We start from the raw sequence: 72,089 nt of genomic DNA on the forward strand, positions 1-72,089 counted from the left end.
GAACTCGGAGATTGGGTTTGGATCCACATGCGAAAAGAAAGATTCCCTGCTCAAAGAAGATCTAAGTTGTTACCCCAAGGCAATGGACATTTCCAAGTGTTGGAGAAGATTAACGATAATTCATACAAATTGGACCTCCCAGGTGAGTATAATGTTAGTGCAAGTTTCAATGTTTCTAATCTCTCTTCTTCTGATATAGGGGACGACTTGGGAACAAATCGCTTCGAAGGGGGAGGGGATGAGGCGAGCATGGACATGGACCCAACCAAAACCCTTGATGTTGAATAAGTAACTCGTGAAACCTTACACGATCTAATCAAGCTTCCAAGAGGACCAATTAGTCGCGAATGAGCCAAGAAGTTTAAAGAAGCTGTCACGGGTTTAATAGATCGAGTTTGGGCATGCACTCCATGCGTTCCATGCAAAACATGCATTTCATGCATCCCATGCAATCCATGCATTTCATGCGAACCATGCACTCCATGCAATGTGCTGCATGTAAAACTTTAATGTTTGTGTGTTTAAATTCGGTTGCTGGAAATAAAGATTTTATCCATTTAGTTATTTAGTTATTTTAGCTTGAGTTTTAATTATGTCTTAGTTTAGACATCTTAAATGTGTGTCTTAAATACTGCACTTTAATTATGTATCTTAATTCTTAAATCATTAATATTTGTCTAAGTTCATACAAATTAAATGTGTGTTTTTTGTCTTAAATTGTTGCATTTAAACCTTGTCTTAGTTTTGTCCAGATTGTTCACATTCCTACTGCAATGAAGCTTCCTTCCAAACTGTTCGCGTTGTGTAAACTACGTTTAAGGAGCTAAACACAACCTCCCATAAGCCATTTCGTAAAAAGCAAAGCATCAAGTGTTTTCGCACTTGACCATTCAATTGGCTACCAAGTTCACACCTAATGAGCCATTCATTTCTTGCTGTTCACACCTTGTAACTCTTCATGTGACACAATCTATACTAATGAACAACATATCCCAAGTGACCATTTGGTTATCAAGGCAGCATCAATTCATGTTCACACTATTGAAATCATTCAATTCCATGAACTCACAAGGACCAATGTAATTGGCTGTTTGGGAACACAAATTTCACAATGTGAACAAGGCTTTTGGCATCATCAATGTCTAGAAACTCTCAAGGGATGCCTTGGACGAATTAATGGACATCAAACACATTTATTCTGATTGTTATCTCATGCCTATTCGGTTGGTTCCGTGTACAGCCTATAATTATGAGGCTTGAGACATTTTGTAACTTTTGATGAATTTTAATCTTATTGTGACTGTTCACTCTCTTTGTTCTCATTTGACTCAAATTGACTTATCAAGCATTCCTTGTGGCATCAATCTGATTTCATTTGAACTTATCACTTCTTAGAAGTGTGGCGTTCATCTCTTATACCGATTGGTTTCTATCTTGCTAGATAGAGGGTCACGATTCATGTTTCCTTTTGTATCCATCTTAAGTACTAATATAAGGATTGGGTCAGTATTGCTCTATAATATTGGTTCATTCTTGAGTCCTTAAATCGAATCAAAGCTTATCCTTCCTTCTTCCATTATTATTCATCAAATCACCCTTTTCTTTAAAAGCTGACCATTAACGTTTTAACCTTTACAAAGTATATTACATTGATACTTCTTAATTTCGATTTGAAACTCTCGCGACTCATAATCATCCTACGAGGACGAGTTCGCATCATAACATCATTCTTTATAGTAGAACCATTTACTGAAGACGTTTGATTGTGCGAAAGCATAAGGCTCACGATGTTGGAAAAGTGATTATCTCAAGTCTAAGGATGAAATATAAAATTATCATTATGAGAAATGTTGTGACTATTACATAATAATCTAAGAAACATTCTCATGTCAGGTCAGTCTAGTATATTATTCTCTAGGATATACTTATGTGTTGATTTGATATCACATATCTATAACAACACTTGTCATCAATCAAGCACATATCAGTCTCAATGTGTTATTATTCTCCAACCCCACAATAATACTTAACTAAAGATATTTAAGAACGATCATATCATTCTTTGGACAATATCATTATACAATTTATTTAAACACATAAATAAATACTAAAAATAACAATAGTAATGTCTTTACTAATAAACTAGGTAAAAGTATGTTATTACAATAATCATATGATTGGTCTTTAGGCATATTCTCAAAAATATCTAAACTAATCTTCTATTATCCATTTTACACCAAAATGTTATATCTGTTAAAAAATTCTAGCCAATAATAAATTGCCATGTCATATAGACTTAAAAATAATTTTAATTCTCTCATTTCTTTTTTATTTTACATTATTTCTCCTTCTCCATTTTTTTTCTATTTCTTTATTTTTTTTCCTCTTTTTTTCTTTTCTCTTCCTTTATAATGTCTGGAAATACCAACGATACTCAAAAACCCTTCTAAGATCAAGATGCTAGCGTTTATCTCTATTTTCGAACTTCACCACTTATTTGATTTACCTGTCAAGATTGGAAAAGTTATTTCTTCGATTAAAACTAGTTTTTTCAAAACTAGATTGGAAACCTGTCAGGGTATTAATCCTGAGATAGGAGTTGAACTGATTAACCCGCGAACCGGTACAAACTAATTGAACCAAACTAAAAAACAATTGAACCAAGTTTCTATTTTTAAAAAATATATTTTATTTTATGATTTTTTTAAGAATTTATTGGATTAAACCGGACAAACTGATCAAATCGAGATCTAGCGGCCTAAATGGTTTGACCATCAGTCTAATTCTATAGAAAGAAAAAATGAAAATGAAAAAAAAATACAAAAGAGAAACTATTTTTTTGTCTTTTTTTTTCATATTTCGGCTTTTTAATTGGTTTTTTTTTTCCAAAAAAATATACTTAATTATTTAACTAATGATGTCGATTGAGTCTTAGCTCAATTGGCATGGGCATTGTTATCAATGCAGGAGGATGTGAGTTTGAGTGTGCTGAAGCGCATTATCCTTTTATTTATGGGTTGGGGAGGGACTATAGATAGTTCTAAGCACTATGTCAAAAAGAGCAAATATAATTAGAACTTGTACAAAAAAAATTGTTTAACTAATGATTGGACTAATAGAGGTACCAACTTAGAAAAACATAGTTTAGGTGTCACTTGTAACAAAAAAATTTGTTTAGATACCAAAATGGAAAAAAAAAGGGGGCATAATTCAGGTACCAATTTGTGGGTTAAGCCTTTTTTTTAAACGGTAAACTATAAAAATAGTCACCCAACTATTTGTGTGTTTCTATTTCTATCACCCATTTTTAAAAATTTTTATTTTAGTCACTCACGTTATTGAAATTTATTATTTTGGTTACTCCTTTAAATCACTAACGATGGTTTTTTATTGTCATAATAACAAATTTAACCTCTAATGTTTATAGATTTTATCAATTTAATCTTAAATCTATCAACTTTACACGTTTTTTAACTTAGTTGTTCTTGTTAAAAATAAGCTTTAAAAATTTTAAAAATAAAAAACTTATATTAAAGTTCATTTTTCGATAAAAATACATAAAAGTTTATAAAAATACATACAAAATTATGAAAATATTTATAAATAAATGAATATCTATTTTCTCATTTTCTAACATGAAATTTATTTATTAATTAAATTTATAATTTTAAAAATAAGATAATATTATTATAAATAAAAACAATTTAAGCGAAAAACCATGAAGAAGATTTACGTAAATTCAACTTTTCCCATTTTTCAACATTAAAGACCACTATGTGGGTAGAAAACTAGAGCTTGAGGTTGAAAATGGTGAGAATAGATGTCTTTAGGTTGTTGCCTAAAATAGATCTATTGCGTTTGAGGTTGTGCTTGAGTGCAGGCATGATTAGTTATATATAGGTGAGAATGAGGTCTTAGAGGCCCAACAAGTGGAAGGCCATGTCGACAACTCTACAACCAAATTCTAGTTCGATGGCACAATTATGGAGGATGTAGAAATTGAAGAGTTTAGAGTAAAGGTCGTTGGTCTTAGTGGTTGTGGGCGAAGGTGACTAGAGGTGTCCATGGGCCAGGTGGGGCCCAAGAAAAATTGTAGGCCCGTTTGTTAGGCCCCGAGCTCGACTCGAAAAATGGGCCTAAAATTTTACCCAAGCTTGGCCTGGATAAATATTCTAAAACCCAAGCTCAGCCCGACCCACTCGTATTAATTTTTTTATATTAATTTTTAATATAAAATTTAAAATATATATAATAAATCAAAATACTAAAACAATAAAATAAATGTTTCCCAACAAATTGAAAATAAATTAAAAAAAGTAATATGTATACTTAAATAACACTAAGATAGATACAACTTAGCAAGCAAATGCCTCTAAGATAGTAACGAAATTAACAATAAAACAAGAGTTATACAATCACCAAACAATAACAACAAAATATTAGCAATATAATAGTGAAACGCTAGCAAAATAGGGAAAAAAAAAACAAGAACAAAATAACAAGAAAACAGTAAAAAAAACATCTTTTTTTTTGCATATTTGGGTCAAACTCGGGCCAAAAAAGCCTTTCCCGAGGCCCGACCCATTTTCCATACAGGCCTTTTTTTTTCCAATGCCATTTTTTGGGCCTATATTTTTACCCAAACCCTACCACTTTTCAAGGGGGCCACCCAGCCCATGGACAGGTCTAGTGGTGCCCAACACTCGAAAAATTTGACGAGGACTAAGGAGCAATGTCAGATGTATAATAAAATTTATTATTTATAAAATAAAATAAAATAATTTAATATGATTTAAGTCTTGTTTGTGCGATTTTATTTTAAAAATATTTTTATTTATAAAAGTATTATTTTAATAAATAAATGTCATGTTAACAAAAGAGAAAATAAGTATTCATTTATTTATAAATTTGTATGTATTTTATAAAAATAATTTTTAAATAATTTTTAGTTTTAAAGTTTTTTTTAATTTTTAATTTTTAATTTTTAAGAAGTAAAACTAAGTTGGCAAAATGTGTAAAGTTTATGGCTAAATTTATTGAACTTTTAGATTTAGTATTAAATTGATAGAATCTATCAACATTGGAAGGTTAAATTTTTTATTATGCTAATAAAAGATAAGGTCATAGTTAGTGATTTAACGGAGGAGTGACGAAAATATTAAATTTTGATACGTTAGTGACTAAAATAGAAAAATTTTAACTTGAGTGACCAAGATAGAAACACCCTAATAGTTGGGTGACTATTTTTATAATTTACCCTTTTTTAAAATAGATTTAACTGTTTGACTAACGGAGGTGCCAACTACGGCAAAAAGGGTATCACTTGTGACAAAAAACAATTAAGTACCTAGATGAGAAAAATGGTATAGTTAATACATATTTTTAAAAAAAGATTTAATTGTTTAACTAACGGAGGTACTAACTAGAGCAAAAAGGGTATCACTTGTGACAAAAAAACAATTAAGTACCAAGATCAGAAAAATGGTATAGTTAATACATGTAGTACGAAAAATTAAATAATGAAATAAATACTTATGCTACATGACTTTTAGCAATAGTAGAGACATAACATCTCTTTTTTTTTTAAAAAAAAAAAGTGAATCTATAACTATTATCCATGAATATTTTGATCACAATCTGGGTCTCATCGAGGATCCCTATATATTGTTGGATTTGGTGTCCTAAGTGTAGTATTTTCGTCTATGTACACTTGTAATTTTTTCGAACAGATTGGTTAATAAAAAAATCATAGATTACATTAATATACTTTGCATAATGTCCTCATGTGATTTTTGCATGCAAAGAAAAATAGAAGTAAATATTGACTCACTGGTTGTTTAATGTTTAAACTAATACTAAGTAGTATTACATGGCCGGATCGTGATACAGAAAAACAATTTATATTTGTAAATAAACCTAAATATGTCCTTAGTCTAGTAAAAAATTAGCAAACCGATTGAAAGACTAATATGTCATTAATCAAGTCCAATTGGGGAGATACCTTGGCTTGGGCATCGAAGTAGATGACTCCAAATGATAGAGACATATATGTGACTAACTAGACTGATAGTACATTGGACTAGACCTAAGAAGAATAGATCATGAATCTATTTATGGATTCACTTGTGACGTTTAAAGTGTGGCATACCTTAATCCTAAGTGGATGACAGACTATGTATGTGCGACTCGTATACTTTGATGTAAGTAAAAAGCCTGAGTTCAAATAGTTAAGGAATTGAAAGTTGTTGCGTTGGGTATACGACTTCTATATTATGTAGCATCATTCACAATATTGGAATTCATAGCCCAAGATATGGGTAAATGATATCCTCTCATTGGCATTACATGGTAGATGAAAAGTAAACGCGACCACGAGTCGTTTGTCTTTGTGATGAATGATTTGATTACTATTTGATAGTAAATGACTTTTCATGAAGGAAGATGTAATGGTTACCAAAGAGATTAAGGATATCCTATGAGGGCAACACATTTATGAAAAGGTCATTGAACGAGCACTGATCAAGTTGCTTTCGTAATGGTATACAGTTAGTGAGAGCTCAGTCACAATACTATAGTGGAATGACTTCATGGCTAAATGAGTTTATAATTAATAGGAAAAATGTTGGAACTTAATTATAAATCATTTGAGCCCTAATTGCATATGTCCAATCGATCCCTCCACTAGCTCATTGAAACCATAAATGAATTGCATGTTAAACCAAATAAACATAAATGGATAGAAATGATAAAGTTAGAAAAATAGGAAACATTTGGAAATGAATGTGGTTTTCTAAATGGAAATAACCTAGAAAATGAATTTATGATTTTTCAAATTATTACTTAATTAAGTGATTAAATAATGAAGTTCAAAATGAAAATAAATTTATTGGTCATGGAAAGATCATTGAATATGGAAATATTAAAATTATTTTCTCATAGATTCTTTTACTAGTAAAGTCATCATGATTTTAATCAAATTAGAATTGGGTTGAGAAAATTATTTAATTGGGAAATTTATTTATTTAAATTAACTTAAGATGTTTATTTTATGAAATAGAAAAAATATCGGGTTGGACTGAATTATAATGTATTGAGCTAAAAGTCTAGAAAGTACTCGTAATTAGACATGATATTAGACCCAAAGAACTTATCATCTTTGCCTTTTTATGTTTTCTTTGATAAGTCATTTAAGAATGAAGATGATGCATATGCACTAAATCTTTTGGTGGTTGGTTGATTGATTGAAATTTTGCATGTTTTAGGGTCAGGGACGAATTCGTAAAAATTAGACTAAATCAAATAGACTTCAAAACCTATAATTGACGTTTTTAGGTGAACATTTAGATAGATGATATCGAGAGGAGAGCTTGTGTGAACCAATTTGATTGTCCCAATTTAGTTTAATGAGATCGAGAGATAAACCAGACTAAATCATCTAATTGGATAAAATGGGGACCTAAAGGTAAAATTGGACCAATTAGGAGTATGAGCAATTTAGATCCCTAATCTAAGAATTAACTAGCAATATGAATATTAATTGACCACTTTGTCTCGTTAGATTGACATTTGTGTACTTTTTTATATTCAATTTAATCCTCCTAGGTGTAGTTTAGTGTAATTAATCTTAAATGATGATTTGTTGTAATATAATGCTTAGTGATTAGCTAGCTAGACTTCTTAGATGCATGCGTTATCATTGTTAGTCACCTTGTAGCCCGATATTTCTTGGGTTTGATCCACAGAATACTTCGTTTTTCATTGTAACATAAATATTACAAGTGACCTATCACACTTGCAGTGAAGCTGCATATGTTTTTGATAATTTTGTGTTAATTCTCTGCTCGGTGTTTGTACACCATGGCACAGTCAATACAAGTTGCTTGAAATTGAATTAACGAATAAAAGACTTAAAACTTCTCACTCTAATGAGGAATACCTTTGGCATTTGATACTCAGTCATATTAACTAAGAAAGAATCACTAGACTTGTGAAATATAACACCTTAAGTTAGCTTAAGGAAGTTGAACTTCCACAATGTGAATCTTGCTTGAAAGGTAAGATGAATAAGTGATCTTTTAATGCAAAAGGAACGAGGGTCGTGAAACCTTTAGAACTTGTGCACATTGATGTATGTGGCCCCCATGAATGTTAGTATGTGAGGTGATTATGATTATTATGCAACCTTTATAAAAGGTTATGCCAAATATGTATATATGTACCTAATGCATCGCAAAAGTGAAACCTTTGATAAATTCAAAAAGTTTCATGTGGAAGTGGAGAAACAACTAGATGTACCCATAAAGACACTTCGGTCTGGTCGAAGTGGGAAATACCTATATGATGAGTTCCTAAAATGCCTCGTATACAAAGAGATATTATCCTAATTAATCATTTCGGGAACTCCACAATAGAATGACGTAGTAGAGAGAATGAATTGAACTTTGTTAGACATCGATGTTAAGTTATTCACACCTGCTAGTCTCCTTTTAGGGATATACTTTACAAACAGCTTGATAAATTTTGAATGATATACCAACTAAGGTCGTACCTAAAACTCCATACAGATTGTGGCATGGCAAGAAGCCAAGCCTAAAACATTTAAGGATTTGAGGATGTCTAGCCCACGTATTGGATAAATTTATGAGGAAAAATTCATGGGCAACATTGTGCTTGTTTGTAGGATATCTTAAAGGAACAAATGAGGGTTTATTTTATAACCTAAAAGAGTAAACAATTATAGTTTCAACTCATGTTACCTTCATTGAAAAGAGTTACATGAATGATTTTAAACCTCGTAGTAAAGAAGAACTAAATAAGCTTTCGAGAAATACACAAAGACCTATAGTAACGATTTTAGAACCAACTCCTACTAGTAGACCTGCAAATGATCAACAACATAGGGAGCTTCGTCGTAGTCGAAGAGTCTCTTGTAGGCCTGATTTCTTCCAATATGGTGGAATTGATTTAAACACCAAGTCTATCAAACAGGAAGATGATGGCCACTAACATTAGATGAAGCGATGTAGAGTGTTGATTTCAAGCTTTGGGAAATAACTATGAAAGTTGAGATGGGTTCTATAAAATCCAAATCACCTATAGGGTGTAAGTGGATTTATAAGAAGAAAAGAAATGTAGATGGAAGAGTGAAAACATATAAGGCCAAACTTGTAGCAAAGGGTTATATTGAGACAGAAGGTATCGATTATAAAGAAACCTTCTCTCTAGTTGTCATGCTCAAGTTAATCCACATATTATTATCCATTGCAACGACACTCGATTACAAGATCTAGCAAATGGATATCAAGACAACATTCTTGAATGACTATCTTGAAGAGACCATTTATATGATGCAATCCACCAGATATATAGTTAAAGGAAACAAGCATAAAGTTTGCAAACTACTTAGATCTATATATGAACTTAAGGAAGCATCCTGCTTATGGAATCAAAGATTTGATCAAGTGATCAAAACTTTTAGATTTGAGCAAAATGTAAAAGAACCTTGTGTTTATAACGTATTGGGGATGGAAAGGTAGTCTTTTTTGTTCTATATGTCGATGACATTCTATTTTTGGAAATGATGTAAGGATATTGTCATCGATTAAACTGTGGTGAAGTCAACAGTTTAGCATGAAAGACTTGGGAAAAACTAACTTTTTTCTAGGTAATCAAGTCCTAAGAGACTGAAAAAAAAGAGTGATAAAAATATCACAAGCTTCATACATAGACAAGATATCAACATTATGCAATAACCGATTCAAAGAAGGGATCTTAATCTTCTGTATCGGGATTTCATTTTGTTTTTGAAGGATTATCCTAAGACAACAAAAGAAAGAGAACACATGAGAAACAATCTTTATGCTTTAGTAGTAGGAAGTCTCATATATGCTATGTTATACACATGTCGAGATATTTGTTCCATAATAGGGTTGGTAAGTTGATGTTAAGCGAATCTTGGTCAAGACATTGGCAAGTAGTTAATCACATACTCACATGTTTATAGATAATGAGGGATTACATGTTTGTGTATTTCAGAAAAGATTTTACTCCTATCGGTTATATCGATTCAAACTTCTGAACATATTGAGATTCGAGGAAATCGACACCGGATTGTGTTTTTGTCCTAAGCGACAGGTCCATAGTATGGAGAAGTGTTAAGAAAAACTATCACACTATATAGGGATAACAGTGCGACAATAACTAACACCATGGAAACCAGAAACCACAAGAGGATAAAACAGATTGATAGAAAGTATCATATCATAAGAGAGGCAATAGCAGATGGAATAGTAGATGTAGTCGAAATCGCATTAGTGGACAACCTTGCCAACCCGTTTACCAAGACTCTAATAGCTAGGAGTTTTGAGAAACATGTAGAGAGCATGTGAATGCGAAATATGACTCATCTACTTCATTAGGGCAAGTGAGAGACTATTGGATCTAATGTCATAAGTGTAGTATATTTGTTTTGTATACTTGTATTTTTTGAACAAATTGGTTTAATAATAATATCCATTAGTTACATTAATACTCTTTGCATATAGTCCTCAATGTTTTTGCACGCAATGCAAAATGAAGCAAATATTAGCTCAATGATTATCTAATGTTTAACTAATATTAATTCATATTACATAGTTGAATCGTAATACAGAAAGACAACTTGTATTAGTAGATGAACATGTCCTTAGTCTAATAAAAAATGAGCAAACCGATTGAAAGACTAATATGTCATCTATCAAGTCCAATTGGGGAGATGCTTTATCTTGGCACTATAGCGGATGACTTCTAAAAGATAAAAACATAGATGTGACTGATTGGATTGATGGTACATCGGACAAGACCCAAGTAAAATAGATCCTAGATCCATTTATGGATTTTTTTTCACTTGTAATGTTCACAGTTTGACATACATTGATCCTGAGTGGATGATGGACTATGTATGCGTGACTCATATACTTTGACGTAAGTAAAACTTGACTTCAAATAGATAAGTAACTGAAAGTTGGTGCGTTAAGTATACGACTTCTGCAATATTTAACATCATTTACAATAGTAGAATTCATAGCCCAATTAATAGGTAAATGATATCTTCTCATTGGCATTACGTGATAGATGAAAAGTAAATGTGGCCATGAGTCATTTGTCTTTATGATAAATGGCATAGTTAATATTCGATAGCAATTGACTTTCATGAAGGAAGATGTAATGATTACCATAAGATAAAATATGATCATATTGGAGAACAAATTTATATATATTTAGTAAAGGTATTTATGTATGTCAATTTATATATACTAGAAATTCTATTATGCATATGCGTGTGGAAACTACGTACTTTGAATACAAATGTTAGTTTAAAATAATAGACAATAAATAATGAAATATATCGTTTGAAATTAATTAATAATAACACATAAAAATAAGTACGATATTAAAATGAAAAACAATAGATTAAATTGTGAGTAAAATGAAATCTAAACATGTAAATACATCGATTACATATACTAAATGGGCTACAATTGTCTATCATGGCGTTGTCATCAATCTTGAGTTAGTGTCGAGTTTACTTGTGACTCCAACTTAAACAACAATATTATCAAGATATATACAATTGATTGGGTAATGGAGTATGCATAATATAATTAAAATGTAAATATTATATTAATATAAAGGTTTGGTTAATGGTAAAGTTAAAATTTTATTGATATAAATGACATGGGTTCAAATCCAAAAACATGTAAATTTTTCATTGGTTCTTATTAAAATAAAAGGACTAGAATACCTCGAATAATATAACTTATTGTCCGGTTGACTTGTTACACAACTTAGTCAAGAGCTTAAATAATAGTATAGATTATGAAAGGATATTTTCATAATTTTCCTAACCAAGTTGGTGTCTAGTTGACTTGTAACCCCAACTTAGTCGGGGTTTAAATAATGTATAAATATACAATTGATGGATATAATAAAGTGTGCATATTAAGATTAAAATGTATTAAAAAATTAAAATAAAGCTTTGGTTGATTGTTAAATCTAAGTTTTACCAATGCAATTAGCATTGGTTCAAATCTCACAATATGCATATTTTTGTTTTTTTTTTAAAGATTAAAGTACGCTCAAATAAATTTAAATATGAAAAGACATTCTAGTAATTTTTCTAACCAAGCTGGTACCCAATTGACTTGAAGCACCAACTTAGTCTAGAGTTTAAATAATAATAAAGATATATTAAAATTTACATTCTTTTTTTAATATCATTCATGTCTGTTTTATAGTTTATGTTTGAAGTTTGTGGTTGTCTCTTCCAACAATATTATCTCCAAAGCTCGAATAGTCATTCTCTTATTAAAAATGCCATGCAACTTAACGTTGTATCCAATATATGTTGATAATTTATACTCGTCTTTAATACACTGTCCACTTTTTTTAATAAATTAATATTTTTTTAACATCGTTGTTTTCAACCATCAGTAACACACGTCTGAGAAAGGGTAGGAAAAATTTATAATAAGGATGTTCACAATTAAACCTTTTAAAAAAGACCATTAACTTTAAAGCTAGGGCTTTAAACAAAAAAGAAGAAGCTATTTTATGATCCGGAAAGTATACAGGTAAAATATGTTTAATGATTAAGAAATTATAGAAGAAATTAAATACTAGAAAATAGTAGTTGGCTTGGCTCCTAAGCACTTGCAGCTGCGAAGAAGAAGAATAATGTTATAAATATAATAAATAAAAGTGAGCAGAGCACCGAAACAGCTGGATTTGATCCCTTTCTCGATTCCTTAAAAGCGCAATGCGATGGAAGCCTACATTACATAACCAAAGAAACTGCTAATTGCCTTCCCTTTGTGACAAAAATAAAGTTGAGATGAAGCACCAAAAATGTGATAAAATTACCGTATAATAATAACCTTTCCTCAATGCAACTTTAGTCCAATTTATTTACAAGTTTTGTGGATAAGGGGGGACTGCGACAGCAAAGCCAAAGCCATCATCAATCAAAGTAAAATATAAATTAGCAGTAATTTGGTGGTAAAGCCAGGCCCAGCCATAGCCACTCTCTCTTCTCTTCTCTATGTGATTGTGACCATTACTAGATTTAATTTTACATGAGTTTCTTATTTCTGGAAAAATCTTTATCTTTATTACTACTTTCACTGCTAAGCTTTAATTTAAATAGCACCATGATCTGTCTCTTTGTCTCTGCTAATCATATTGTGTTGTAATTGTTGCATAGGCAGGCCTGAAAGTATTTCAGAATTTGAGAATCCATTCCAGATTCAGTTTGTTTCGGGTTTTTTCTTTTAGTGTGTGTGGGATCCGGTCATGATGACGATCTCAAACTCAAACTCAATCTAGATTCTTTTCCATTAACCGTTTAGTTGAGTGGGAGTAGTTGTAGAATCAATTGTGTCTCTTCTTCGCCTGAATTTCGGCTATTCAGTGATTTCTTCCGTACAACAATAATGGTTGAATTCGGCGTGGTTCGCTCCACGGACGAAGCGGTGGAGGAGATCATGAGAATTCACAGATCTCTGCCGCCGCGCCCTGCTGTCGACGAGGTCCTAGCTGCCAAGGCTCTCATTCGGAATGTCGAGAAGGAAGACCAAGCTAGGCTGGAAGCCATTACTCGCCAGACCAAGAGCCCTAATGTCCCCGAGGAGCTCTTCCTTATCCTCCTCGAGATGCAAAAGAACTGTGTTTACTTCCAGAGCAAGGAGCAGAAGAGGGAGGCCTTCAAATTGCTGGATCTCGAGTCTGTCCATGCTCTGTTCGATGAATTTATCCAGAGGGCATCCAACTGCCTTTCCTCTACCTCCTCCAAACTCAATGATAAAACCACCCTTTCAAACGCCTTGCCCCACACCGCCGCCACTCCTCCGCCTTCCGACAACTCATTTACCGCTGCTACGCCCTCCTCCTTTAGGGAGCCTGCATCAGAACGACCACTCTTCTCCAGAGATGACAGTTACGTTAAGAAGGCCAAGTCTTCCTTCTATGCTAACTCCACTGATGGGTTGGGTATTTCTATGTCTTCTTCACCTCACATATTGGACTCTTCTCTTAAGTCCGGGGGAGCCACTGCTGCGGGTTAGCTTCTACCTCAATTCCCTTTATTTTGAATTTACCAACTACGTGTTTCTCGCACCATTTTTCGTTTTTAAGATTTTAGTGCCTACTGCTGTCTCTCTCTCTCTAATATTCCATGCATATTACTTGCTTGTGCAGTTCATGATGGTGAGAAGTTGAGTCTGATTAAGCTAGCTAGTATAATTGAAGTCTCTTCAAAGAAAGGCACTCGAGATCTCAACCTCCAAGCCAAGTTGATGGATCAAATTGACTGGCTTCCTGACTCAATAGGGAAGTTGTGCAGTTTAATTACACTGGATTTGTCTGATAATCGTATTGTAGCTTTGCCTGACACCATTGGCGGCCTTTCATCCTTGAAGAAACTCGATTTGCATTCGAATAAGATTGCTCAACTCCCAGATTCTGTTGGAGATCTACTCAGCTTGGTCTTTCTAGATCTCAGTGCGAACCAGCTATCATCTTTGCCTGCTACATTTGGGAGATTGGTTCGCCTCGAGGAGCTTGATTTGAGCTCCAATCACCTTCCTTCACTCCCTGACTCTATAGGTTCACTCATTAGCCTCAAGAAACTGAATGTGGAGACAAATGACATAGAAGAAATTCCACATACTATTGGTCACTGCTCTTCACTTAAAGAGCTTCGTGCAGATTATAACCGGCTCAAAGCCCTCCCAGAAGCAGTTGGGAAGATAGAAACCTTAGAGGTTTTATCCGTGCGCTATAACAACATCAAACAATTACCTACGACGATGTCATCTTTGGCAAACCTGAAGGAACTAGATGTCAGTTTCAATGAGCTTGAGTCTTTGCCTGAGAGTTTATGTTTTGCCACCACACTAGTCAAGATGAACGTAGGCAACAATTTTGCTGATATGCGATCCCTACCAAGGTCTATTGGAAATCTTGAGATGCTTGAAGAGCTGGACATTAGCAATAATCAGATCCGGGTCCTCCCAGACTCTTTTAGGATGTTAACACGACTTCAAGTTCTACGTGTGGATCAAAATCCTCTGGAAGTGCCTCCTAGGCACATTGCGGAGCAGGGTGCACAGGTAATATAATCCGTTTTGTATGCTTTTTCTTTGATAAAAGAAAAGAAAATGTTATCCCATGGCCTAAAGCTACTTTATCCATTTACTTAGGCTGTTGTCCGGTATATGGCTGATCTGGTTGAGAAAAGGGATGTTAAATTACAACCGGTGAAGCAGAAGAAGAGTTGGGCTCAAATATGCTTCTTCTCCAAGTCTAACAAAAGGAAGCGCAATGGGATGGACTATGTAAAAGCCTGATTTACAGCACTTTATGTTTGGGTAAGTTGTCAGGAAAGCAACCGTGTTATCATATTTTGTTGCCGAGTTGCCCCAGTGTCCAACCACACAAACATAATGAAAAGGATTTGGAACACTTGTAGCTAAATCTAGTCTTAGTGGCAATATCTTCATTAAGGAAGCTGATAGCAGGATTTACACTCATAGCTGTACTTGCTTTTGTTTTTTTTATCTTACAGGTTTTTTAGCTGTTAGTGAGTCAGTTGACATCAATTAGGACGATGCAACGAGTTGTTGTTGGCATCGCCAAGTGGATCATAGATCATGGCTCTGACTTTCCTTCTCAAAATCGTGGATTTGTTTCCTTTCTTTTTTTTCTTTATTCTCCTAATCAATTATAATTGTTTCTCCCCCCCCCCTTTTTTTTTTTCCACTTTATTTATTTTGTCGTTGCACTATATTGAGGTGTACCATTCAGCCGGAAAACAGGGGAGGGAAGAAATGTTGTAATCTGTATTTCTATTGTAAAATGAAGTTTGAGTACCATTTAACAACCCGTAATAGAAAATTGTTTTATTTGAAGACGTAATGGTTTTGAAAAAGTGTGTAGAGTGATGCATGATTTCTCCATTTCTGCAGCTACCTTGATATAAAGATCCTCTGCTCTGTGCAGGCTTTCTTCTAAGGTCTGACAGACTGGTAAAGTTTCTATTTGTAGGCTTTATGCGAGTCACCTATGTTCTTCTATCCTATGTTGCTTTGACTCTTCATTCTTTTTTAGATATTTGTATCTTACCTTTGTGTCCACATATGAATGAGATATGATTTTTCAGGATCCTTGGTGTTGACACCATTTTTTGGATGAAAAACGGGGTCGACTTGGGTTTTGGAAAATGAAAACAAAAATGAGAGTCGCCACCAATCCTTTTTGATGAGGTATGATTGGGTCACCTCGAAAACTGGTTGTTTTTAATAAACGGTTTAATTTTATTAAAACAACGATTTTGGTCCACGAAATTTAGAAAGCGGGTTCGGGAGTCGGTTACGTACGAGGAAGGATTAGCACCCTCGTAACACCCAAAATTGGTACCTAGTTGATTTGTTAATGTCTTGATGTCGAAAATTGATAACTTGGAAGAAATTTAAAAAAAATACGATTTTTGTATTAAAACGTTGAAAATTTTCAGGAAAATAGGTATATTTCACGTTATTCGAGAAAGAGAATCATATCCAGTAAGTTAGAATACAATGTCTCAAATTCCCGATACGCGAATGAAAAATGCTTATTTAAAAAAGGGATCACGACAAGTAAGTTAGAACACGATAATTTTTTAATTCTCAATATCATTTAAAACTTGAGTTTGAAAAGATTCGTGTAATAAAGTTTAAAAGAATATTCAATTGTTTAAATCAAATGAAAAAATCGCAACCCAATACGTTAGGGCACAATTTCTCAAAATATTAAACATTGAATATTGTATTTATTTCGAAAAATCCTTGTCTCGAGAAAACAACATGTCACATCCAATGCGTTAGAACATAACATATTGAATTCTCGATAACAAGCTTTTTATCATTTTTAAAAGAGTAATCTCGATTATTTAAATTCAACGAAAAAAAAAGTCAGAACCCAATACATTAGGGCTCGATTCTCTCGAATGTCCTAAATATCGAGTATTATTTATTTTGAAATTTCTATTTTTGACGAATCCGAGTAAAAAGTGAATGTAAAATAATGATAATGATGATAATGCAAATAAAATAATGCATGCAAATAAAAGGATAAATAAATAAGATGATAAATGTATAATAAAATGAAATCAACAATGTATACACAAAATAAAGTAAATATGCAAACACAAACTAATGCACTTAAATAAATAATAATAATAACAATGAGCATGTAAATAAATAAGTAAATGAACACCAAATGAAATAATAGTAATAAAAAAACAAAATATATATATGTACGTAAGTTAAAATTTTAAAGTATAAAAATATATGTATGTGTACGTAAGAATATGTATGTATATAAAACTATATGAAAATGTAAAAACATATAAGTATGTGTATATATTTATAAAAATATGTATATAGATATATAGATACAAATTATAAAATATAAAAATGCAAAATAAGTATATACATATATATATATATATATATATGATAAATTTTGAGATTTTAAAGATATAAATAAACAAATAACAACAATAATAATTAATGGTAACAGATAACATCAAATTTATTATTTAATAAGAAAACAAACAAAATACAAAAGGACTAAATTAAAACTTTAAACGAACTTGGGCTTAAATATGAAATAAACAAAAGGAATAATACAGACCAAAGTGAAACACACTTAAAGCGCGAGGACTTGTGGGAAATATTTCCCGTCACGAACGCTGCGTTTCAACCATAAAGAATTGGTCTAAGGACCAAATCGGAATAAAGCAAAATCCACAGTAGAAATCAAAAAAAATACTACATTGAAGCAAATTGCAGCGGAGGGACCTATTGCATAAATAGCCCATTTCATGAAAACACGGATCCCCTAGAGCGGTCGGATCACACGCTGGTCATGGGGCTTAAACGGCGCCGCTTCAAGCTTATTATAAATATATAAAAAACCTCAAAAATTTCGGTTTCACCTTTCTTTAGAAAAAGAGAGCAAAGCTCTCTCTCTCAACCTCTGACCGACCATGGTCATCGGCTTTAGCGCCATCACAGAAGCGCCACCGTGGACGGTGGCGACGTTACACAAAAAAAGCCTTTCACCCGATTCACAACACACACGAAAACCAGCCTTCCTAGCCGAAAGATATGAAAAAGGAGGGTCTTTCGTACCCTTTCATCCGATTCCAACGCCGAAAATGGTCTCCGACGACGGGCTTTGGGATGTAAGTATCCTTTTCTTTTCTTTTTCGTTTTGTTTAAAAGTTATAGAAAATAAACAAAAAAAAGGAAGAAAATAAACAAAAAAGAAACGCAAGAACCGAAAAGAAAATGACTGAGATCAACCTTTTTTTTTGCTTTTTTGATTTTCTTATTAATTCGTTGTATTTTTGTGAAAATATTACAAAAGAAAAGGAAGCCCCCCATATTTTCAGTTTTTTAATGGCTTTTATATAGCCTTTTACAAGCTTTTTTCTTTTTACTTTTACTCTATTTTTGCTTCTTAATGTTGCGTGTTGTAGGTGAGCAGGTGAGCAGGTGAGCACTTGGTGTTTTCTAAACAATAGTCCTGTTTCAGGTTCCTATATTATTTAGAAACTTCTAGAGTAATATGCAAACTTCCCTTGTGAAAGTAATATTTGTCCATTAATCATTATTCCAATGCAACATGCTTGCAAAAAGGGTTATAATAATGGATAAGAATAAAGATGGTTCTGAGCATAGCTCAAAATGAATAAATTATCAAAAATAGTAAAGAATAATAAAAAATTTGATTGGGAATGTATATCTTAGAAAAGAAAAAGTATTCCAAGAACAACAAATTTAATATATAAACAATATGAAGGTTGGGTGCCCCAGATATCGCAGCTTGAATTTCTCTGTACAAACTTTTTGAAGACATGTGTTTAGGAGATCAACAGGACTTTGTCGATGCCCCAAGATGTCGCCTACCCTTTCCTATTGATTCAGGTATAGCAAGATCACCATATGCCCCGATCTGATCAAAATTTGAGCTGCTTTGATCGCCTCATCCCCCAATTTGATCCAAAATTTGAGTCGCTCTGATCACTTAATGTCCCATTATGATCAAAAGTTTGAGCCGCCATTTTCGGGTTTTCAACTCAAATCTCCTTTGGTCTCAAGGTGCCCTTTGCGGGTTTTCACCCTGGCCTCTCCTTTTTTTTCTCTTTTTTTTTGAACTCATTGGATTAGACATGTCCTCGTTATCCTTTCCGATCAAGATTGACGCTTTTCCAGATAAGGCCTTCCACATAAGGTTCTTCCCATCTTGGCATGAAGTTCTTTTTGTGTGGGAAGGATCTTCTTCGATACTAGGTCCTCTCATGGAATTCTCTTCTTCTTCTCCCTCTTTTTTTTTGAGCTCACATCATTTGCTTTTGGCGCATTTGACCATGATGGATAACTTTGAACATTCCTCCTCAATCGGGATTGGGTCCAAAAACTCAGAAAGAATCTCGTCTTCAATAGGCAAAATTGCGATAGGCCCAAGAGAACGGCATTTCCCCAACAGAGTTTTTTTTTCAAAGTGCCCTTTGCGGATTTTTACCTTGGTCTTTTCTTCTTCTTTAAACGAAGTGTTTCTTGACTAGATCCGAGTTTATAGGATTATCAATCTAACTCAAGATCAGTGCTCCTCTGAAAATGGTCTTCTTTATAACACAATGACATCCCCGGCTTGGCATTCATTTCCTTCTAGAATCCTTTCGTTAAGGAAGAATCTTTTTTAACATCCAGCCCTCTCGTGGAATTCTCTGAGACGAGCCTATTTATTATGGGCTCATATTATTTATTTATGGTACATCTGACTCTAATAAATAGCTTTTAACCCCTTTTCCTAGGGCCAACTGATCACATCGCGATTTGATCCCTCCAACAAGCAATGAGGGGATTTTAATAGGTAAAACTACCTCAATCCTGTAAACCAAAAAGATAGGTGTTGCCCCAGTACAGATGTTCGACAAACGATGAGGGAAAATAGTAATTTTTGATGCCAGTCCTTGTTCACCTCTAGGTAATTTGGTGACAAAACGTGGTGTCTGCTTCTAAATTGATTTCAGACCTAATTTTTCGTGCTATCATTTAAGTTCAATGCATTTTCCAATACCATCCTCTCTGAAAATCTGTATCGGTATAGGATGACCTTGATTCATGAAGTAGCCTCTCAAAAATGAAGCAACGCCCATTAGAAGTCTTCGATAATGGTGCTGTCCATGCCCCATTTTGCTCAAAATTTGAGTCGCCCTTTTTCGGGTTTTCAACTCAGATCCACCTTTGGTCAAAGCGCCCTTTGCAGGTTTTCGCCTTGACCTCTCATTTTTCTTTTTCTCTTTTTTTTTTCTATTTTGACTTTGATTTTTTTTTATTTTTTTTTTGATTTTTTGATTTTTTTTTGAGTCTGAACTCATGAGATTAGGCAAGTCCTGGTCATGTTTTTCGACCAGAATCAATGTTATTCTAAAGTCTTCCACTTTCATCTTGTATGTGAAAAATCTTCTTTGGTACCAGATTTCTTTCATAGAGCCCTTTTGGGACGCAACTACGATAGAAAACTTTGGATCTTCCTCTTTAATCCGGACAAAATCCAACAACATCTTGAAGGGATGGAAACTCAAATTCAAATGGGCAAAGCTATGCTGACTCAACGAGAGAGGCATTGCCCCGGCAAAGAATTGCATCGTTCGCACTGTAAATTTCTGACATCGTGCTGTTGTGCATGCTTTATTATAAGAATCGAGGCATACCCTGGTATGATCATACAAAGACATCTTTGAACTCTAGAGGTAACTCAATAAGGTCTTGCTTCGTCTCTGTGGTCAGGTCAATTCTAGTCTTCATCAAGCTCACAATTTCTAACGATTCCTTGAGAGGTAGGATCTGTTTATCCTCTTGTTCTACCATCCTCAACAAGTCCGGAGATAGGCTATAATCTGTGTCATCTTCAAAGTCGTGAGATCCCTCTAAACACATGTCTCGCTCAAAAGGAGATTTTAAGTCTGTAGCAGTGTCATTCATGTCGTTGATATTCAGGGACCTATTGTAGGTACAAGAGAATATACAAAGAATGTATGAATTTAATAATAATTATCTGCACAGTATGATTATGAATGAAAGAATGATTTGGATGAAAGAATAAAAGAATAATCATTCAAGAAATGAAAGAATATTGGTTCAAAAGATTGCAAAGATGCATTCCATTGAAATAATGACGTTCAGACATGAGTCTATTTCACAAAAGACTTCTTGTTGCCTCTAGGCTAAGAGCAACAAGTGTGTTTTGAATATTACTCTGAGCAAGCTCTAAATACTACAGGGGTTTCTTTAGAACACTCCCAAGTTTATAAGGGCGAACATCTAATAAGATCTCTTCTCCAGTTGTTTCTTCGTATTCAGCACTGATGTGAACATTTCCCAACATTTCTTCATTCATCGCATTCCCTTCATTATCCGTATGATTGAGTAGCGGGTTTTCTATACTGAGTGAATCCTCAAATTTGACAATGCCCATATTGATAAACCTTTCGACTAGCTTTTTAAAGGTCGTGCAATTTTCTATAGAATGCCCCGTAATTCCCGCATGGTAGTCGCATTGTGCATTCGTGTCATACCATTTGGGATACGGAGGCTGTATGGGTTTTAAGTAATGAGGAGCAACAACATGCGTATCGAACAAGCTTTGATACAACTTCTTATATGACGTCAGATTTGGTGTGAACTGGAGCTTCTCAGTACCTGGTTTCACTCCAAATTCTTGCTTTAAAGAACTCCGATGTCTGGTGGTTTCTGTTTTTGGCCGGCCCACAATGATTGGTTTTGAGTGGCCCTTGTTATATCTGTTTGCATTATTCCTCGTATTCCCCTTCTTCCTTGGGGCTTCTATAGTATCTTGGTACTCTGCCCTCACCTGCTTCATTTCTACTGGATCATCACGTGCAACAAGAAAATTGGATCTTGGGCACGTCAAGCCACTCACTGGTGCTGTTGTACCAGTCTGATCTTGTTGAGATCTTATGGTAAAGGGTGCCCCTTGTGGGTGCTCATCTGGCTGAACCTGGACACTTGTTGGAGCAAAATCCTCATTATCAACCTCAGAGTGGTCTATCAGATCCTTCCTTTTTTCTAACTCTCCAGCTAACAATCGGTTGAATCGGCTTATCATAGTTCTTTGTAATCCTAGCATCTGATCTCTCATCTCCTGTTGAAATTCGGTCAATTGCTCCTGCATCTGTATCTACATTCGCTCTAATCTCTCCAACCTTTGGTCCATTCCTTCAGTTTCTATTCGGGTATCGCAAGAATGTTGGTTTTTCCAGATTAGCTGAAATATTTTTTACTCAATTAGGGTCTCTTTTAATGGTCTTTAATGCACATGATGTTATGTAATGCAAATGCATGAAATGAATGCAAAAAAGAGATGTTGATTCTTGGTTCAATTCTATTAGATGAACTTTACTAGAAAACAAATCTCTTTACATAAAGCGAATATATATATACGGCTTTGCCCTTATATTCCAAGACAACGATTCCTTTCTTCATTCGCGTGTTAAGATGAATCTCACAAACTCTTCAAAAGGAACATCTCTTCTATCTCCTTTTTGCTTGATCCGAGCTGCGACTCGTTGCTCACTTATCCTCGTGATGCTCATGGCTTCTCTTTAAGAAAGTTCAGTGGCTCTCGAATAATCTTCGTCATCTTGAATCCTCGGGCAACGGAGCAATGGTTGTGTACTCCTCCATTAAACTATCACGTTTTCTTGGGTCATATTCGGACAACCGTATTATTATCCACTTTATCAAGAAACCCATTTCCTTATGACAAGCTCTCTATTAAACAACCGAACGTGAATCAACACCTCTTTTTATGATGAAAATGCAACGCAATCATAACAAAAAGAAAACAGGTTAGTACAAAAGCAAGCAAGAATAAATAGAACACCTATTCGGGTGAATACTAGGGGCTCGAAGTGATTCTACCTAGGGTGGGCTCCTAAGGTTCACTACATGTGGTTTGGTTCTAAAGCACAGGTACCCGAACTAGCAGATTCCTCGATTTTCACCCATTATAGGTTCATATAGATCGAGTTCGGTTTAGGGGAATACATTTCCCTATGGCTGCACGGAGATAAAAATCTCACGAAGACATAGGTACGGATGTATCCCGAAAGCGATCCACTATCCTGCACGGAGGTAAAAACCTCACGAAGGAGTAGCTTCTCACTCCCACTTAAAAGGGTGTGACCAAAGGTCATGAAATGCAATGCAGAAAGATATAAAAATTTAAAATACAAAACATGATAAAAACTATAACTCAAAACAAATGAAATGCAATGAGAGGATCGTATATTTAAATCAAATTTTCAACTTTCGACAAAAAGACAAGAAATAATCAACTCGTGGCTTGACTCTTTTATTTAAAGTCCCCAGTGGAGTCGCCAAGCTGTTGACACCATTTTTTGAATGAAAAACGGGGTCGACTTGGGTTTTGGAAAATGAAAACAAAAATGGGAGTCACCACCAATCCTTTTTGATGAGGTGTGATTGGGTCACCTCGAAAACTGGTTGTTTTTAATAAACGGTTTAATTTTATTAAAACAACGATTTTGGTCCACGAAATTTAGAAAGCGAGTTCAGGAGTCGGTTACGTACGAGGAAGGATTAGCACCCTCGTAACGCCCAAAATTGGTACCTAGTTGATTTATTAATGTCTTGATGTCGAAAATTGATAACTTGGAAGAAATTTAAAAAAAAATACGATCCTTGTATTAAAACGTTGAAAATTTTCAGGAAAATGGGTATATTTCACGTTATTCGAGAAAGAGAATCATATCCAGTAAGTTAGAATACAATGTCTCAAATTCCCGATACGCGAATGAAAAATGCTTATTTATTCACGACCAGTAAGTTAGAACGCGATAATTTTTTAATTCCCAATATCATTTAAAACTTGAGTTTGAAAAGATTCGTGTAATAAAGTTTAAAAGAATATTCAATTGTTTAAATCAAATGAAGAAATCGCAACCCAATACGTTAGGGCACAATTTCTCAAAATATTAAACATTGAATATTGTATTTATTTCGAAAAATCCTCGTCTCGAGAAAACAACATGTCACATCCAATGCGTTAGAACACAACATATTGAATTCTTGATAACGAGCTTTTTATCATTTTCAAAAGAGTAATATCGATTATTTAAATTCAACGAAAAAAAAGTCAGAACCCAATACGTTATGGCTCGATTCTCTCGAAGGTCCTAAATATCGAGTATTATTTATTTTGAAATTTCTATTTTTGACGAATCCGAGTAAAAAGTGAATGTAAAATAATGATAATGATGATAATGCAAATAAAATAATGCATGCAAATAAAAAGGATAAATAAATAAGATGATAAATGTATAATAAAAAGAAATCAACAATGTATACACAAAATAAAGTAAATATGCAAACACAAACTAATGCACTTAAATAAATAATAATAATAACAATGAGCATGTAAATAAATAAGTAAATGAACACCAAATGAAATAATAGTAATAAAAAATAAAAAAAATAAAATATATATATGTACGTAAGTTAAAATTTTAAAGTATAAAAAATATATGTATGTGTACGTAAGAATATGTATGTATATAAAACTATATGAAAATGTAAAACATATAAGTATGTGTATATATTTATAAAAATATGTATATAGATATATAGATACAAATTATAAAATATAAAAATACAAAATAAGTATATACATATATATATATATATATGATAAATTTTGAGATTTTAAAGATATAAATAAACAAATAACAGCAATAATAATTAATGGTAACAGTATAACATCAAATTTATTATTTAATAAGAAAACAAACAAAATACAAAAGGACTAAATTAAAACTTTAAACGAACTTCGGGGCTTAAATATGAAATAAACAAAAGGAATAATACAGGACCAAAGTGAAACACGCTTAAAGCGTGAGGGACTTGTGGGGAAATATTTCCCCGTCCTGAAACGCTGCGTTTCAACCATGGGCAGCAATTGGTCTAAGGACCAAATCGGAATAGAAGCAAAATCCACAGGCCGAAATAAAAAATACTACATTGAAGCAAATTGCGAAAGCGGAGGGACCTATTGCATAAATAGCCCATTTCATGAAAACACGCGGATCTCCCCTGGAGCGGGTCGGATCACACGCGGGTCATGGGGCTTAAACGGCGCCGTTTCAAGCTTATTATAAATATATAAAAAAAACCTCAAAAAATTTCAGTTTCACCTTTCTTTAGAAAAAACAGAGAGCAAAGCTCTCTCTCAGGCCTCTAACCGACCATGGTTGTCGGCTTTAGCGCCACCGCCGTAGCACCACCGTGGACGGTGGCCGACGTTGCGCAAAAGAAGCCTTTTAGCCCCGATTCACAACACACACGAAAACCAGGCCTTCCTAGCCCGAAAGATATGAAAAAGGAGGGGTCTTTCGTACCCCTTTCAGTCCGATTCCAACGCCGAAAATGGTCTCCGACGACGGGCTTTCGAGACAGGTAAGTATCCCTTTTCTTTTCTTTTTCGTTTTGTTTAAAAAGTTATAGAAAATAAACAAAAAGGAAGAAAATAAACAAAAAAGAAACGCAAAACCGAAAAGAAAATGACTGAGATCAACCTTTTTTTTTGCTTTTTTGATTTTCTTATTAATTCGTTGTATTTTTGTGAAAATATTACAAAAGAAAAGGAAGCCCCCCCCCCATTTTCGGTTTTTTAATGGCTTTTATATAGCCTTTTACAAGCTTTTTTCTTTTTATTTTTACTCTATTTTTGCTTCTTAATGTTGCGTGTTGCAGGTGAGCAGTTGGGAGCAGGTGAGCGGCGATGGGACGTGCGCGGCGGCCAGCAGAACGGCAGTGGCAGGGCAAGTGGGGTGCGGCAGCACTAGGGTTTCAAAAAGCTGAAACCCTAGTTTGACCCTTAGTATTTGGGCTTGGGTCTTGGTTTGGGCTGAAGGGTATTGGGTTAGTTGGGCTGGTGGGTTAGTTTAATTGGTTTAGTTTTTTTATGTTTTTGTAATTGGGCCCGGGCAAATGGGCTTGTACACTTGGAATATAAAGTTTAACCTTGAGACGAGTAGATTCATGAAATAAATCTGTGGAAATGGCATTCGAAAAACTGGATAGGATTTGTTTCTGGTTCATTTGATTTGGCACTGGAAGATTGATGTGTCAGCAGGGTAAATATTTTAAGTCTATGGTAACGTATAGGAGTAGTATCATATCTTCCTGATAAGCAATGGTCGCAAGTAAAATGGTTCAGAAACTTGTCAGGAATCTGCAATGAATGAAAAGTGCAACAGAAAGAGTTCTGCTTTGCTTTTGTTAACTGAGTATCAAATTGGTTAGGAAATCATTGCTTTTAAATGGTAATTAATATTATTAGGATGACGTTTTTGTCTTTTTATATATTATTTAAATAAAAGAACAAAAAGCTACTCATCCAAATATCAATTTTTACCTTGTAATCATTGTTAAATAATTTTTTTACATAAAATATTCTCTTTCACTCACATTAAGTGTATCCTAATTTAATTGTTAAACATTCAGAATCTTACTTTTTTTCGTTTCCCAAATACAATTAATATCATATTACACTTTGATATAAATTAAATTCTAAAATTTACAATTCCTTTTGATAATTGAAATAATTTGTGAAGTAGGCAGAAGAGTAGCTGATAGAATAAAAAGGAGGGCATTGGGCATTGGGCATTGGGTATGAAGTGAGTTCCAAAGAGATGGGAGCCACAGTTGTTGTCTTCAAGTGGTTGACAGTTTGATATGAGCAAAAGTGTATGGAGGGTGCTGACTGGTGGCTGTCCATGTTGTGGACTATGAAGAAGAACATGTCATAGTGGTAGATATGGGGAGCAGGGCCAGCACCAATGTTCCAAACTCAATTAATATGCTCCTTGTATAATTTTCAAACCAACCATCCCATGCCAGCTTCTGCCAGACTTCCCTTTTCGGTTTTTCCTCTACTACTACTACTAGTAAGTTTTCTTTTCTTCCAAAACCCTACACAAGCTAACCCCCCCCGGTTGGGCCCTGACTATCATATTCTATCTTCATCTAAGCTAACATTAACCAGTTCATACAATTTGGTTGCAATTGGAGGTTTGGTTTCTCTCTTTATTCTTCTTACTTGTAAGGAAAGTCCCTTTTCTTTTGTCTGTTCCACCACATTCGAGACTAAGGCTTCCTTTGAATTCATCTCATTCATAGTGAGATGAAATCTCATGGATATATCTTTTGTTATGCTTTCTCACAAAAGGTAAAATGGTTTGTGGAACATAAGCATTGTAGTATGGTAAAGCAACTGCATTTCAAAATTTTCATTGATGCTTTAGGTACCGTTGTATAAAAAAGTCCTCTAGTAGGAGGGTTTGTCTTACCATTATAACCCTTCATTGGAGATGATATTTATAACCATTTGGATTACTTACTTAGATAATGAAATTTATGATATAATAAATATATAACTATATTTTATAAAATATTTAATAAATATGTAAAAATAAGCAAATAAAAATTACATTATTCTTTAAAATAAGCAATAAATAATTACGTCAATACTAAAAAATTAAAGATAAAAATATTATACATATTATTTTTTTGATGAAATTATAATTTTTATAGAATTTTATTTATGAAATATATTTTAATAAATATAAAAAAATTATAAATATCAAGTAGCCCAAAACTTTAACTATATATAAAATATTTAGTTCAAAATCCTTAGTAGTCATTTTCTATTCTCACCTCATTGCCACAATTACTTTTGAATCCAAACACACTCTAATATCAGTAGTAGAGTGAGTAAACTCCTTAGTAGTTGTTTTGAGCACGTCATCGAGGTGGTTAAACCATCCATTTCTTTACATAAAGAATGTAGTAGATGGGATTTCCAGATATGAAATGAATGTTTGATAGGGAGATTAGGAAACCACAAATTAAGTTGTATTCGTTGGTTTCAACTAGTAATATGTTGCTTTGTTGTTTAGGTCAATCCGCATACATCCACTGCTGGTATGGCACTGAATGATTGGACGGTGGATACCCAACACTCTGTCACCGAGGGAGGCCCCAATTATTGCCATATTCATAGCTATCCAAGTTTTGCATGTTACCAGTTACCACTAGCTGCTTTCCCAATTACAGCGCTCTCATGGTATCAGGTGGATTAAATCAGTCCCTTCTTGTTTTACTCTTTACGGGTTAAAACATGACTATGCAAACTAGACTGTTCAACTTCTGGAATGAAGTCATACTAGAAGAGAGGGAAGATCCAATTTATAAACAAGCACTGTATTCAAGAAAAACAAACTTCCTATCCAAAATCATTTCAATATATTCCGCAGAAGGCCATTTTTAAACAAGCACTATCAATGTACACCAACACTTCCTAACCAAAATCATTTCAACCAAGATATTAATATATTCCGTACATCGTATTCAACAAATGATTTATATAACAGGTCCTCCCCTTTAGCATCAACCCCACATATCGTTCACGGTTCCTTTGCGGGGGCAGGCTTTGCAAAGGAGAAGTCATCTTCATTTCTTGCTTCTGTGTGGTAGGTTTCAGTTATTTCAGTTGCATGCTCATCATGATCCACTCTTATTATTAAATTCGTTGATGTGGGTGTCAATGGTTCAGCTTCAAGATCAGACATGTCACGATCTTCATAGTTATATGATGAACGAGTTGAATGACCAGTAGTTTTGTATCGATGAAGTGAGTGTCCAGTGGAATGCAATGTTGAACTTGGGCTTGTACTTCCACCCAGGGCTCTAGTGGGGGATTTTCTTGCATTCCCTCGCTTCTTTGCAGCCATATGCCACTTCTTAAGGGCCTTGGATGTTTGCTCATCAAAGATGGACCTCTTCATGCGCGAACCCATCTGCAAGTATCCGGCATTATAAGCATCACTTCTTAAGGGCGGCCTTGGATGTTTGCTCATCAAAGATGAGACATCCAATGCTAGCATTAACTCATGGAGGAAATGTATGACTTAGCAAATTTCCAAAGCAAGTAAATTTCATTTCAAGCAATTCCTAGAAGCGGCTTTATTTGAAGATCTCGGGAACAGAAAAAGGCACCTGAGTTACTAGGGCGTATAGCGGAAGGGTGATGTAGCTGCACAAACACAGAACTCCAACACTGCAAAACACCACAAAGCAGAAGTTTTTTAAGTATTTTTCTGTCAAATAAATCATATTTACATCTGTGTCACATAATATTATTATTCACAGTAGACTGATGGTACTAAAAGCTTAAGCTCACCCCAAAGAAACTTTAATTATGGCGAGCGTGAAATCAGCATGAAAGCACGATTTGATCCCAAAGGCATACTGCACAAGGAATTCAAAAAGAATTACATACCTACACCAGACTTTCGGAATTTAAATAATGAAAAAGAGGGTTCAGAGAGACGGATAAAAGAGCAGGAGAAAAGCTGCAAATGGGTAGTTAGTAGAGCTTAGTTAATTACCCAGATCCACAAGAAATAAGTTATCTGGAATGCATTCTGCCAAAAAGAAGACAAAAGGGGGAAAAAAGAGAATGAATAAGGATATTGTTAATGCAAGTAGAAAGAAATGATACACTAAAATTGTCCAGAAAATAGTTTAACAGGCAAAGAATTTTATAATTCAGAATCAGACAGCCAACATTGCAAGATAAAACTAGAATGAAATAGTTAAATAATTTACTATAATGACACAAAATATTAATTAATATAATTTTTTATATACCTTTTAAATAGTTAATATAAATAAGTGTATTTAGATAATATTCACTCCCGGACGCAAAAGCCAAAAAGCACCTAAATCCCAACTTTTGCATTTGGGTGGAAAAGCACTTTTTCACAGTAGTTTTGACTTTTCACCCCAAAGGTCAGGTGTTCTTCATTGTTTCTGCAGTGGAAAAGCACTTTTGGACCCCAAACGCAATGAAGAACGGGGCCTTAGTGAATCAGTTAAAATTGAGATTGCTTGCAGTAAATGCAAGCGAAAATAAAGGCCTTGTATTGGCCAGCATCAGCAAGCAAATAAGAAAATAAGATATTGAGGGCTGTCACTTCAGGCAACAATGACACAGGCTGGGACCCTACTCATGCTAAATTTGCATTAACCAAAGGACTTTCTAGCTGGGTTGACCTCCAAGAAGGAAATCACACACCTTCAATGTTAGTTTTTGTTATTTATTAAAATCAGGACCCCTCATATATAAACTAAGCAAGGAAGAAGTTTTTTCATGGTCTTCACTAATGTTCCCATGCACCTAAGTTACGTATCCAAACAAGAACAATCAAAGTTAGGATTTTAATCCCATATTCATTTATTGTTAAAGGGAAGCTACGCTTATATTCAAGAATCAATTGAAGTAGAACTAATGAATACCTGAAATAATGCAAAATGAATCAGATGAAGAACTAATTGGGGTCGGCCAAACCAAAAATATTGGTCAGAGGCTTGTACAAGAGGCATTCCCTGGACCACGGCATGCCTTTCTGTAATTTCAAGAGCCATTTTTGTCAAAATGGCTTGAAGCTTCGTCCCAACAGCCAAGATTATCTGTTATCAATCGAACAATTAGAACTTCGAAATCTTCTACCGTAATCATAAAGAAACTGCTATTGAGAAATATTTCTTACAATCACAGGAACTAAGGATGCCCAAAATAGTGCATGCCAACCTGGAAAAAGCATGTGTTATATTAGCAAACAGAATTCAGCTTTTAATTCAGTTTACCATGGAAAAAATTTAATCTGAAAGGATCCACTAAAGAAAAGGGGCCTCACCTCTGACATTTAGCAGCAAGTAGACCACAAATGATGCCCAGAGCACTGGACTGCAAACAGAGTAAACCTAGGTTCAGACACATTAACAGCAAGGAAGGTTGTCTAGTGCAACACATAAATATTAACAGCAAGGAAGGTTGTCTAGTGCAACACAGAAATATAACTAGTACCTTACTCCTACGACGATCTTGAAGTCATCCTCTAATGATCTTTTGATATACTTTTGGAAGTTGAACTTACTTCCAGGAGCTAAATGAACCTACAAGACAAGGTTGAAATAATCAGGAAGGAGGACAAACCAATATCATATACTGTGTTGCCTTTGCAATTGAAAGAAACTCACGTTGATGAATCCATTCCGCAATGTCAAGTAGTCAACCCTCCCAACAGACCTGAAAAATTGTCGAAAGAAGCACCCCTGCAAAGAATGTCTAAGATCAGTACTGAACTAGAAAGGTAGCACATTGAAATACATACTAAAACCACAAAATGAACCAAATATTACTCAAGTAAAGCAAGTTCTGTTTTTTTTCTTTTGAGAAATCAACTCAAGTAGCTTTATCTGCCTCAGTTCCAGCAATGTCCCCATATTCTTTCAGCAATCTCTTCTATATTCTTTTTAATTTCTTTATTTATCATAGTCCACTACACTGCATTCAAGAAGATAATCACACCCAAATTTTCATTTCTATTCATTAATCGGTGCAACGTCATCCAAATGCAGTCATTTCTAACGTGGAACAACTATTTCTTTTCAATGGAACCTTTGTGCATCACCTAAGGTCACAACTAGAACCAAAATGGTTGCACTAGAATTTTCTGGTCAGTATCTGGTTACATGAAAATCCACCTTATTAAATAAATTGTACCATTTTTGCTAGCTATAATTACTTACAATGTAAAAAAAGAAAGGAATCCTAGTCCAAAAGCTGGTGTGAGCTTTTACAAAAGATGTCTCATGAGTAAGCCTGAATCTAGAGGGATCTGCAAAAACAACCACACATCAAGTTAGCTTCAAGGTTCAACAGTAAAGTTAGGAAATAAAGTTCAAGATTGACAGTAGAAGATTTAAAGTTATCAAATGTACTAGAAGTTGATAATTGTGGAAAATATACCATTTGAAAACTCATAGTCATGAGATAGAGTTTCCTGCTCCCACACCTTCCAGCCACGAATCTGTTCAAAGCAGGTTTTAGTTTAAAAGAACATACTTATCCTTAAGAATATGTCCAGTGTGGAGCAGAGGAAGAAGATCATGTACAAGAAACACAGATAAGACAATTTAATTACCTTTAGTCTCCCCAGCATCATAGTAACAAAACTATATAAAACATGAAAAACAGCTAGGAAGAATATGAGGATGTGTAATTCATGCAACCCTTCAACCGATATGAGCGGTTCATGCCCCTGTAGAGAAAACCCAGTTAGTTACAGTTCAACTGATTCAAGGAAAAAAATGTTGCATTGAAAAAGAACAAAAAAGTAATTAGGAAGACTAAACCAGAAAAGGCTTTTTCTTTTTTTTTCCTCGAAAAAATTACAAAAATGCCATCTATAACGCCAGTTTGAAACTGTAAATGATCAAACATCACTTCAATAGCTTGTAAACCAAAACTTAAGTAGAATGACAAAAAAGAGACTCAGATTCAATATTCCTAGCTTGTGACCTCAATTCTTGTGCAAATAAGAGCTTGAATGTGCTCACTGGTGGATCAGCACAAGTAAGCATATCATTTTAGGTCAGAAGCAACAATCTACTAGAAATTCATTTCAATAGGGGGAAAAATGAAAACTGAAAACTTAAAATTCAAGTAGGCATACTTGGTTAAACTTATTCGTTGCATCTTTCTTCAGAACAGCCCTACTTCATTTTCCCTCAAGCTGTTGTGAGAGGCAGGCAAAATTTTACAAGCCTGTGGACAAACTATGATACAGTGATGGAACTTAGAATAAGGCTGACTAAGGGTAGGTTTGGATGGGCGATGGGTGCGGTGTGGTGCGTTTAGCCTAATTTTTGTCTCATACTACAGTATCTAATCTTACAGCCACCGCTGTTTTTACACTAACCACAGGTAAACGCACCGCCCATCCGAACTCAGCCTAAGTAGGTCAAGGCAAGACCAGACAATATGTTTCTAGATATATTGAATTCCATATAGCTTTATCATTGGTCTTCCTGGCACGCAACCCCTCTCCCCATGAAAAGGTCAATATTTTTTACTATGTAGCAAACAAATTATTACTTTAGATGCTAGTTGACATATGGTTTTACTTTCTTTCTGTACTTGGAACACAAATAAACAATTTCTAGGAGGAAACAAAATTGGCAACACATGTGGGATCAAAACATCCAGTTTTCAACAAATAACTAGTTCATTATAATGATAATAAACGGATATGAATAGATGCTGGCCTAGGCTCACCTCCTTGCATTTAGGAGCAGTTGAAATAGTAGACAAAGATCTACGGTCAAACCATAACAGTCTTCGACGGTGTTCTTCTTCACTGCTTTCAGAGGTGTCTTTCTCACTATCAGATTTACAAGGCAACATGGTATTCGCAACATCTATAGGGATACAAATTCTGGCAATATAGCTCTGGCCAAAAGTGAGGAGCAGCGAAATGAAACCCAGAACCATCAGCTCTACAATAATCATGTCAATTGTGAAAAACTCTTTATTGGGACAAAGCAGCGGCATCTTATAGAAACCATAAAAGCAGCAGTGGGATTGAAATGGAGAATATTCAAGAAGCAACTTGTGTGTACAAGACTTACCAGCTTTAACCTTGTCCAGGGCTTCAAACAGAGCACTCTTGTGCCTTTCTGTGAACCACTAAATGCCACAAAAGAATAAAAGAAATTAGGGTGGCAGATACAGTATTAGTGAAAGCTCAACATGGTTCAACGAAATAATAACACAATACTGCATTATTGGTACAGAACTATTTTGCAAAAAGAAGGAAAATAAAGAAGAAAGAAACACAGAATTTAAAGGAAGTAATAAAGTGAATTTAATTTCAAAACCGACAAAAAAAATACAAGGAAAAGGGAAAGAGGGATTACCGTTCCAAGTTTGTTAAGAACTGTTTCCAAGACAATAGAAATGATGATGATAACAGCACAAACCCCAGCCACCGCCCATGTAGGTGTCTGATCAAGCTTCCTCTCCCCTGAACTCTCGGTTGCCCCCATTACCTTTCCTCCCTCCATTGTTAACCATACCCACGAACAGTACCACAGCAACACCCCCTTCATTTTTTATATTCTCACAGAGCAAAACAGCAAAAAGAATGGAATCTGTATTGAAGACAAAATATTAATTTGGGTTTCCTGAAATTAAGAACAAAAAAGTAGTGGTGGTAATTACTTAAATAGGAGAAGAGAAAATACAAGCTTTGGTGTTGTTAAAGGGAGTGTTAAATAAATGGAGATTTGGAAGGAAGAAAGAAAGAAGGTTCAGAAATGGGGGCCTATGCTCTGCTGCACCACCGATAATGAGTCAAAAACCATGAATATGAACGCGGTTCCCAATTCTCAGTACCTGAAAGAGATAAGTTGGAATGATGGTTTAGGTTAGGCAGCTAAAGTACGATATACGTTTTTGTTGATTTTGGGTTGAGCTAAATATTTAGAGGAAGTGAAGTCAATTAATTTTAATGTTATATGTCGATTTGGTCAGTTTCAACATTTCAGTTTTGAGTTCACATAAAAAAAGAAAAGAAAAGGCGTAGAAAGTGGTAGCTGGATGGATGGCATTGATTAAGGCAGGCAATGAATATGTCCAAATCTAGACATATTAGGCAACACAAGTTGTCCAATGAATAAATCCATTATGAATTTACATCCCAAATCCGCTGACCTGCTCTTTCTTTTTCTTCATTATTGGTTCTCATTTGGAAAACATATATGATCATTAATTATTATTTTCTTTTTTTTTGGTTTGATTCTCAATTGTGGCCTAAGTCGCTGCGAGTGTCATACAGGCATGCACACCCTTTGCCTTGGTCTACCGTCAACTCCCGGTGCTTTTCGCTTTTTCTTTTTATTTTTTAATACGACTTTGGATATCTCTAGTGGTTACAACTTACCATAGCTGTTTGAAGATATTTATATATATATATTTTTACAAACATAAAGTATTCGTTAAGAAAGAGACAGATCAAAATTTTAAAAAATACAACAATTGAACTCATGGGCTTATAACTCGTCAGGGAAGCTCACTCCCAAACATAACATCAAACCCTAATCACTATTCTACACATTGTCATCACCGGAAAAAGGAGGGAGAAACAATCCGGGATGTTAAGGAAGTCGTAGACAAAAGAGGTTGCCCCTAATGTCCATAACGCCTTTGATCGGAGACCATGCCATGGCTAGCCATAAAAAAAACATCATTAACCATCATGGAACTAGCTAGGAGACGATGACAAAAGAAAAACCCACAACCATTGATGTGACCTCAATCACTAGATGAGCAAAACTAGTCAATTGTATCCTAAGATCTATTAAACACCGGCCAACGAGGAATCAAAGAAGCGTCGATACCAACTAGTCAGAAAATCAGGGTCGCCGATAAGAAAACAAGAAGACCAAGCTCAATGTTGTAGACAAAAAGGGAAAAAACCCACACAAGGCGACTAGAGAGAGAAGCCTTTCAAATAAATTGCCAAAGGTTGTATAAGAGAGAGGAAGCAAAATCTAGAAACTTATTGTGCCTAAAAACAACAGAAAGAAAGGAAATCAAATAATAGAGAAAAAAATGAATAAAAGCCACCACACTGACGAGAACAAAGAGCCTAAGGTTTCTTTAAGAAGTGGTAAGAGAGAATATATTTGTTTTTGGGTAAATTACACCAACAGTTACTCAACTTTGATGTAGCTACAAAATAGTCACTAGGCTTTCAATTCAGTCACTCAACTTTTGAAAAATAACAAATCAGTCTTACTAACCATGTTCCATTACAGACATAACGAAAAAGTGACCTGTCATCTGACCGGCTACGTTGGAGTGCTTGTTGTCGTTTAAGCAGCCCCAAATTAAGAACCCTAACTAGGCTGTAGAAGAAGAAGAGAAATAGAAGAAGAAGAAGAAGAAGAAGAAGAAGAAGAAATTGAGATGTCGCCCTTTTTCTTTCACGTTGCTCCATTTCATTTTACAGTTCTTCAAAATCCATTAATGTAAATCAAGCTTTTTCTCTTCTTTTGTCCATTCAACCAACCATAGAGATTTGAACAAAACCCATTCAACCAACCATAGAGATTTGAGAGTTCTAAGGGACAATTTTGAAAACATTTCTAAGAGAGCTCATCAAATATGAAACAATTATCGATTGATGTTGGAGAAATTAGAAATTAGGTTTGAGATTTGAGAATTTTTTAAGGTGAAAACATTTTTTTTAACCTCAAAATTTTGAAAATGATGACCCTTTTTTGAACTTCAACTAATTGTTATGGCTACCACACTTATTCTTCCCATAGCTCTAACTTACCGACCCTATTTTTCTTTTAATTAAATATACATTATTTTCTAGGTTTTGTTTTTATACTTGAAAATAATGGTAAGTGTTGTAACTTCATTTTTTAACCATTAAAGATTTCAGATGGTGGAGAAAGCAATTAACCTTCTCCCTCTTCAATTTTTTTCTAGGTCTTGCTTTGGGTCCCTATTTTTATGTAAATGAAAAAGAAATTAGGTTGTTAGTTTCTTAGGGAAATGAGAAGAATTGTGAGAAGAGGAGTAAGAAGAAGAAGAGAAAACAAAGGCGGCAAGCAAAGCAGAGGCAACAGCAATGACTATGGTAGTGGTAAGGGTCAACAACCTTAAAAGTGCTATAGGTTTTGTTTTGCAAATTTTCCTTTTAATGGTTAGCTAAAGAAGAAGAAGAGGAGAAGAAAAAGAAGACCCTTATGCTCCTCATGTCTAACTCATGTCCAACATGGCAAGCTAATTGGCCATGTCAGCTAGTTAACTAGCCACGTCAGTTGTCCCATTAAACCTATAACAAAAATGTTAATGGGTGACTGATTTGTCACTTTTCGATAACGTTAGTGACTGATTTGTTATTTTTCAAAAGTTGAGTGACTGAATTGAAAGCAGAGTGACTATTGGTGTAATTACCATTATTTTTTATAGGGTTTGGAAGCTTTCAAAAGTTAAAAGAAATTAGGTAACTAGAAATTCATTTAAAAGTAATTATAGATTAGGATGAATGAAATTAAAATTAAAATTTTTAATTTTTCTTTGTTTAAGTTCATTCAAGTCAAACCTAACATTTTCTTTTCAAAATATTGTGACTTTTAAAATATTTTCTAAACTAAGTGCCTTTAGAAACTATTTCTCAAAATATGAATTTTTTCAAAGGTATTTCAACATTTATGGATATTAAAGTCTTTTAATTTTTATTAGTTATGGTCAAGTATTCCAAACTCAACGAGACTAGTAAATTGGTCAAGGAATAAAATCTAGGCAATAACGTGGTAAAGTGTCAAGGTGTCTAGATTCCTTCCATAATCATGCCTTTAATCTTAATAGGTCAAAATGATTTTTTTTCTAAAAATTTAAATGAATTTTGATACCAATAATGTTGACATCCATTTAAAGATTGGAGAAATCTTAATCGTAATCATTAAAGTTCTTTATAGAAAAAATTAGAGAAAACCGATAGAAAGACTAATATGTCATCTAGCATGTCCAATTGGGGAGGTGTTTTGTCTTGAGCATCGGAACGGATGACTCCCAAAAGATGGAGACATAGATGTGACTGATTAGATTGACAGTTCATCAAACAAGACCCAAGTAGAATAGATCCTAGATCTGTTTATGGATTTATTCACTTGTGATGTTCATAGTGTGACATACCTTAATCCTAAATGGATGATGGACTATCTATGTGTGGCTTGTATACTTTGATATAAATAAAAGCTTGAGTTCAAATAGATAACTAACTGAAAGCTAATGTGTTAGGTATAAAAGTTCTACAATATACAACATCATTCACAATAGTGAAATTCATAGTCCAACTAATGCGTAAATAATATCATTTCATCGATATTACATGATAAATGAAAAGTAAACGTGGCTATGGATTGTTTGTCTTTGTGATAAATGGCTTGATTACTATTTGAGAGTAATTGGATTTTCATGAAGGAATATGTAATGATTATCATGAGATAAACTAGGATCATATTGGGAGAACAGATTTATCCCAAAAATATTAAGAATATCCTATGAGGGTAACACACTTATGGCAAGGTGTTTGGACGAGCACTTTTTGAGTAGCTTTCGTAGTGGTATGCAATTAGGAAGAGCTCAGTTACGATACTATAGTGGAATGGCTTTGTGACTAAATAAATTTATAATTAATAGGTGAAAGCTGAAACTTAATTATAAATTGTTTGAGCCCTAATTATATATGCCCAATCGATCCCTCTGTTATGGGCCCGAGCCATTTGGAAGATACCACTCTGGAAGAGCTAGAATTCTAACCTTGTGTCAAGACCTACAAGCCAAGGGACAGTCTCAAGTAAATAGTTCCTATGGGGCGTAGGCTTCTAAAAAGGTAACGAAGGTGTGAAAAGGTTTCCTCGGGTTTTACAAAGGTTGGCCATTGAGTGCAAAGGCAGAAGGGAGCTTGACAAGAAGACCCACCCGTTGAGTAGGGATGAAAGTTGGCCTTAGTGATCCGACGGTGCCGAGTGGAAGGGCTGTCGCTCAATAATTAAAAGTTACTCTAGGGATAATAGGCTGATCTTCCCCAAGAACTCACATCAATGGGAAGATTTGACACCTCGATGTCAACCTCATTAAAAAAATAAATTGCGTGTAGAACCAAATGAACATAAAATAATGGAAATTACGAAGTTAGAGAAATGGGTCGCATTCTCAAATTAATGTGTTTTCTAACTAATGATAGAAATGACTTGAGAATTAATTTTATATTTTTAAATTATTATTTAATTAATTAAAATTAAATAATTGAAGTTAAAAAATGAAATTAAATTAATTAGACCTTATGAATATATTAAATATGGAAATTAAATATATTTCCTCATGGATTCTTTTACGATAAAGTTGTCATGAATTTAATGGAATCAGAACTGACTTGAGAAAATTATTTAATTGAGAAATTAATTTAGTTAATTGAATTAATTAACTAAATAATATTTATTTTGGAAAATAGAAAACATTGAGTTGGATTAAATTATAAAGTATTGGGTCAAAAGTTTAGGAAACACATATAATTGAACCCAATACATGGGAGGCTCAATACCCCTTATATGATAATAGAGAGGCGACATCCCTAGTAATATTTACTAATGTGTGCTGCCCATCACTCTCCTAGTTAGACTAGAGGAATGTTTTCTGTTAAATAAAGATTCTTTGTATAGTCCTTATTCAACCAAGATTCTCCTATCTATCCCTATGTAGAGCTATTGACACACAAGTTCCATACATTGTTATTCTACCAAAAAGTAATGACAATTTTTCTTAGAATAAAATCTATTTTCTGGGAATTACAATTTTTACTCATTTCTATTGAGAGAATTACTTTCTTATTGAAAGTAATTAAATCGTTTCTTGTTCTATGTTTAGTTTCTGTTGCTTGAGCCTACACTCGACGCAATTCAATGTACAGTAATAGCGAAAAATGCCATTTGGTTGAAAATGGGGAATGGTACAGATCCATCTCATGCAAAGCACATGCATTTTTCGAGAAAATGTTTATTGCTATAAATATCACAAATTGGCTCAGTTTTAAAAAAATTAAACTTTTGATGTAATTGAAAATCGTTTTCTTAACTGGATTTTTTCAACAAGTTGCGGCAACCCTAGTAATATTTATTAGGGTGTGTCGCCCACGTCCTACTCTAGTTAGAGTAGGAGTGTGTTTTCTATTAAATAAATATTATTTATCAAGGGTTTGTTTAACCAAGATTATTGTACCTCTCCACATAAATAAATGGCACTGGTTGACCTATAATGTACACTTCACAATTATTTGAGTTATCATTATTCTGTCAGAAAATAGAGAGAATTTATTTACTCAAAATAAATTCTATTTTCTAGGAATTAAGATCTTTGCCACTTTTTTTTTATAGAGAAAGATTAAGACAGAATGATCTAATCAAGGTGTTTGATGAGTTCTTAATATACACCATAGAGAACGAGATTTTATCTCAATTAACTACACCTAGAATTTCACAACAAAATGGTGTAGATGAGAGAAGAAAAAAGCATAACTAGACATGACTTGTCCAATATTAAGTCATTCATAGTTGGTAGTATCTTTTTGGGGATATGCACTGCAAATTGCTTGTCAAATAATTGAGTAGTTTACTCAAAAATTAATGTTTAAGCAAACATGTACGATTTTTTTAAAAAGATAATGATAAAATTTAACATAAAAATAATAATTAAATTAAAAATATAAATATTGGAGACTAAAATTGACTTTATACCTTCATTAAATCTATAATACTTTTTATTTTTATACCTTTAAATCATAATAAACGGCGTGGTTGAGACTGGAACATTTTGTTAACTCTTTTCCTTTCAATCTTTTCGATTATATTTTTTATTTTACTTAATTATTTGTCCCCTTCTTCTATCACTCTTCTTATGTTTTGGTGATTTTGATTTCTTTCCTAATCTGGTTTATAGATTCAACACTTGGAATAAGTATCATAATTAAAATAAAATTCTTAATGTCTTTCCACCTAATCACAATTGACAACAATTGATATATTAATAACAATTAAAATTTCACGTTTTCACTACAACTCTTACACTAAAAACCTAGAGTTTAAATTTATATGAAAGGTAAATACCATTTGAACATAACAATAGGATTTCATATCCAACAAAAGAAACAATCAACCTGGTATATCCAATGAATGCCATTTTATTTTTAGTCTACAATTTGTGGGTTGCTTTTTTCTCTTAGGTTTTAGCTACTTTTAGCTATTTTTGGGTTTTCTTTCTCATTTTAAGAAAATGTAAACTTTGATATTTTAAAATTTTAGAGATTTATGAACGTTTTGGAGAACTAATTTTAGTTATTGATTTTGGGCCTTTCTAAACTTAATTATATTTTTTTATTAGTAATGAGTTGGACACTTAACTTTAATTTAACAAGTTGCATAAGGAAACTTTAATAAGTACAGGTTCCTATTAATAAAATAAAATTGCACCCTTGCCAACACAAACAAACAAGTAAATAAAATTGCATGTGTATTATGACATGGAAATATGAATGGATTAAAGTGTTTTAGGTTAGGTCAAAACGTGTATCTTATTATAAAATAATAATTTCCACATAATATGTCGACAATAATGTAAAACTTCATCTCAGCGTTGTACAGCATGGACGAGCCATCAAAAAACATTCCAAGTTGAATTTTACAGTACATATTTATCGCATGTTAACTTGTGCAATTCAAGATTCCAATTTCAAAGTTGGACATTAACCTTTTTACCAAGAGCGTCGGCCAAACCAGGTCTAACCAGGTGGCCAGGTGGGTGGGTGTGGGTCAGGTCACATAGGTTTGACCCTCTCACCGCCTCCGCGGGTCTGCTATGCCCCCTTACCTTGCCTCGTTATTATGCCCATGCGCCTATGACTCGATCATGAAATACATACCATTTGTTTTTAAAATTACTTATGTATATATTTTCTTAGGCATAAAGGCATTTCTAATTATTAACATGTGCGATTAGCTTAATTTATTTATCAACTTGTCTTTTCTTTAGTTACTTTTTTGTTTTTGTCGTCGACACAAGCTGGGACCAAGGGAGACAAGTGTGCATCTCTATCTCGATATTATCCGCTGCTGACTCATTATTAATGTAAGGTATAATCTCCATATTCTAATTCACAAAAAATAGCTTTCTTCCCTCTGTAATTACATTAACTCAACTAATAAACAATGTTAACTATTTTAATTAAAATTTAGATATAAATATTTTTAAAAATGACAATTGTCTCGTCAAACGAAACTTGTAGGCTGAAAAAGTGGTCTGGTTTGACATAACCTCACTTTTAGGTGAGGTGTTGGTCTTGACAGAGTGGCCTCTTAGTATGAACAAAAATTGCCCCCTCTCCCCTAACCTAAGTCAAGTGGGTGGTTATCAAGTGACCTCCTTTGAAACTAAGGTTTTAGTATGGTGTAAGATAGTACAATTTTGAAAACAATTCAAAATTTGAATTTGTAATGGTTGACTTAATGGTGGTGTGACTTAAGAAATGTGCCTTAGCCATTACCTAAACTGTGCACATTATATGTGTTACGATAAGTTGCAAACAATGTGTATGTGTCATGGGGCTATAACTTTAGTCTCATAAGCCGTGCAGCCTTAGGTGATCCTTTCGATTCAAACACGCCCAAGTTAGCCTAACCACCAAATAATTGAGAATTCACAAAGAATTCCTCCAAGGCACCAAATTATATAGCGAAAGCAACCTAGCCAAAAGAAGGCTCAAAAGAACAAAATAGCCACAGAAAACTAAGCACGAGAGGTGTTTGAGTAAATGCTCTCAATTGTATTACTTTCTCTCAAAGAATGCAAGAAAAAATAAAGAATGGAATGCATTACAAATGAGGAGGAGGCTCTCTATTTATAGTTGAGCTCCCCCAAAACCGACGATCTAGATCAAGTTACATCGACGGACGAGATTACCTTATCCCTACAATCAAGGGATTTACAATATCAAATCTAATCTAATCTTACAAGATATGATTCCTCTCAATCTTCTAAGATTACTACCCATATTTGCCAATGTAGCTTATCTTTCCATATTAGCATCATTGGTCCACCCAGGCTTTAAATGGATAGGATTCTCCAACAACTCTTTGAATTAGGCCAGCTCTCGTGGGTCAAATGATCTCCATGTCAATGATAGACCTCCATGGAATGCATTATGTGCGATGGTCATGAAATTTAAACTGCGGCCTTTGACATTCTCCCCTATCTATTCTCACAACGCCCTCGTTGCGCATTCGGAATGACACTGACTTGATTCACCTCGATATCGTCTCGATGCCTTAGCTTTTTCTCAACTAGTCTCATTATCGGGTTGTCCTTTCCTTTGGAACTTTTGCCTCGGTCTTCGTCTCCTCTTAACTCAAACTGTTCCACTTGTTGGTACATCTTGTTGGCAAGAAGCCACGGCTCACACTTGCTCATATTCAGACTCGCTTCGACTGGAATCCTCTTAATTCACACAACTTGGTTTTGAATTGCCCACAGGCCCCCGGCCTCCTTGCTTAAGAACTTTGAAAGGGCCTCATACGTTCTTGCTAAGCCAACAAGTTAGAATGCAAAACACTACCAAAGTGTTCGGAATGTACCTTACTCGTAGCATTTACTCTGGTCAACTGTCCAACTTGCATCACCAATTTCTCAAAGTTTGATGCACAACCCACCTTACCCAAAGGTGGTAGCTCTTCTAATGTGTCAATAGGAGTAAGCCTCATTGATCCTAGCTTCAAAGTTTGCATCGCTACTTCTTCCTTTAAGTCTGATGCACAACTTACCTCTTCTATGGGTGGAAGCCTGCCGACGACTCAGCCAACTTCGTCACTTTTCTTGAATTGAGCCTTATTGGTCCTAGCTTCAATGTTTTCATCACCTCTTTTCCTCAAAGTTCGATGCCAAACTCATCTATTCCTTAGGTAGAAGCCCCTTCGATGACTCAACAAGCTCTGATGTTGCCTTTTCTTTGACCACGACTTGCTTTGGATAGTTTCGCAACTCATGCGAACCACGTCACAAGAAACATTTCACTCGCTTCTTCTTGCTCCTCTTTGCCCTCTTTGCTCTCTTGGCTTCAACTTTTCTCTTGCTCGAACCAAGCTTTTTAAGCGTTTTGTCTGACGCATTGTCCCCTTCGATGGTATATTTCCTCAGACATTTCTACAACCTATTTAGACCATAACACAAGAAACACTCTACTAGCTTCTTGTCGCTTTTGGCCTCTTTGGCTTCGACACCCTTGCACTCGAACCAAGTCTCATGGCCTTACCTTTCGACTTGTCCTTATTAGAAAGCACAGATTTCTTCGGACATTTCTTCAACATATGTTGATCGTCGACACCTTCTTGAACTCTCGAACATACTCCCCTACTATGGTTCGTTGCGTAAGCCATCGTAACTTTTCTCGAGCATCCCTCAATAAATTCTAGATAAAACTGCCCTTTTAACTCATGTTGGAACTCTTCCTACGTCTGAACCGCACTATGTCTTTTATCTGTGGACTTGCCTTGCCACCATAAAAGTGCAACATTAGTAAGAAACATAGAAGCAGTATTTACCTTACTCGCATCCTCCATGATGCCTTTGGCATAGAAGTAGTGTTCCATCCTCCATAAGAAATTGTCCACGTCGCATGCAGACCTTGTCCCCACAAATTCTTTCAACTTTGAGATATTCTCGCAATTGAGTGCTGCACTTGACACTCTATTCCTCATGGCTACTCGACACAAGGCAAGCTCTCCCTCGAGCTCCTCTATTCTTGTGCTCAAAGCCTTTGTTGTGGCCATTGTTTCTTCTTTCAAAGCCATCACCATGGCCTCAAGAGCATCATTCCTCTCTGTCAGCTTATTCGTATGTGAATTTAATAACTCGTTTACCTTATCTACATTGGAATTGAGAGACATGATCACAAAGTCTTTGGACTCCTCGAGTTTGTCCACTCGGTCCTCTAAAGCTGACATTTTATCCTTCATAAGGATTGATTTTCCCAACCAACGAGTCTCTACTGATTCATTCTGATCGATAACTTCTTTCGACATCTCGATGGTGCCTTCGTGACCAAAGCTCTTATACCACTTTTCATGGGCTAGAAATTTAGTCTCTTAAAATGTGCGGCCTTAGGCAATCCTTTCGATTCATACATGCCTAAGTCAGTCTAACCACCAAACAAATGAGGATTCACAAAGAATTCCTCCAAGGCACCAATTTATATAGTAGAAGCAACCTAGCCAAAAGAAGGCTTAAAAGAACATAACAGCCACAAAAAACTAAGCACGAGTGGTTTTTGAGTAAATACTCTTAATTGTATTACTTTCTGTCAAAGAATACAAGAAATAATAAAGAATGGAATGCATTACAAGTGAGGAGGGGGCTCTCTATTTATAGTTGAGCTCCCCCAAAATCCATGATCTAGATCAAGTTACATCGATGGACAAGATTAGTCTATCCCTACAATTAAAGGATTTACAAGATTTATAATATCAAATCTAATCTAATCTTATAAGATATGGTTCCCCTCAATATTCTAAGAGTAGCTCCCATATTTGCCAAGGTAGCTTATCTTTTTATATAAGCATTATTGGGCCATTCAGGCTTCAAATGGACAGGCTTTTCCAACAACTCTTTGAATCGGGCTAGCTCTCGTGGGTCAAATGATTCCCATGTCAATGATAGACCTCCATAGGATGCATTGTGTGCGATGGTCACGGGTTTTCAACTGCGGCTCGTGACATATAGTTGATGTTGGTTGAATATGTTGTCAGGTTGGGAAAACATCCCACCCGATGAAGCATTAGTGTTTGAATACCGTTTAAGACAGTAAGACATATAGAGTAATTTGTAAATGTATATAGTATTAGAATTTGATTAAGTATAAAAATTCTATGAGTGCGCCTGGAAAGCCCTGGTTCTGGTAGACGCAAGATTTTGCGCATAGTCTACAAGTAGTATTCGTCCAATTTCATTTTTGGCGTATAGGGTGGGCAAATTCCAAAATGAATACAAGCGAATAAGGGTTCCATGTCAAATTACTATGATTAGTGGGATGAGATTTGCAGTTAAGTGAAATGATTTTTAGGGTATGACTTTACGCTAATAGTATAGTGCACCCTATAGCTATGGTTCTGTGCCAGTTAGGTTATAAGGTAAGCTGGTTAGGAACTAACCGAATATGAACTAGAAGAGTTAAAGGTGTAAACTGAAAAATATATAGGATTTTTCCTATATAATTCATCACCTTTTTACTTAAATTAATGAAATATATGAAAATATGAAATTAGAACATAAAAATTATTAAAATGTGATTTTATACTTTATTTTATAGTTTTCATGCATAAAATGACTTATTTTATATTAATTTGAGCATATTATATTTTTAAGCTATAAAGTGGGCCATGCATGATTAAATTAAATAATAAAATATAAAGTTATATTTAATAATTCATTTTTAATATTTCATTAATAAATTGGATTTTAATTAATTAAGTAAATTGATTAATTATAGTGGTTAAATTATATTATTTGGTCCTCTAAACTATCTACTATTTTTGGACAGGTCTAAGAGTTTTCTTTTAATTGCAAAATCGTCCAAATTGGGGACCAAGTCAACCCAATTTTCGGCTACACATGAATGTCATAAAACATTTTTTTGGTTTAATTATACAAAGTCCTTGAAGAGTTAAAGAAACCAGAGATTTTCCCAAAGATTTACTGATGACCGAGTCTTAGTCCTGAGTTGTTGTGGCACTCAAATTGACAAAAAATAAGGAAAAATCAACCACATTTCCTCAATTCATGGCCGACCACTCTTGGAGGAAGTTTTAAAGGATGGACACTTCTATTTTTAGCAAACTAGCTCCCTTGCCTCACCTATAAATAATAGCTCATTTCTCACTTTTTCAATCATCCCTCATCCCTCATCCCATCATCTCTCACTCATTCACCATTCTTTCAACTCTCTTAGCTATCTTTCCCCATCATCATCCTTGCATAAGGATTTTAGCAATTAAGCCTCTTAAAAAGCCCTTGGTCAGCTACCTTGGAGAGCCATCAGCAAAGGAGCAAAGTAAAGGAACGAAGGAGCCTCGTCAGTCAAAGTCTTGGGTGACAGCCACTCTGAATTGGGTTTAATCTTTCTTTTCTTTAATTAAATATAAAGATGTTTGCTATGTGTTCTTTGTTCTTGTTTACAGCAATGATAGCTTAATTTTATTTAAGCTAGGATGATTATTTTGATTAAATAATATTTATTTGATTCACGCTTATAATGTTTGTGCCTCAATCGATCATGTTTTCAATTAAAATCAAGTCTGTATTTCGTTGATACGTGATTGAAATGCACCTGAATTTGCTGAGTGATCCTAACCAGACGACGGCTAATGGACGCATAAGTGAAATGTGCATGTTCAATTTAGATCCTAACCCGATTAAATTGTAGGTTGCATAACAACTCTAACCAAGCTCTGTTATCTACATAGTTTTTAGATTTGTGTGATTAAATTTTTTCAAACCTAACACGTGCCTGTTACCTCACACGAATGCTAAGAAACCCTTAGTAAATAAGGATCAGTAAAATGCGTCTTTACTAAGTAAAGGATTCCGAAAGGACCTAATGTGGTTTCCAAACTCATGAAAGATCGAGTTGCCATGGAATGTTATTAAGCATGTTGATAATAAATTGAGTTTAATTAAAGTAATTGTTCTAGTTTATTTATGTTATAATTGTTGCAAATTGTGTTTAATTTTACTAAAATCTATTTCATTCATATAGTTTGCATACTTAGGATAATTTGTATTAGGGATCATTGCATTTAATTTAATATATTATAATCACCACTTTTCATCTATATTGTGTTTTTATTTATCAAATTGCTAATGTAATTTTACAAATTAAGTGACTTAGCACAAATACAATCCTTGTGGAGACAATAACTCGATATTTACTTATTACTTGATAACGACTATGTACACTTGATAACGATTTTAGAAAATCGGTCAACCACTACAAATATCGAATCTTTTCCATTTTTAGTTCTAGGAAGATCTAAAACAAAATCCATTGAAATATCAACCCAAGGCTCTTCAGGAATGGGCAAGGGAGTGTACAATCCATGAGGTTTGATTCTCGATTTGGCCTTTTTACAAGCATTGCATCGATTGCACACTCTCTACATGACACGTTTCATTCTTGGCCAAAAGAAATGCTCGTGAATCATGGCCAATGTCTTTGTGACTCCAAAATGTCCCATGAGGCCTCTGCTATGTGCCTCGTTCACCAACACATCCCGAACAGATCCTTGAGGAATGCAAAGCTTACCTTCTCGAAAAAGGTAATCATCATGTCTATAAAAATTTTCAAAGGCTCCGTGTTTTCAAATGTACAAAATCAGAATCATTTTTATAAAATTCGTTCAAATGTGCAAAACCAAGTAGTTTCGAATCTAAATGGTTAAAAAGGGCATGCCTCCTCGACAACACATCTGCTACGACATTTTCTTTACCTTTTTTATATTTGATTACATATGGAAATGATTCAAGGAACTCCACCCACTTGGTGTGTCTCTTGTTTAACTTGTTTTGGCCCTTGAGGTGTTTCAATGCTTTGTGATCAATATGAATAACAAATTCTTTGGGCCAGAAGTAATGCTGCCATGTTTCCACTGCCCAGATCAGCGCGTACATTTCCTTATCGTAGGTTGGGTAATTGAGGGTGGCACCATTCAGCTTCTCGTTAAAATAAACTATGGGATGCCTATCTTGAGTCAGCACAGCTCCAATACCTATACCTGAGGCGTCACACTCAATCTCAAAAATTTAGTTAAAATAAGGCAAGGAAAGTAAAGGAGCGTTGGTCAAACAATCTTTAATTAAATTAAAAGATCTTTCTTGTTCCTCACTCCAATGAAAAGTAGAATTTTTCTTAATGATACCCGTTAATGGGGCAGCCAAAGTGCTGAAGTTAGGAACAAACCGTCCATAAAACTCGCCAATCCATGGAAACTTCTTACTTGGCTTATGCTCGTAGGTCGTGGCCATTCTCAAATCGCCTTTACTTTATATTGATCAACTTTGAGTCCTTCCGAGCTAACCACGAATCCTAGGAAAACAACTTGGTTAGTACAAAATGAACATTTCTTAAAGTTAGCATACAAGGTTTCCTTATGCAATACTTCCAAGACAGATTTCAAATGAAGAAAATGATCTTCTATAGACTCACTATAGATTAATATGTCATCAAAATAAACTAAACATAATTTACCAATGAAAGCACGTAGCACATAATTCATCAAACGCATAAAAGTGCTTGGTGCGTTAGTTAAGCCAAAAGGCATAACCAACCACTCGTACAAATCGTGCTTTGTCTTAAACGATGTTTTCCACTCATCTCCTTCTCGCATTCGGATATGGTGGTAACCACTTTTGAGATCAGTTTTGGAGAAGAGTTGGGCTCCACTTAGTTCATCCAACATGTCATCAAGGCGCGAAATTGGGTGCCTATACTTGATTGTGATCTTGTTAATTGCTCGGGAGTCCAAACACATGTGCCAAGTCCTATCCTTTTTCGGCACCAAAAGCACGGGCACAACATAAGGACTTAATTTCTCTCGAATGTACCCTTTCTCCATCAACTCAGCTACTTGCCTTTGAAGTTCCTTAGTTTCTTCGGGGTTACCTTATGCTGGACGATCTGGAAGTGTAGCTTCAGGTATGAAGTCAATTTGATGTTCGATCCCTTGAATAGGTGGTAAACCACTAGGGACGTCTTTCAAAAATACATCTTTAAAATCCTGCAACAAAGACATAATTGATGAAGGAATGTTGACATCTAAGTTATTAGTTTTAAGGAAATTTTCCTTGTACATAAGTACTAACACCGGCTGTTTCAACAATAAAGACTTTCGAATCTACCGCTCTTTCGCATACACACTTAATTTTTCAATCTCTTTTTCATCTTTTCTTTCTTTTTCTTCTCTCATTTTTATTTCGCTCTCTTTATTCTTTTCCCTCACTTTTACCTCTTTCTTTCCTTTTGCTTTTCCAATTTTCTTTTGTTTTTCTTTTTTAGTATTTTCTTTTTGTTCTTTCGCTCTCAATTGTTCAACAAAATCTTTCAATTTCAATTGATCCTTGTACACTTGCCTAGGAGTTAATGGGGCCAAGGTCAGATTCTTTCCTTGGTGTTTGAAGGTGTATCGATTGGTGTAACCGCCATGGATCACTCTTCAATCGAACTGCCATGGTCTCCCCAAAAGCAAATGACCAGCATGCATTGGCACCACGTCACACACGACTTCATCACTATATTTGCTGATTGAAAATGCGACAACGGCTTGCTTGGTGACTTTTAGCTCACCTCCATAGTTAAACCATTGCAATTTGTACAGATGCGGATGTTTGGTCGTTGCTAGACCAAGTTTTTCCACCAACATGCTGCTAGCAACATTTGTGCAGCTTCCTTCGTCGATGATTACACTACACACTTTGCCTTGAACATGGCATCACGTGTGAAAGATATTCTCGAGTTGCTACTTATTCTTCGTGCTTTGAAGGCTCAAAATTCGCTTAATGATGAGTATTTCACCTTCAATAGCATACTCGAGATCTTCCTCTTCTTCGGTGAGTGCTTCAGATTCATTTTCTTTTTCTTTTTCAGACTCGATCTCACCGTTGGGTCTTACAACCATTACACTTCTATTGGGGCATTGACTCGCAATGTGACCCCTCCCAAGGCACTTGAAGCATTTGATGTCACGTGTGTGGTTGAGCATGGCTTCATTTTTGCCTTTACTAGTCTTTCCACTTGGCCTGTTGGGCTTTTTGGATACGACAGGTTCCTTCGCTCGATAGGAAGTGTCTTTCTTACTGGCTCATTGACCTCATTTTGATGTGGAAGTGGAGTTGGGATAGGCTTGAACGACACCTTTTAGTTTGAATTGTTTCTCCACTTTGATGGCCATGTGCACCATGTCTACAACTTTGACATAGTGTTGTAGTTCCACCACGTTGGCAATATCACGGTTTAATCCAGCTAAGAAGCTCGCCATCGTAGCCTCCTAATCCTCCTCGACGTCGGCTTGGATCATGGAAATCTCTATTTCCTTGTAATAGTCTTCGACACTATGATTGCCTTGAGTAAGGTTTTGTAGCTTTTGAAATAGTTCGCGATGGTAATAAGCAGGAATAAACATTTTTCTCATGACAGCTTTCATCTCGGCCCATGTGGACACGGGTTGTTCTCCGCTTCTTCTCCGGCTAATAGTTAATTGATCCCACCATATAATGACATAGTCGGAGAACTTGATGGCCGCGAGTTTGACTTTCTTGCGCTCCGAGTAGTTATGGCATTCGAAGACAGGCTCAATCTTTTTTTCCCACTCTAGATACACCTTCAGATCGATCTTCCCTTGGAATGGTGGAATAGCCATTTTAATATTCTTGAGGTCATCATCTACTCGTAATTGAAGGCTAAATATGAATGGGTTCGAAAAATGGTAGGTTTGTAAGGGGGTGTTTAGATTGATGGAAATGGCTAAGTTGGGTTTCAAGTTAAGGTTGAAGAATGAACCAATATTATATGAGAATATTGACCCGATTCTTATGTCAACACTTAGTAACGGATATGCTAAAGATAACAGACCGTGACCCTCTATCTAGAAAGATAGGAACCAATTGGTATAGGGGTTGAACGCCACACTTGCTAGAAGTGATAAGTTCAGAATGAATCAGATTGACGCCACTAGACTTAGCTAGATAAGTCAATTGAGTCACTAAAGAACAAAGGGAGTTGAATAACTCACAAATAGTTTAAAATTCATAAAAGGTTCAAAAGTTTTGATTACATAATTTAAACCAAGTATTTATAGGTTGATACAAGGTCCAGCCGGATGGACATGTTCTGGATCAGCTTAATTGAGCTGATTGTCTATTGAATTGAACAATAATTTCCTTGAAGATTCCTAGGTATGGAGGACGCCAACAGCCTTGCCATTTGCAATTCCCAAATAGTCAAACCATGTGGACTTTGAAGTTGAGCTGGATATGCAAGTATCTGATCAGTTATGGAGGTGTGAACATGGATTGATGCCTTCTTGGGAAGCCGAATGTGCATCAATGATTTAATGCTGCTTGTGGCACATGAACAGCCTTTAGGTGTGAACAGCCAGAGTTGGACGGTCACTTTGGTGGGAACTTAGCTTCCAACTGATAAATCAAGTGCAAAAACACTTGGTCCATTGATTTCCATGAAGAGTTGCTTGGAAGAAAGCAATCAGTAGCTCTCTCATGCATGCACATACAGATGCATGTCTCTCCATAAGTATCGTCCACTGAATCTATTTGCTGAGCAGCCAATGTGTTCAACTTGCAAAACAAAATTAAACTCGGCTTAAATACAATTATAAGACATGGTTTAAACACAATAAACATTAGGCACAATTATGATGTCTGAACTAAGACCAATTTAAAACACATATTAATGTTGTACGAATAAGACATAATTATTAGACTCAAGACATATTAAAAATGCTCAGATTATGACATAGTTTAAACTCAAATGAATGATGTTCAAACTATGACATAGTTATAGACGTTAAATTAATTTAACTAAATAACTAGAACCGAATTTAATTCTTTATTCCAACAAATAAATTCTCAAGCTGAAGAAAACTAGAATTGAGCTTGAAGTAAGTTGCATGGCACGGTTGGATTGCATGTCCATGGTTGATCAATAAACCCAGCAACAGTGTCACCCCAAATTCAATCAATAAGGCCCGCAACAGCTTCCTTGAACCTCTTAGCTTGAGCACGAGTAATCGGTCCCGTTGGTAGCTCCATGAGTTCTTCGGTAGCCTTAGTTGAGTCTTGGACCATGATCGCATCAATAACATCCCAAAAATCGAGGATTAGTAGAATCGGGTTTGTGAATCAAGAGAGGGTGATCATGCCTTAATTTTATTAAATTATCTATACAAAGGAAATAAATGAGGTATTGGTTTGTTGGTTAAGTTTTAGCTTAACGTTTCATGAAACCCAAGTTCAAATACCTTTTCTTGCATCATTTTATTATATTTATTATTTTGCCTTAAACTCTAGTGTGTGACATGCCCTGTTGTTTAAAAGAAATATTTAAAATTATATCAAGAATGAGTTATTATTTTGATGGTTAAACATTAGTGAATTTATCCTTGAGGTCCTAACTTCAATTCCATTCTCATGCAAATAATTTAATTTTTTTGACAAAAACCCCTTGTTTTAATGTGTGGGCCATCCAAGCCTAGTTAATCTAGGTATAAATATTAAATTTTCACTAATAATAAGAATTTAATTCTCCTTCTCATTGCCCTAGCCGTTCCTCTCCCCCTCTCCTTCTCTTTGATTTTAATTTTTTTTCCTTTCCTCTATTGTTGTCGTCGCCTACACCTAGTTTTACCATCTCTTTCTTTTTTTTTCTTTTTGCCACAAGATTTGTTAACATATTATCCACCATATTTTTTTCATTTTTCCTCATTAAAATCAGCCCCAAATCTGAAATCTTGAACTCCAAGATTGATCTCGAACATTGCCAAGAAAGTGCCATTGCCGTTTCTCTCGACTAGCTTGGGTAAGGTCTCTTTTCTCTTCAATTTCTTGATTAATTTTGTCAATTAAAAACTAAAATTTCCAGATATGTAATTTTGGGGATTTTAAACGATTTCAAATGTATTTTTCCAGAATTTAATGAGATCTCAAATAATTTTAAAATTCAGCCCCAATTTTGGCCACCATGGGTAGTGGTGCGTGTGCCTATGTGCAAGAAAGGGGGCTATTTTGTTTCTTGGTTCTTGCCTATATTTTTCCAGCATTAATTTGAGTTCTTAAACCCTCCTAATCATATTTTAAACCCATTTAAATTATGGAAAAATGTTCTTGATCGATTGGCCATTCGGATCCCACAAATTGTGAAGCGTAAGTGCAGTAAGGTTAACTAGTTTGTTATTTCGACATAGTTGTTGGGTAAAGGTTATGAATTGATTAAATTAAAGAATTTAAGAATTAATTAGCTACTTATTTTCCAGTATATTATTGAATTAGGTGCTAACTCAAACGCCCCAAATCATCCGTAAAGGTGAAAAACGATTGTACGTACGGTTTGCATCGATATAGTGTAAGGAATCTAACTAGTTTGAATTTATAAAATAGTTATAATTCCAACGATTGGTTTGAGATAATAAGTGGGTGTTTTGGGGCTGGTTTAATGGTAACTTTATTGTATTTATACTAAATTTTTGTTTAGGTTCGTTTAAGGAATTATTAAGGAAAATTGGAAGATTCGCTAGTGTGCTGCGAGGAAGCGAAAAATAATGTGTGGGTCTTAAACTCATAAAATTGTTTGAAAATGTTAAATATCATGTTATATTTGATAAATTAGTTTACTGACTGGATTGGCCTAATAGCCAAATTATTGATTTTGTGAGTGGCCGAACCAGGTATTTTTCGAGCCTTAAAAGATTGACATGTTGGCAAAATTGCTAGTTCGATAGTATGAATGTTTGATTGAGTTTGTAACTGCATATTTAAGTTATGAGATATGAGAATGTTTGATTGAATGATATCATGTGTTGAGATATGAAGCTTATGTATGATTTAAATGCATGAGATATTTGTTATATTATGTACTAAAAAGGGTGCTATTTATGCACAATGAAAATCTCTAAAGTATGTGAAATTGAAAGATATTGATTGATACCAACACAATGGTAATTTGAAAGATCGAAACACTGTTTCCATTTACTGAAAGTATGTGATTATTGAGGACATGCTGAGCATGTCAAATGAATGTGAAAAGTATTGAGATATGATTATGTATGAGATTGTGTGACATATTACATATGCATTGGGTTGGGATTTTGTGGTTGACAGAAGAGTTCCGTGGAGTACCGGCGGTATATTAAGTCTGCATTATTTGTAGTCAGTGCACTGCACCTAGAGTACCGAGGGGATTGACGATTTTATCGCATATTATATGTTATTGAGAATTGTATCGCTTAATTTGATATCCGACAGATTTTTCTGCATCATTAATTATTCGGTGGTTTTACCACATCGAGCTATGCTCATAACGTTTTGGAGTTTGGCAAACGAGTTCTGGGGAACTCGTGGCGTGTAGCGGATGGTATTGGTAGGAACCTTTTTGCATTGCATCATGTGCACAACATATTCGAATGTTATTGATTTATGCTACGCATTGTGTTTTGTTGTATTGAATGGTATCGAAATTAATTATTGTTACTTGAATGAATGATGACCTACGCTCATACACCGTTTGACATAAATTTGATAATGGCTATGTTTCATTGTATTTGATGTTTTTGACCGTTTAAATAATTATTCGACTCACACTGAGCTTTTCATAAGCTCACCTCCAATAGTGTTTAACTTTTCAAGTAAACCTCAAAATTAGGACCGGACTCGGCATTCGGAGAATCAACTTGGGCCTCGGATTATTATTATTTTTATTAAGTATTATTAAGTCTTTATTGGTTTTGGCCTGTAATTTTTAATTATTTCTTGTCTGTGGCTTGATAATGTTTCTTTTAGGTACTTTTGCATGCATGAATTACTCAAGCATAATAACCGGATAATGCATGATATCGGGCTTCAGTAAAATTTGATACTGTTCCCTAGTTTCCACTGCATTGCAAAGGAACAGTTTTTGAAAAACAAATCGATAAGGCAACTAATTTTCCAAAATAGCTTGAAAAATGGTTTTTCCGTTGCATTAGTTTAACTTCGAGTTTTTTTTAAAGAAGAGTGACAAGCAAATAATTTTTCTAAAACAACACTCTCAACAATAAAATGAATCCTAAGCATACACGACTTAATGAATGGATGCTTTTAAGCTAACTCAAAGTACAACTATGGTTTTCTCTAAAATAAGTTTATTTGAAGTCTTAAAAAGTAACTTAAGTTAGCTTAGCCATTTTGGTGGCTAATGTAGCCTTCTCAATCTAGCAATAACGTCTAGGCTGGGTTTGGGAGGTTACAATTTCTCTATAGTTTCTTGTCAAACTATTATCTTTTTCAGTACAATTTTCTTTTAGAATCAGTTTCCTTTCTTTGTTTTTTCCTTTAAGTTGTTGCTTGAAGCATTTTGGTTGTTTATGATGTTATTCTTTAGTGAGTGTCTTCATTCTTTCTTTTTGTCTCTTTTTCTAGTGTTGTGTGCTTTACTCGAGTTGCTTTAATGGTTAGTTAAGGAAATAGGAAGGCTGTTGGTAAGGTTAAGGACAATAGGAGGAAGAAATAGATAATTATGAATTCAAGTTTTCAATTCCAAGCGAGGATAATTTATTGAGTTTGGTGGTTTGTAACATCTTAAAAATCTGGTGTTAGTAGAATCGGGTTGGAGAATCGAGATAGAGTGGTCATGCCCTAATTTTTGAGATTATCTGTGCATTTTTAGGGAAAAAATGAGGTATTGGTTTGTTAGTTAAGTGTTAGTGAGACATTCCTTGAAACCCAACTTTAATCCATTCTCTTGCACTATTTTTATTATTTTGCAAATTTTTCATCAAACCTTAGTATGTGACACGCCTTGTTTTTTAAAATAAATATTTCAAAATTATTTCAAGAATAAGGAAATAACCTAGTGGTTAATTTGATAAATGGAAAAGCATGAAATTAAATTAAGGTCCCAAGTTCGAATTTTTTCCATTATTTTGAAAAATCCCTTATTTTTTTATGTGTGCCTTCCATACCCTTGTAAACCTAGTTATAGATATTTTTTTTTAACAATTTTGATCAGTCCTATTCGTCCCTCCCTTCTTCTCTCCTCCCCTCTTTCTTGTTTTACAAAATTTCTTTCTTCCTCCATTGTTGCCATCGCCCATGAGCACTTAAATCTATCATCTTTTTCCTTTCTTTTTACCACAAGATTTTGCATCATCTCCTTCACCACCTTGCTGCCATTTTCCCTAATTTATTCGGCCCCAAATATGAAATATTGAACCTCCAAGATTGATTCCTATCGTTGCCAAGAAGTGCCATTGCTGCCTATAGCATCTAACTTGTGTAAGATCTCTTTTTCTCTCAATTTCTTGTTAAACCTTGTTAAATAAAAACTCAAATTTCTAGATCTAAAATTTTAGGGATTTTTAAAGATTTAATGGGTATTTTCCACCTTTTTAATTGATTTAAAAAGTGGTTTTAAGTCAACCCTGATTTGGCCACCATGGATGGTGGTGCATGTGCCGATGAACAAGAAAAAGAAGGGCTATTTTTCTTTATATCTTTCCCATATTTTTCCAGCATTACCTTGAGTTCTTGAACCTCTACTCATCAGCCTTTAATCATGTACTAATTATGGAAAATCTATCTTGATCAATTGACAATTCAGATATTATAATTCAGGAAGCGAAATGAGGTTAATTGTAAACTAATTAATAGGTTTGATTTAGATATTGGGAAAAGTTGTTAATTGATCAAATAAGGAATTTTAATCATAGATTAGCTACTTATTTTTCATTAATTAAATGTGTTAGGTGCCGACTTAAATGTCCCAAATCAACAGTAAAGCCGAAAGACGTTTGCGCATATGATTCGCCTTAAATCAGTGTAAGAAATCTAACTAGTTTGGATTCGGAAAATTGATGTATTTGTGACAAATGGATTGAACCTATAAGTGGGAGTTTAGGGGATGTTTAATAGGATTAATAATTGAGTTTAATACTGATATTTAATTTAGGTTAATTTTAAAGCTTATTAGAGGAATAAGGAGATTCTCTAATGTGCTGCAGAAAAGCGTAAAATAAGGTGTGGGTCCTAAACTCAATAACTTGATTGGTAATGATAATTATTATAATTTAATTGGTGATTTAGCTTGTTTATTGGGCTTGGATTAATTAGCTAAGTAATTAATTTGTAAGTGGCCGAATCAGGTACGTTTTGAGCCTTAACTATTTGGCATGGTAGCAATGTTGCCAGTTTGACTGAATGATTGAATGATTGACATTGCCATGAATGTTTGGTTAATTTGATATATGATTGGTTGTGTGTATAGTATGTTTATGAATGAAAATAAGGCTTATGCATGATATATTCGTACTAGTGATTTGTTATGATATGTTCAAAAGACTACTATACATGCCCACAAAGAAAAGTTGTAAATGAACATGAAATAGTGATTTGTTGAATGATACCACTATTTGTAAATTGGAAGTTGGAATATTATTTCCATTCACTAAAAATATTTTATAATTGAGGGCATATGTTTAAAATGCCAATTAAATGTGAAAGTATTGATTTATGGCTATGTATGAGATTGTATGACATATTGCATATACATTAGGGCAGGTTATTTTTGTGGTGGACAGAGGAGTTCCGTGGAGTATGTGGCATATTAAGTCCACATTTATACGTAGTAAGTGCACTACACGTAGAGTACTGAGGGGATTGGCAATTTTATCGCATTATATGTTATTTAACAGATTTTCTACATTTATGATATACGATGGTTTTTACCACATCGAGCTTTGCTTGCATTCATTGGAGTTTGGCAGATGGGTTCTGGGGAACCCGTGGTGTGTAACGGATGGTTTGGGTAGGAACCTTTTTTTATTGCATCATACTCACAGCATACTTGAATGCTATTGATTTATGCTACGTATTGTATTGTCTTGTATTGAACGACATTAAAATTAATGATTGTTACTCGAATGTATGATGGCCTATGCTCAAACACCGTTTGACATTGATTTTAATAATGACTATGGAATGATATGAAATTCTTATGATAGTTCTGTGTTCTTCTATTAATGGCTAATATGTTTCATTAAATTTGATGTTTATACCCATTTAAATAATTGTTCGACTCACATTGAACTATCATAAGCTCACCCCCATAGTGTTTAACTTTTCAGGTAAACTTCAAAACTAGGACTAGACCTGGCATACGGAGAATCACCTTGGAGCTCAAACTATTTTTAATAAGTATTATTAGGTCTCTATTGGTATTGGGTTTGTAATTTTCAATTATTTCTAATCTGTGGCTTGGTAACTTTTCATTTGAGGAGTTTTGCATACATGGATTTCTCAAGCATAAAATTGAAAAACACATGATATCCGACTTAAGTAAAATTTGACATTGATCTTGAATTTCCACTACATTGCAAAGAAACCGTTTTGAAAAAAAAAATAAATCGATAACGTGACTAGATTTCAAAAATGACATGAATAATGGTTTTCCCATTGCATTAGTTAACATCAAGTTTTTACAAAGTAAAGCGAGGAACAAACAATTTTTTTCTAAAACAACACCATCAATAATAAGGTGAATTCTAAGTATACACGATCTAATAAATGAATGTTTTAAGCTAACTTAAGGTACAACTACGTTTTTTTCTCTAAAATGAGTTTATTTAAAGCCTTAAAAAGTAACGTAAGTTAATTTAGCCATTTCGGTGGCCAATGTAGCAATCTCAAACTAGTCCTAACGTCTAGGCCAGGTTTGAGAAGTTACATGGTGAGTCCAACCTTTAACAAAGGTTTAAGTTTCAACATGCCTTTGTATGTTTTCGAGGTTGGCTTTAATTTTTTACTACATCCCTTCTTTGACGATGTGTTAGATTCATATGGAATTGCGCTAGGGTAATTACTAGAAATTGGTTAGAAAATACAATAGTTCAATCCATGAAGCAAAATAAAAAAAAAAAATTCTAAAATGGATTTTTATGATGATATCTAGACCGCATAGAAATGTCCAAGCCTTAGGAGCCCTTTAATGCCTAAACTTCTAGATAAACTTGAATCAAATTATAATCTCTTCAAACTTTCTATCAGTTGATCTTCCTTGATATTCTTAAGCTCTTAGTTGCTTAAAGTATGGGATCTAATCCAAAAAACCAAACACAAGACCAAATTGAGACTCTTTAAAGGGGAAGGTCTGCGTAATCTAATTGTAACACCCCAAATTTTGGGCATAAAAGAAATCGGTTTTGAATAAGGGAACAGTTAGGAGACTGCACATAAATAATTAGTTGTGCAAGGAAGTGACATAAATGAATGTCTGCTTTAGGGGTTAAGTGATTTAGGAATGTTTGGAAGTGTCTGAGAAGTCAGGGGTTCAAGCCTTGGCTTATGCAAAACTTTTTATTTTTTTAAGTGAATAAAATCCTTGGATCTAGATAGTAGGTTCTTAGATTATTGTGGTTAAAATATGACACAAAAATAGCTTGTGGTCTAGTGGCAAGGTGGCGTGTTGTGTAACTATGAGGTCTGAGGTTTAAGTTCTAGGTTACGTAATGGAGTATTTATTTTGCTGCCTAATTCATGTGGGTGGTAGAGTTGGATTGAAATACTGCTAAATGGAGTTTGAATTGATCATAGAGAGATTTGAGGAGGTATATTTGGAGAGATTTGAGGAGAGAATATTGAGATTTGGGGAGGTTGTTGTTGTGGAGAGATATATATCACATCTCATTTGTTCTTTGTTCTCGATGGGAGACCGGTGAGGTTTACAAGGTTTTCGCCGCTTTCTCCAACCTGCATTGCTTCCATTCCTAACTGGTGGTGGTCGAGGTTGATTTGCACATTGCCTGGGAACCAAGGGTGAGATGATCATTGATTTTCAAAATAAGAGTGTTTGGAATAAAGGGAATCCGCAAATCACATCAGGTGTGTAACCACCCCACGGTAACTGTAGAACGACAAAAGCTGAAAAGCCGAAATACAGTGTTGATACCACACCAGTGTGCGATCGCTCGTGTGGAAAGCTAAACCTACGAATCATGGGTGATAAATTGTAGAGGCCTTCATGAGCATTTCCATGGGCTTAGGCTGTAATGGGCCACGTTGGGTCAAAATGGGCCGTGTGGGCTCAATGGGCTTGTGGGCCCTACACAATGAAATCCATGATTTGTGGCAAATTCTGGACTGGGTTGTGTAGATCTCATAACCGTGGCGAAACCTGTGTTGAACGGGCCACACGAGTGTGTGGGCCCACTTGGATCGAGTAATGGGCCTTGAGCCCATTTACACTATTATGACCGAAATACCCTCATAGGGTAAAATGACCAAAATACCTTGATAGGGTAAAATGACCGAAATACCCCCATAGGGTAAAATAACTGTTATACTCCTAGGAAATGAAATGACTGTTATGGCCTTATGTTATGTATGACTGATTTGCTCTATGATATCTACGACTATGATTGAGCATGACATTTTGCATATACGTATGATATTATGTCACGACATATTGCAAGGGGATGGATTGTTATATTTGGAGGAAGTGTGCCGTGCTGATAAGGTTGCACGGGTTGCCCAAGATGACTGTGGACCTACTGATGGCTATATCTGTTTATTTCTTGGCGACTTTCTTTTTAACATCTTTATAGTGCCGCAACCGGTGCTAATCTTGGTGTGTCTGGCTGGGTGGGTCGATTTTATCCCCACATGGTGTGTTTGGCGGGACGGAGTGGTGTGTAGAGGCTGGATTGGGTAGGATTTCTAACTGCATATCTGCACTGATTAAGGATTTTATACTGTTATTGCATCGATTAATGATATTACATCTTTATTCCTTTGCATGACCGATATCATTCTGTTATGGGCCAAGGCCCCATTGGTAATATTACTAAAATTGGGCAAATGCCCTACTGATTACTGGCATTGTGATGGGCTCAAGCCCAATCGTTTACTATTACGGGAAAGGGCTTAAGCCCACACTAAACTGGACTGTTACTGTAACGGGCTTGGGCCCAAACTGTATTTATCTACTATTTAATTGACTGTTTGCTTATTAGGGGATTACACACTAAGTTTTCGTAAACTCACCCCTCTGTTTAACTATACAGGTAATCCCCAGTGGTAGGCGGGTCGGTGTTGCGAGGGACTCGGAGGTGGCCACACAACTGCAGCTGTTCTACACTTGCTGTTATTTAAATTTAAAGTTTGCGTTGGGTTTTGTTTATGTAATAAGGCCATTTATGTTTGTTTAAATTTTTTGGGCTTTTTCTTACTTATTTTAAACTGCTAATTTAGTAGAAGACGAATTTACAAAATAATTACTATTTTCAAAGACACGAAATTTAAACATTAGGGTTTTCAAAAGCTTCACGATTTTAGATCAACCTTTTATAACAATAGCAGATAACAAGGTAAACGTTTTTGACTAGATGATTTGTTAAATAATAATAAAGTGGTTTTTAAACCTAGAAACAAATTTTTACAAACGAGTTCAATTTTCGCTAAACACCTCAATATGACACTGCCAGATTCAGCCATAACTCCTAGGCCGGCTTTAGGGTGTTACACTTCTAGTGAAACCAAACCAATTTTGAAACTCCCTAGTCTTGGATCTAGTGCCCTTATTACAGTATTTTTTATGAATGCATACTTGTATTTTTCGAACAAATTGTTTTAATAAAATATCCATTTACTACATTAATGTTCTTTGTATATTCTCCTGAATGTGTTTTTGCACACAAAGAAAAATGGAAGCAAATATTGACTTACCGATTATCTAATGTTTAACTAATACTAAGCGGTATTATGAGGTCCGATTGTAATACGAAAAGAAAGCTCATATTAGTAGATAATCTAAACATCTCCTTAGTCCAATCAGAAATGAGCAAACCAATTGAAAGACTAATACGTTTTCTATTAAGTATAACTAAGGAGATATCTTGTCTTGAGTATTGGAGCAAACGACTCCCAAACGCTAGAGACATAGATGTGACTAATTGAACTCACAGTACATTAGATAGGATTAAGTAAAATAGATCCTAGATTTTTTTTATGGATTTATTCACTTGTTATGTTTATAGTATGACATACCTTGATCTTGTTTGGATGATTTACTAGACATGTGTGACTCGCATACTTTGATGTAAGTGAAAGCCTCAAAGCTGGTATGATAGGTATACAACTTCTACAGTATGTAGCATCATTCCATTATGGTGGAATTCATAGCCCAACCAAAAGGTAAACGATATCCTCTCATCGACATTACATGATAGATGAAAAGTGAACGTGGCCATGTGCGAAATCCCACACCTGACCTAGTTGCGGGATTCGAATGCGTGACATCACATTACGTTGTCGAAACAACTCAATTTCACTTAATAAAAAATGACAAGCAATATGGAAGTTAATTAAATAATTTCTCATACATTATTGTTTCATTCACACAAATCAAATCAATGAATGCACATTAATACCATGCTATACATTTGAGAGTTGTATGGAGGTTAAAATGTAGTTAGGATTCGAACCCAAACTCTTTTTGTAAAATTTCAATATTGTGTCTCGAGATAGGGAAATCCATGTCTCAAGATAGGCCGATTATTATTTTAGATATTTTCGCTTCGATGTGGACATGTCTCAAGTATCAAGACTGGTCTTGAGACAGGCCTCTCCAGTTTTCTTAATTTAGCTTCAATGTTTGTTGTCTCGAGACAAGGGGTTCTTCTCTCGAGACTTGAGACAACAAAATTATTTTATCTTTTCTAGGCATTTGTCTTGAGGGAAAGGCCACTTTGTCTTCAGACCTAGATGAGATTGTCTCGAGACTTTCTTAGTAAGTCTTGAGATCTTAAGTAACAGATTGCACTAAATGGTAAATTTTGTTCTTATAGTATCAAGACTTTATGGTAGAATGACAAAAAATGCACATTTTTAAGTCTTCAAAACTTACCTAAAACTTACACCAGTACAAATTCATCAAAGTGACATAAGAGAACACATCAAACATCACCAAATCATATCATTTAATGGCCAACCAAATAATTTACATAACGAAACATGTAACACCCTTAATTTATCTGATTCCCAGGATCCAGATCTTGATCTTAAGTGTTACACCTCTACTACAAACTTACATAAAACTATACATACAAAATTTAAGCTTTTACATCTTGTTTAAGAATACTGTTCCAAATAATCTACAACTTGGCGTAGTTGAAATAATTACATTCATTCTACAAGAGTTTTCAAATAGTGGTTAATGTAACTTAATTACATTATTCTATTTCTTATAAGCATATTAATTCTTAGTGATAATATTGTCTACAAATGTGCTGTCAACACGTTTTGTATGCAGAATAGCCCTTTTAGCCGCATCTGGCATAGCCTTGACGTAGTCCCTCCTGGCGTAGACCCAATCTACTTACCTATAATATAAAAACGAAGGTAAGCTCATGAGAACTGGAAACACAAAATATATAGACTTTTTCAGCACTTTTTGGGTCCTAATTCATACTTTAATTATAAAATAATTAATTTGCACTTAAATTATTAACATATTGAAGTTTAATTATTTTTATAATAAAATTTCATAAATTTGGTTTATTTTCGACAGTTTTGCACAAAAGGTGAAAATTGGCTTGGCAAACACCTCGAGAGGCTTGAACCATTGGGGAATTTTTGCATCGAGTGAACCAAGGGCAAGATTAAATATTTTTCCAGCCAATGACGATCCAAATGATGATTATTTTATGCACTTTATATTTAATTTTTATCCAAAGCTAATTTGGTTAAATATTAATATAAAGCTTGAAGGGGAAAATGTGATCCAACAAGAGAAATGGCAGCCCAAAACCGTCTAACAAGTTGAACCAATTAGCTGAATTTTTTTGATTTTTATGCTTGCAAAACAGCCCTCAAAATTTCCCTAAACTCCATTCAAACCCTTCCACTTTTTGTGCCTTTGAAGATTTGCCCCAAGCTAAATGTAGCAAAGTTTGAAACATTCAAACTTTGCTCCATGTGTGGCTGGAAAAGGGGAGTGTTTGGCTGCTTATTTACTATTTTTAACAGCCAATCCCACCTATAAATACCGCATTCATCTATTCATTCAACACACCTTCATTCCCACACATCTCTCTCTCTTTCACTTGCTTTCTTCTATTTATTTTTCCCTTTTTCTTGTCCATTTCCCTTGCCAATTTCCCTCTTGAAAAAGATCCTTCTTCCACCTTAGAATAGCTTAATTCAATTTTTCGTAGAGGCCTCAGTTCAACAGAGCGAGCAGAAAAGAAGATGAGCGCAATAGTCTGGCTTCAGAGAAAACCTAGACTTGCTCCCTAGGTCCCTTCTCTATAATTTTCTTGTTTATGTTGTGATGATGAATATGAATAATTGTTTTGTTGTTGTTGTTTTTCTAATTAAAATGGATTAAATTGATTCGTGCTAGATTGATTGCATTCTGTTCACTTAAATTATTAAAATCATGTTTGTGTTGTTATAGGCCTTAGTAAGTTGGTCAATTAAATAAAACCATGCTTATGTTATACTTGCATTATAAAATGTAAAGTAACGAATGAATTAATTATTAAACGCATTGAAATTATAAATAATTGACACATTATTTAATTGGTGCATGTTTAATCTTCTAAGGTAGTTGAATGTTAAATTAGCGACGTGATTAAGCGATACATTAGCTTTGCATAACTTGCAAGATTTTTGTGATTAAATTGTTTCAATATGAAAATATATTGCTATCTCACTTAATCTTTTATGTGCTTATGAATATTGATTAAGTGTTTGAATTGACATTGAAAAATGTTCAAGAGATTAGATAATTTAGCAAATTATCACATGGCAAGAGTTGCCGTGAAATATTCGTAACAACATGAACATGAGTTTAGTAATTCTAAGTTAAGCAATGAAATTGATTTAAGACAATTATGTCATCTTGATTAAAATCGTCTTTTGAAATCGTGCATTGAATTTTTTATTTTATTTTACTTAGTTAAATTTTAGTTTTTAATCACTTTCTCAAAATTAAAATATTTTTAATCACCAAAGTGTTTGATTTACATTTCATAAATATTTTTCTTTCACAGTCCCTGTGGGCACGATAACTTGACATTTACTTGTCACTTTATTACTTGTTTTGATTGTGTACACTTGCACATTTCCGTCGTTTCAAGTTTTGGCACCGTTGCTGGAGACTATTTTAAAAGTCATTAATTGTGAATTTGTGAATTTTGCATTTTGGTTTATTTTTCTATTTAATTTTAATTCCATTATTTTTTCTTTGATTGTTTCAAGTGTTTATGAGTATTGATTGAATTATCAATTTACTCCCCGTAGATCTTGAAATTGAAAGAACTTTTCGACAAAGAAGAAGACAAGCAACTTAAAGAAGGACCGAAGAGATGAACTTTGTAAATCCGAATCAAGGAAACGAAGCAAACCCTGCTCAAAATCCTATCCATTGCTGATGATAGGGATAGTGCTCTATGAAAGTATGTCATGCCAGTGTTTTATGAGCTTAATCTGGGTATTAGGAGACCCGAAACCCAGGCACAACAATTCAAGTTGAAGCTAGTCATGTTCCAAATGCTTTAGATAGTAGGCCAATTGAGTGGAATGTCTACCGAAGATCCTCACCTTCACTTAAGATTGTTTATGGAGGTGAATGATTCTTTCAAATTAGTGGAGTACCCGAAGATGCACTACGATTAAAGCTGTTCCCATATTCACTAAGGGACAGAGCTCGAGCTTGGTTGAGCTCATTGCCACTAAATTCCATTACCACATGGCAAGAGTTAGCAGAACGATTCCTTATGAAGTACTTCCCACCTAGCAGGAATGCTAGGTTGAGGAACGAGATTACTACCTTCCAATAGTTGGATGACGAGTCTTTGTATGAGGCGTGTGAAAGGTTTAAAGAACTATTACGAAGCTGTAACAGTCCCAATGCTCACATAAGAATGGTAGTAGACGCTTTTGCTAACGATGCTCTCCTTTCTAAGTCTTATAATAAGGCTTATGAAATCATCGAAAGGATTTTCAGCAACAATTATCAATGGCCAACCAATCAAGCAGCGCTAGGAAGATGAGTCGTTGGAATACATGAAGTGGACGCTCTCACTTCACTTGCATCTCAGATATCTTTGATATTCTCAATGCTTAAAAAATTTACTCCTAATGGATTTAATAATTGTGCAGCTCAGCCATCGAATCAATTCGAAAATATAGCCTATGTTTATTGTGAGGAAGGACACTTGTTCGAAGAATTTCCATAAAATCCAAAATCTATGTATTGCATGGGTAACCAAAACCAAAATTGAGGAAGGTAAGGACTGCAATCCAATTTTTATAACCCATCTTGGCGAAACCACCCTAATTTTTCTTGTAGTAACTAAGGGGCTGGAACCAGTAATACTTATGCACAACCTAGACCGACCTAACCACCTATTTTTACCCAACAAGTCTAAAAACCAACTCAAGCTAAACCTTCCAATAGCTTAGGGAACCTATTGAAGACATATATGGCAAAGAATGATGCCACTTTGAGAAATTTGGAGAATTAAGTGGGTCAACATGTTACTGAACTTAGGAATTAACCACAAGGTGCTCTGTCTAGTGATATGGAAAATCCAAGAAATCCTAGGAAAGAGCATTGTAAAGCATTGGCATTGAGGAGCGGAAAGACATTAGAGCCCAACACTGTCAAAGTTGAAGAGCAGCCAGCTGATGCTCAAGATTCAGTGGAAGTTCAACCAAATGTTGAAATCCCAGCTTCACCAAAACAAAAATCTGCAAAATTTGATAAGGTAACTTCTAACCTAGTAAATTCTAATAAACTAACAACTTCGTTAGATACAAAATTGTCACAAAAGATGAATCAACCAATTCAAGTTAAAAATCCTCCACCACCCTACCTTTAAAGGCTTGAGAAGTAGAAACAGGAAGTCCAGTTCAATAAATTCTTAGATGTACTCAAGCAACTTCATATCAACATCCTATTGGTAGAAGCACTTAAGTAGATGACAAACTGTGTTAAATTCATGAAGGATATTTTGTCTAAGAAATGAAGACTTGGAGAATTTGAGACGGTAGCCCTGACAAAGGAATGCAGTGCATATCTTCAAAATAAACTACCCTCAAAGATAAAGGACCTTGGATGTTTTACCATACTTTGAACATTGGAACAACTTATTGTGGTCAGGCATTATGTGATTTGGGTGCAAACATCACCTTGATGCCCATGTCTATATTTAGGAAGTTGGGGATAGGTGAAGTTAGACCTACTACAGTTACACTTCAATTAGCAGATCAATCATTAGTACATCTAGAAGGAAAATTTGAGGATGTATTGATACGTGTAGACAAATTTATTTTTCCTGTTGACTTTGTTATTTTAGACTTTGAAGCAGATAAAGAGGTGCCAATCATCCTAGGAAGGCCTTTCCTAGCAATTGGAAAGACCCTTATTGATGTGCAGAAGGGCGAGCTTATTATGCTTGTTTAGGATGATTAGGTAACTTTTAATGTTTTTAAGTCTATGTGATTCCCTGACATAGTTGATGATAGTTTTACAGTATTGGAGTTAGAGGATTTAGTTGTAGAATGGGAACTCAACTCTGTTGAGGACCCATTAGAATAAGTTTTGATGTCAGGCCCTCCAAGTGCTATTTTAGAAGCTAATCAAAGGGGATTTAATCTGCAATCCTGCTTTGAATCTTTGGAGTTAGAAAGTAAAGGTTATGTCCAACCAAAAGTATCGATTGAAGAGCCACCTAAATTAGAACTTAAGGTACTTCCCTTGTACTTAAATTATATTTATTTAGGTAACGCTTCAAGTTTTCCTGTGATTGTTTCAGTAGAGTAAACTGAAGAATAGGAAGAGAAAATCATTTTAGTGTTAAAATAATTTAAGAAGGCTACCGGATGGACCATAGTTGATATCCGTGGTATTAGCCCATCTGTTTGCATGCATAAAATCATCTTAGAATATGGTGAGAAAGGGACAATTGATGGACAGTAGAGATTGAACCCCATCATAAAAGACGTGGTAAAGAAAGAAATCATTAAGTGGTTAGATGCGGGTATAATTTATCCCATCTCAGATAGTTCATGGGTAAGTCTGGTTCAATGTGTGCCAAAGAAAGGAGGTATTACGGTCATTAAGAATGAGAATAACGAGTTAATACCAACTAGAATGATTACGAGATGGAGAATTTGCATAGATTATCGAAAGTTGAACAAGGCGACTAGGAAAGATCATTTTCCTTTGCCATTCTTGGACCAGATGGTGGATAGACTCGCAAGGCGAGACTATTACTATTTTCTTGATGGATACTCAGGATACAATTAGATCAAAATAGCACCAGTGGATCAACACAAAACAACATTCACATGGATGTACAGTACATTTGCATTTAGACACATGCCATTTGGTTTATGTAATGCACATGCTACATTTCAAAGATGTATGATGGCTATTTTTACTGACATGGTTGAGAAGTATTTTGAAGTTTTTATGGACAATTTTTCAGTATATGGAGATACTTATGATGATTGCTTAGCTAATCTAGCCAAGGTATTAAGGCGATACGCATAAACAAACATTGTACTCTATTGGGAAAAGTGTCATTTCATGGTACGATAAGGTATTATTCTGGGGCACCGAATAATGAGACATAGAATTGAGGTTGATAAAGAAAAGGTAGATGTTATCGAGAAATTCTTACCTCAAATATCTGTAAAGGGTGTTAGGAGCTTTTTGGGACATGTTGGATTCTATCGAAGATTTATCAAGGACTTCTCCAAAATTGCTAAACCTCTATGAAAATTATTGGAGAAGGACATGATATTCAACTTTGATGAAGAATGTTTGAAATCATTTAATGATCTTAAGAATTGGTTAGTTTCGACACCCATTATTGTCACACCGGATTGAGATTTTCCATTTGAATTGATGTGTGACGCAAGTGAATTTGCGATAGGAGTTGTGATGGGCTAGCGAAGGAACAAAGTTTTTCATCCTATCTACTAAACAAGACGGACTCCAACGGGAGCTCAATTGAATTATACGATAACAGAGAAATAGTTACTTGCTATTGTGTTTGCTTTTGACAAGTTTTGATCTTATCTTATAGGTACCAAAGTGACAGTTTATACGAATCATTCGACAATTAAATATTTACTTGTCAAGAAAGATGCCAAGCTGAGATTGATCCGATGAGTACTTCTGCTCTAAGAGTTCGATCTAGAAATTCAAGATCGAAAAGGGGTAGAAAATCAAGTAGTAGATCACTTATCCAGATTGAAGCCATAAGAAGGAAATTCTCCACTTATACCCATTTAGGAGACATTTCCAGACGAGCGCATACTTAAGGTAAATCATGGCCATAATACCCCTTGGTTTGCTGGTTTTGCTAACTATTTATCTTGTGGTTTGATATCGATTGATAAGATGTTTCAACAAAAGAAAAAGTTTCTTCATGATGAGAAGTACTATTTTTTGGAAATGCCATATTTGTTCAAAAAATGTGCAAATCAAATGATCAGGAGATGCCTGGCAGAAAATGAGGTACATAAGATCTTATATCATTGTCACACAACTTCAAATGGAGGACACTTCGGAGGAATACGTACTACAACCAAAGTATTGCAAGCTGGATTCTTTTGGCCAATGCTATTCAAAAATGTGTATGCCTACGTAAAGAGTTTTGATCGATGCCAGAGGGTTGGAAACATCACCAATAAAAATGAGACGTCCCGAAAAAACATCATTGAGGTAGAATTATTTGATTTTTAGGCTATTGACTTTCTTGGTCCTTTCCCTCCGTTGTTTGGTCACAAGTACATGTTGGTAGCAGTAGACTACGTATCTAAGTGGGTTGAGGCCGAGGCATATCCGATGAACAATGCCAAGGTTGTGATTAAGTTTTTGTAGAAACATGTGTTCACAAGGTTTGGTACTTCTAAGGCCATCATAAGTGATAAGGGTTCCCATTTTGTGAACAAATGGTTGAAATGGTTACTTGACAAACATGGAGTGAAGCACAAGGTTGCCACAACTTACCATCCGCCGACGAATGGGAAAGATGAACTGGAAAACAAAGAGATAAACTGTATACTCGAGAAGGTAGTTTGTCCAAACCAACGAGATTGGTCCAAAAGACTGGATGACGCTTTATGGGCCTATAGGACAGCATACAAGACAGCTTTAGGGATGTCTCCCTATCGATTGGTTTTTGGGAAAGCCTATCATTTGCCATTGGAGTTAGAACATAAAGCTTACTAGGCTCTCCAACAGCTCAATTTGGATCCCAATTTTGCCAAAGAGAAAGGAATGCTTCAACCTAACGAGCTAGAAGAATTTCGAACTTTCTCGTATAAAAATGCCAAGTTTTCAAAGAGAGATTAAAGAGATGGCATGATAAGCACACCTGAGTTTGAGAATTTGAAGCAGGTCAACAAGTTTTGTTGTTCAATTCTAGATTAAGGTTCTTTCCAGGTAAGTTGAAATCACGTTTGTCCAATCCATTTACTATTCACCAAGTTTTTCCATATGGAGTTGTCGAACTTCAAGGTAAGGGAGGTTGTAACAACCAGTTTTTAGTGAAACTAGAATAGTGGTTTTGGGACCACAGTCCAACTTAGAAAAAATTGTTTTATTATTATTTTAATGTCTACAGCATGTTAGTGTTATCGTATAAAAATTTGTTAAGAAATTTTACCGTTTGCATGCTTAATTTGATAAAAAGGACTAAATCGCATAAAGTGAAAAAGTAGAGTTCTAGTAGCTAAAGGTATAAATGAAATTATAAATAATTTTTAAGGATAAAATGGTAATTTGGTAAATAATGATAAATAAAATAAAACAAAAATAATGTATCATCTTTTTACTCTTTCTTCAACCGAAAATCAAAAGAAAAAGAAGCCATGGAAGCTTGAACATTCGGCCAACCCTATTTTGCTTGCATGTGAGTATTATTTATTCCGTTTTTAATGATTTTATTTTTTCGAGATTGTTATAGCTTAATCTAGCTAGCCCGGGGACTAATTTGTAGAACTTGTAACAAACTGTTTTTCAGTGGTGTCGAAAACAACGGTTTTGAGGCCACCAAATCCATCGAGTAAGTTTATAAATATTATTATCTAATATTTACGAGTTAAGCATGGTTTTAAAAAGGTTTTTGATATAGTGATTTTTGTTATATAAACGATTTATTATGTTCAAGTGGTATGACCCTAAGGTTATGTGGTTTTAGAAAATGAGGTATTGGGACCTTATTTCTATAAATCAAGCTGTAAATATTTTTATAAATATTTACTGAGTGTCATTAAGGTGGTAGTAAAGTTTCATAAAAAATTTTAACGTTTCGATAGTTAATTAATTACAAAGGACTAAATCATAAAAGATGTAAAATTTAGTGACTATTTGATTTGAGTGATTAAATGGTTTATTGAATAAAGGAAAAGGGACTTAAATAATAATCAGACCAGTTAAAAATTTAGTGGACGATTTTGTGTAATTAAAAGCTTGAAATTTGTTGAATTTTAAATGGACAAAATTGTAATTTTATAATTAAACTTTAATTAAATAAAAAACTATTATCATCATTTTAGTGTCTTCTTCACCGATATTGGAAGAATAAGAATCCATGGAAATGAAGCTAGGTTCGACCATGGTTAAAATTATGCGTGTAAGTCCCTAAGCTATCCGTTTTTAA

The 72,089-nt window shown here is 34.6% G+C and overlaps 3 protein-coding genes and 1 long non-coding RNA gene across 8 annotated transcripts; 3 read left to right on the forward strand and 1 right to left on the reverse strand.

Annotated features, from left to right (window-relative positions):
* The first annotated feature begins 12,839 nt into the window (after nucleotides 1-12,839).
* Nucleotides 12,840-15,946, forward strand: LOC105800739 (plant intracellular Ras-group-related LRR protein 4). Its single transcript, XM_012632037.2, has 4 exons — nucleotides 12,840-14,094; nucleotides 14,233-15,146; nucleotides 15,237-15,404; nucleotides 15,602-15,946. The coding sequence occupies exons 1-3, from the start codon at nucleotides 13,470-13,472 to the stop codon at nucleotides 15,381-15,383; spliced, it is 1,686 nt and encodes a 561-aa protein (XP_012487491.1). The 5' UTR covers nucleotides 12,840-13,469; the 3' UTR covers nucleotides 15,384-15,404; nucleotides 15,602-15,946.
* A 9,374-nt stretch (nucleotides 15,947-25,320) lies between these two features.
* LOC105800748 (uncharacterized) lies at nucleotides 25,321-26,202 on the forward strand. 2 transcript variants are annotated; one of them, XR_001135850.2, is made up of 2 exons: nucleotides 25,321-25,583; nucleotides 25,881-26,202. XR_001135850.2 is itself a non-coding variant. In XM_012632048.2 (2 exons), the coding sequence occupies exons 1-2, from the start codon at nucleotides 25,375-25,377 to the stop codon at nucleotides 25,986-25,988; spliced, it is 309 nt and encodes a 102-aa protein (XP_012487502.2). In that variant the 5' UTR covers nucleotides 25,321-25,374; the 3' UTR covers nucleotides 25,989-26,202. The 2 variants fall into 2 exon arrangements, 1 of the variants encoding a protein (XP_012487502.2); XM_012632048.2 differs by having other exon boundaries at nucleotides 25,889-26,202.
* Nucleotides 26,203-26,812: 610 nt separating this feature from the next.
* Nucleotides 26,813-28,466, forward strand: LOC105800733 (uncharacterized). Of its 2 annotated transcripts, none has more exons than XR_008197533.1 (2): nucleotides 26,813-27,076; nucleotides 28,088-28,466. It is a non-coding gene; the product is annotated as an uncharacterized LOC105800733 (long non-coding RNA). The 2 variants fall into 2 exon arrangements; XR_001135844.2 differs by lacking the exon at nucleotides 26,813-27,076 and adding an exon at nucleotides 27,115-27,200.
* LOC105800708 (MLO-like protein 10) lies at nucleotides 28,376-34,589 on the reverse strand. Of its 3 annotated transcripts, none has more exons than XM_012632019.2 (16): nucleotides 34,432-34,589; nucleotides 33,954-34,187; nucleotides 33,666-33,723; nucleotides 33,313-33,533; nucleotides 32,180-32,296; nucleotides 32,005-32,065; nucleotides 31,785-31,873; nucleotides 31,233-31,307; nucleotides 31,060-31,148; nucleotides 30,890-30,939; nucleotides 30,743-30,783; nucleotides 30,489-30,662; nucleotides 29,579-29,614; nucleotides 29,371-29,438; nucleotides 29,187-29,247; nucleotides 28,376-28,987 (listed from the first exon to the last, which is right to left on the reverse strand). In XM_012632019.2, the coding sequence occupies exons 2-16, from the start codon at nucleotides 34,143-34,145 to the stop codon at nucleotides 28,595-28,597; spliced, it is 1,725 nt and encodes a 574-aa protein (XP_012487473.1). In that variant the 5' UTR covers nucleotides 34,146-34,187; nucleotides 34,432-34,589; the 3' UTR covers nucleotides 28,376-28,594. The 3 variants fall into 3 exon arrangements, with proteins under 3 accessions (XP_012487473.1, XP_012487465.1, XP_012487456.1); XM_012632011.2 differs by having other exon boundaries at nucleotides 34,281-34,560; XM_012632002.2 differs by having other exon boundaries at nucleotides 34,258-34,560.
* Nucleotides 34,590-72,089: the final 37,500 nt, after the last annotated feature.

This window comes from Gossypium raimondii, chromosome 7 (genome assembly GCF_025698545.1).
Source record: "Gossypium raimondii isolate GPD5lz chromosome 7, ASM2569854v1, whole genome shotgun sequence".
Lineage (NCBI taxonomy): Eukaryota > Viridiplantae > Streptophyta > Magnoliopsida > Malvales > Malvaceae > Gossypium > Gossypium raimondii.

What these genes read in the sequence shown, in the direction of transcription:
- LOC105800748 (XM_012632048.2), top strand. Translation starts at nt 25,375, where the DNA reads ATGGTTGTCGGCTTTAGCGCCACCGCCGTAGCACCACCGTGGACGGTG. An exon ending in ACGACGGGCTTTCGAGACAG is followed by an intron (nt 25,584 to 25,888) that starts GTAAGTATCCCT and finishes GCAGGTGAGCAG; the next exon opens with TTGGGAGCAGGTGAGCGGCG.
- LOC105800739 (XM_012632037.2), top strand. Translation starts at nt 13,470, where the DNA reads ATGGTTGAATTCGGCGTGGTTCGCTCCACGGACGAAGCGGTGGAGGAG. An exon ending in CGGGGGAGCCACTGCTGCGG is followed by an intron (nt 14,095 to 14,232) that starts GTTAGCTTCTAC and finishes TTGCTTGTGCAG; the next exon opens with TTCATGATGGTGAGAAGTTG. An exon ending in TTGCGGAGCAGGGTGCACAG is followed by an intron (nt 15,147 to 15,236) that starts GTAATATAATCC and finishes CCATTTACTTAG; the next exon opens with GCTGTTGTCCGGTATATGGC.
- LOC105800708 (XM_012632019.2), bottom strand. Translation starts at nt 34,145, where the DNA reads ATGAAGGGGGTGTTGCTGTGGTACTGTTCGTGGGTATGGTTAACAATG. An exon ending in CCTGGACAAGGTTAAAGCTG is followed by an intron (nt 33,534 to 33,665) that starts GTAAGTCTTGTA and finishes TGATTATTGTAG; the next exon opens with AGCTGATGGTTCTGGGTTTC. An exon ending in TATACGCCCTAGTAACTCAG is followed by an intron (nt 28,988 to 29,186) that starts GTGCCTTTTTCT and finishes GGATACTTGCAG; the next exon opens with ATGGGTTCGCGCATGAAGAG.